General features: G+C 33.8%; 4 protein-coding genes across 4 annotated transcripts; all 4 read left to right on the forward strand.

Annotated features, from left to right (window-relative positions):
• The first annotated feature begins 4,167 nt into the window (after positions 1 to 4,167).
• LOC133202116 (neuropeptide FF receptor 2-like) lies at positions 4,168 to 5,527 on the forward strand. Its single transcript, XM_061337895.1, has one exon. It carries the CDS (start codon positions 4,169 to 4,171, stop codon positions 5,246 to 5,248), a length of 1,080 nt encoding a protein of 359 aa, XP_061193879.1. The 5' UTR covers position 4,168; the 3' UTR covers positions 5,249 to 5,527.
• A 14,496-nt stretch (positions 5,528 to 20,023) lies between these two features.
• LOC133202079 (interferon alpha-inducible protein 27-like protein 2B) lies at positions 20,024 to 25,269 on the forward strand. Its single transcript, XM_061337859.1, has 4 exons — positions 20,024 to 20,106; positions 21,357 to 21,509; positions 21,703 to 21,842; positions 24,791 to 25,269. The coding sequence occupies exons 1-4, from the start codon at positions 20,025 to 20,027 to the stop codon at positions 24,935 to 24,937; spliced, it is 522 nt and encodes a 173-aa protein (XP_061193843.1). The 5' UTR covers position 20,024; the 3' UTR covers positions 24,938 to 25,269.
• Positions 25,270 to 27,243: 1,974 nt separating this feature from the next.
• On the forward strand, positions 27,244 to 44,742 carry LOC133201910 (interferon alpha-inducible protein 27-like protein 2B). Its single transcript, XM_061337702.1, has 4 exons — positions 27,244 to 27,339; positions 40,375 to 40,521; positions 40,649 to 40,788; positions 44,540 to 44,742. Exons 1-4 carry the CDS (start codon positions 27,309 to 27,311, stop codon positions 44,690 to 44,692), a joined length of 471 nt encoding a protein of 156 aa, XP_061193686.1. The 5' UTR covers positions 27,244 to 27,308; the 3' UTR covers positions 44,693 to 44,742.
• A 4,852-nt stretch (positions 44,743 to 49,594) lies between these two features.
• Positions 49,595 to 57,488, forward strand: LOC133202008 (interferon alpha-inducible protein 27-like protein 2B). The gene is made up of 4 exons (XM_061337789.1): positions 49,595 to 49,673; positions 51,977 to 52,123; positions 52,297 to 52,433; positions 56,695 to 57,488. Exons 1-4 carry the CDS (start codon positions 49,595 to 49,597, stop codon positions 56,845 to 56,847), a joined length of 516 nt encoding a protein of 171 aa, XP_061193773.1. The 3' UTR covers positions 56,848 to 57,488.
• Positions 57,489 to 72,089: the final 14,601 nt, after the last annotated feature.

The raw sequence follows: 72,089 nt of genomic DNA on the forward strand, positions 1-72,089 counted from the left end.
TGTGACACGGGACCCCGACTTTACGGTCTCATCCGAAGTACCGGTCTCTACGTGCAGCAGTAGGATTCGTACCCGCAATGTAAGGATTAACGTCTTACTCAACTACTCTAGAACCAACGCTTTAACTACTGCGCCACGTGGGCGACTGATCTGTAAGTAATCAACCAAACACTTAATTAAAAGTGAAGGGTTCTAATGAGTTTAAGAAACTTCTGGCTGTTCGGATTATTACACCAGTCTATTTTGGAATCAGTTCAAACACACTTGTTTCAAAATTTGGACGTAAATTTGGTAATTCTATACTATCATTTTTAGGTCACACAATAGAAGTAAGTGTAAATTGAACAGACTCAGATGAAACATGTTGACTGCAAATCAGAGAAAAAATGCAGAGTCATAAGCAGATGATACCATTCTTACAATATCGAAGAAGGACATTTTTTTCTTACAGTAACTTGTACCATTACAAATCTATTGATCGTTATTTTAATTGTCTGATGACACGACTGATAAATTGTTTATTTTATCTTATTTTTTAACATTGTCTTGGAACATTGACTATTTAATGAATTTTCTCTGTGGGACATGACTACTTTGTAGACTTTGTCTTCGTTTATCAGAGTAAGTGCCTTAAAACTCTTTATTAAAGCCTAAAATGAAAAAGGTGGGGATAACGAAAATAATCGATATCCCAATAATCAGACTACCGAGTGCATTCTGTTTTATGTTCGACTTGGAGAATTTTTTTTAGATTGTCTTAAAGCAAGATTCTGTTAAAGCACAGATAAAATAAACGAAGAAAAATGATGCTGGGATTGGTGTATCTTTTTAGACCTATTTTATAAATAGTTAATTGTCAGATATAAAATTTAATTGATTTTTTATTTATTTTGAAGAGGAAGCTATCTATCTTTTTGCCGTCACCCGTATACATACATCTTTTCATCACTTTGTAAGGCATTATTGTATAACCTTGAGTAACAAATTAATGTGGCTAAATTTATTCATTTAATTTATATAAACATGTTTTAGGAGGGTTGTCCAAAAAGTTCTTGGACAATGACGTTTTTGTCAAAATAAATGATTCTTTATATATTTATTATAAATCAAAATATTTCTTATGAAAAACCAAATCAGAATAGTTTAATTTTTATTGATTGAACTTAAATATTTTTGTAAAAATCGGGGTCTTTAAAGGTCGCAGTTAGTGCTCACGGACCAAGGTTAAAATGTCATAAATTTTGAAATAAAGTGTTCGGATTAAAATAACTAGTTTCTATATAAAACAAGCCAAAGCTTAATAAAAATTATACGTATCACAAATAAAGAGACTATAATCATTTTCTGATATCGTAAGTATCGCTTACTTTATAGACAGTGAAAATATTAAGCAAAAACTCAAAAAAATATGTGTCCAAAATTGGCAGAAAAAGCGACGTCGGTCATCCGAACGGAATAGCGTCCAGCCTTAAAATTATGTTTTAAGGAGGTTGGATCCTGCTATCAAAGTATTGAGAATTTTTTATCAAGTATATTTTTGAAATCTAGACAAATAGCTTAATTAAAAATCAAAACCAAAAATGGGGGGGGGGGGGTCAATGCACTTCTTTCGGCGCTACGGAGCATTTAATATGACCTTTTTGCACTGTAATTACGTCTAACACATTAATCAATTTTTCAAAGTTTTTCCTCTAAAATTTTTTATCCAAATAAATTATGGGAACAAATACAGTCTTTTTTCGTCTTTAATAGTCTCTTTAAAATTTGTGATAACAAAAAGTGTTTCAAATTACTTTGCATAGTCAATTATTTGACCTTTTTGTACTCAAAAAATGTCATTTTTCTGGCATTAAAAATTTAACAAGCAATAAAATCATTTGAAAGTAATGACATTTTTCTGAGTTTAAGCAGAATGGTTAAAATTATCTTGTTTATTCAGAAAATAAACTTAAAAGTGGGAGTCTGTGATGATAATTTTAGATATAACTAAAATAGTGCTTATTTTTAGACTAAAATGGGCTATTTTTTCCCCAGGACTTTCACAATATATTTGTTATATTTGTCCAATATGATGACAGAATTCAAGATGGTTAATTTAATATATTATTTAGGACCAGCATAAAACATTTCACTGCTCAAAATAACTTTGTGTGCAGGCTGTATGTAAAAATAGGAATCCCAACTTAACAATACTATAAATATTTCGAATGAGGTCTACACAAAAATCTGCTCAAAAGCTCAGGAACGAACCTCGTTAATATGGTTGAAACGACGTCAGAGACAAAATATTTGTTCAAACAACTCAAAATTGTTGGAATATATTTAGTTTGTTGATTTGAGATTGGTATATACGATTTTTCAACGTGTGTACAATTCAAGACACTACAAGAAGTGGAAAAAACATTTAATTTGATGAAAATTGATATTTCTATACATGACGTTGTTATAAATCTAGCATAACGTAGGACTGACCTGTGCTGCCTGTGTATACGAACTGCTTATATTGATAACCCTCGTAAATTATTGTGTATTGTTTTGGATTTTTAAAAATTAAATCAATTATTATCTATACATAAATATTATTGCTAGCAGTTGGCAGTGTGACATAGTAAAGAAAATGTAGCGTGAGTCCATGAACATGCGTTAAAAATTCAAAATCAAAATGTTTGACGTTATAATGAAATTAGCTTTACGTCAGACTGGGCCGCGCGCTTTGCATATACAAAATATTTACACCAGTCCTATAACACCCGTTAAATAGGGTGTATTGTTTTAATTTTTATATATTAACTACATGTATATCATGGTCTATATTAGTAAATTACCGTACACGTTTGCCAATGCGGACTTTATTAAGAAATTTATAGCATTTGTCCACGAACTTTATGGACAACCCCTATTATTTTTTATGATTTTTGAAAAAAAAGGTTTGTATCAGTTTTATCTGAGTGTCCTACTACTGTATGAATTATGTTTTTTAATTAGAGGAACTTATAACTCAACTGTATGATTTAGTGTTTTTCTTAAGCCCGGCTATAAGTATTTTCAGTAGTGTGAATTTAAAAAGAATCTTGAAATCACTTGTAAACCAGGGTGGTTTTAGAGAGGGCCTGTTAAAAGTAATTTATATGTCTTCAATTTGTCGAATCACTTTTTGCAGTCATTTTATCTATCCTGTAAAAATGATTAAAAAAAAAATAATACATAAACAGTTGCTCAATTTATCTTTCAGCTTATTTTGAAGGATATTACATGCTTTTTTGAAAGTCTTGCTTCTATTATCTTTAATCTATGAAATATGCCTCTAAAGGCCAAATGAATTAATAGATATTTTTATAGTTTAGCAAAATCAAGGAATTATATCTTGGTTAAAGGAAGAGAAGGTGAAGAATCTACTGAGGGTTTCATAAACTGGCATTGTGGTAAGAGGAATGAAAACTCTTTACACCAGATATAGAATTAATGGTCATACTATTGACGCTCATTTAAACGCTGTTATGTGACGTCACGCATTTTGTTTTCAATATTTAGGCGGAACCGGAAGTTGATTTTGTCATAAAATCATTAATTTGTCGACGATTAATTCGATATCCACTTTATTAATATTCGTGAATTTTCAGGATATACTTTTGCTGATTGTATTTATAAGCTCTTTTGTATAAATGACTCCCCAGAACTCAAAATTTATTTTGTTTTATAACATTTTTGTTAGCTTACACATGGGATGGGGGGGGGTTATAAAATTCAATATATCCCCAGTCACACAATCACGTTTTCCATTCAGCTTTTATTGGCCCAAAATAGCTATATTTATAATGGTCCTCACAAGTGCGACACCTAAGTAAAACTGTTTCAATGTACATATTGAATCATAAATCACATCAAAAGATTTTATAGGAGATTCTATAAGAACTAGAATATTTTTTTTCTGTTCCAATAGATAGCATCAGAAAACAATAAAACCAAAACCAAGTAAAACAGTGTTTGAGGAAATGTGAAATTAATTTTGATCTGGATTGAGTCAACAGTAAGTAGAAAAACAATTTAGCAGGGTTTTCCGCCACTTATTTCTCTTCCATCCTGGTCATATGAAGGATTTTCACAGAATTGAAAGGAGAAAAATACAACAGTTGAAAGCGAGTGTATTATTTTAACCCAACAGAAGGGAATGGAGATTTCGGTGGATATATCAAACGAGGATTTCATTTATCATTTACCAAATGCCATTATTCTTGTGTGTTACATCGTTCTAGGAAGTCTGGGGAATGTTTCCGTACTTATAGTGTACATGAAAGACATGAAAAATGTCTTTAGTTCTGGACGCCTTTTTATTCCGTTCCTGGCTTTTGTTGACCTTATTACACTTAACTACAATGGTTGGGTAGAATTTGCATCAGAAGTTCAGCAATTCCATGAGTCCAAGGACAAAGAATTGGCATGTAAGATCAATAAATTCATTGGTCTTATTCTGGTTATAACTTCCGGTTGTATTTACTTCGCCATCGCAGTCCACAGGTATATCTTAATTTGCAGACCCCATAGTAAAGAATTTACACTGAAAGTTAAAATCGCTGTCATGGTCACAACAGTACTTTTTATCGTGGGAGTGTCTGTTCCAAATTATATTTTCTCTGGATTCACTTCAATTTCGATAAAGTCGAAAAGATTTAGAAATGAAACAGAGACCGTCTTTATATGCGGCACGGACGAACACTTTGAAAATGCTACCAGCTCAAATGCATATCACTACATTTTGACGGTAAATTCTCTCATCTGGAGTTCCTTAATGGCCATAATTTATATATTAGTGGGCAGAAGAATACGCCAAAGAATAAAAGAAACATGCCCAAAACCTCACACAAAGGACGATGACACAATTTCTAGTGCCACAGATTCGGCAAATCATGGCCGTATCCCCGATCATTCACAAAGGCAGAAACCCAGACTTGTGAAACAAATAACAGCCAAGTCTATCACAACATTCATCACCAACAATCGTCTATCCTGGATGTTTATTCTGATGACTGTACTCAATGTTGTATGTTATGTACCGAAGCTGATACTGGATATTCATTTCAATAGAGACCGGTACTTCTTCATTGGAAAACCTATGTCACTCTGTTTACTGCTAGTGTTTTTTGATAACTTCTATCTTTTTAACAACGTAGTTAACCCGTTCATTTATGGGTTCTTTGACAAAGAGTTTAGAAATAGATTTAAGAAGAGATTTTGTACATACTGTAAGTGACAATTATAAGACATATTATGGTATACAGGGATAGAATTGCCACAACTTATTTTGAAAGTCTGTAATCTATGAATTTTTGGGCAATTCGAAATACAGCACAATAACTGTTATAAATGGACTTACAATATTGACTACTAATTTATTAGAACGATCAACTTTCAAAATATTTTTATTCTATAGTCCAAGTATTTATTTCACTGTAGCACAGTGAATATTTTCAATAGTTTGTCCTGTACATCAATAGAGAAGAGCACCAATATTTGACAGAAAAAAAAGTTATCGTAGACATATTTTTTACTGATGTGATTGAAATGTTCTTTATAAATATATAAAAGGAATTACTTTTTACTAAATTATTTGCAGTAAATTGTGCAAGAAATCCCTCCAGTAAAATTTTTGTAGCTAACAAGTATGACGATTTTTTTTTGCGTTGACAAGGATGCTGGGGTTTTTGGCGCTGTCAAGGATTCTGGGGTTTTGGCGTTGACAAGGATGCTGGGGTTTTTGGCGCTGACAAGGATTTTGTTGTTGTTGTTGTTTGCTCTGAGAAAGATTTTGGGTTTTTTTTTCTTTTGACGCAGACAAGTATGATGGCACTAACAAGGATTTAGGTTTTTTGGCGCTGACAAGGAATTTTGGGTTTTCCAGTCTTACTATATTCATCTAAGCTGACATATAAATACACGTATTTCCCTACATGATATTTAGCAAGAATAGTAACATTCACAGAATTTTAGAAAATAATGAAATAAAATACAACAATTAGGATATTCATCCAATTGATGTAAAAAAAAAAAGAGAGATATAAGACTGGCCTTTGTAAGGTTTATTAAATCAGTAGGTATAAATAGGAGATTATTATCGTGGATTTATCATCCGTATATGATAAAACACTTCACAGGCTTCAATGAAGTGCTCTGTGCCACTTTTTAACATCATTTTTGAATGGTGGTACTAGAGTATATGTCTGTACTGAACTGGATAACATTCAGCCACAGATGATTATTAAAGGTTCTTAATAAAATGTGGAAAATGTATCAAAACTGAAATATCAATCACTTCTCATTAATTATTTCAATCTTGAAATAACTGTTTTAATATTTTTCATATTATGATGAAACATACATTGCACAATATTGTGTCCAAATTTCTTAACCACGTAGTATAAGTGTTAACATTAATCATGGTACTAAATCTTCTTATCAAGGAAATTAATAAATAGGATGAAATCAGAAATTTGACTACTCTAGTACTGACACATTTTCGAGTTGTAATTTTATGGTGGCATATTTCCGTCCCCAACACGTGAGATAAATTTTCGTCAAAATACGAGGAAAGAATGTCGACTTCTACATACACGCTAATTTTACGTTACTAAGCGGGATACCAATCTTTTTGGAGAATTTGATTTTTAAAATGGATAAATTCTCTTGGAAACACCAGCCTAGACTGAGTAAAAGCGTAGCTGTTATTATTTCACATTTAAGCGTTACGGATAAAGTCAAAGTTACTAACAGTGTTTTACAGTTAATAATCATAGACTAATGTAACAGTGTATGGAATGACACAACACTCCTGTCAGGGTTCAACATTTATGGCATACACTGGAGTGAGTTATATGAATGGAGAAATGGAACATATGAAATATATATATGGAGATAACGAACAGTATTCAAGGTCAAAAGTCCATCAAACAATACAAAATAGGAGCAGAGCAAACACGGACCTCCAAACATCAGAGGTGGGATCAGGTGCCATCGATGAGTGAGCATCCCCTGCCGACCGGTCACACCCGCCGTGTGCTCCTTGTCATGATCGGGAAATAACGGAATCATTAAAATAATTTGAATCATTATAATAGCCCTGTAAATATCACAAGACAGTAAATGTAATGCAATAATTTTACATATTTTGTTCATAATTTTACATAAAGATAAAGATCATCAGAGGGAGATAACTCTCGATTACATAAATCTTTACATATTTCTTTTATATTGCTTGTTTGTTTTCTGTTGTTTAACGTCCTCTCGAGAATTTTTCACTCATATGGAGACGCCACCACTTGCCGGTGGAGGGCTAAAAATTTTGACCTATGCTCGGTACTAAGGGCCATTGAGCAGTGAGGGATCTTTTTCGTGCCAACACCTACTGCGACACGGGACCTCGGTTTATACAGTCTTATCCGAAGGACCGGTATCTGCGCCCAGTAGTGGGTTTCCAACCCGCGATGTAAGGATCAACTCCTTACTCCGCGACTCTAGAGCAGACGCTTTAACCACTGCGCCACGTGGGCGACTATTTCTTTTATAATATAGTCATAAAAATTATCAATTTTAAAAACATATTAATCTCACTACTCTGTGTTAATAAAAGTGTCTATGAATGGTGATGATAGACTCTGTAATTTAATATAATGATATTTAAAAATAAAATAATGTCTTTTTAAAAATATATCAATTGCTCGCTTTGAACAATGTCGTCAGAAAAGAAAAAACAAAACAAAAAACCCCCGCATATCTGATTTACATCAAATTGCTTCCATCAAATACTTCGTATTGATCTTATAGTCAATAAATAAATATGTATCATTAAAAAATTACTTTCTCTAATATTCATTTATTAGTCCCCTACCGGTGAAACCGGAGGGGACTATAGGTTTCCTCTGAGTCTGTCCGTCCGTCTGTCCGTCCGTCTGTCTGTCTGTCTGTCTGTCTGTCCCTCTGTCTGTCTGTCAGTCTGTCCCACTTGGTTTTCCGCACTTTTTTCCTAAACGCTTGCAGATATTGAGCTGATTTTTGGTATGTGAGTGTATCTTGATGAGTTACAGATCAAGTTTGCATTTCGTTCCGCTTCATTGATTTTTGACGGAATTACAGCCTTTTCAATTTTTAAGGGTTTTCCGCAATTTTCTTCTAAACGCTTGTAGATATTGAGGTGATTTTTGGTATGTAGCTTTACTTTGGTTAGTTATAGATCAAGTTTGCATTTCGTCCCGCTTTATTAATTTTTGACGGAATTATGGCATTTTCAATTCTTAACGGGAACCAGATTACACTTGCCGGTAGGGGACTAGTATTGCTAATGCAATACTCTCAGAATGCTTGTTCAATTTAGTGAGTGCAAATGGAAATAACTTTTGCATACTATGGGATTAACATTTTAAATATAAAAGAAACTTACCAGAAAAGGAAATCTTCAGTCAAAAGTCAACAAGGTCTTTGTGTAAATATATGTATTGCATGATCAACCATAGAACAAAGAATGGTTAGAATAAGCAGGAAAAACTCAAACTAATATAGAAAACCGATCGAATATGTCCACTTCAAAAGACCTGACAATACCATTAGGTAGATTTATATATAAGTATGCACAGATATGGGTAAAACTATGGGGTGGATCTAGGTTTTGAATAACAAATTTAAATAACTGGTAAGAGTTAAAATATATATTCTGGTAAGTTCTTTAATTTTATTTTGTACAAATCCAACACTATTAAAATAAGTAGAAGCACAGCTGTTATTGTTTTCCATGTAGCGTTCCGGATAAAGTAAAATTTTAACAGTGTTTTACACTCAATCGTCATGGATTAATTCAAGTATAGCTGTAATTGATTTACAGTCAGACCAAAGTATGACAAAATAATACCGTTAAGTAAATGTACGCTATGAGACGACGGGTCAAACACTAATTAAAATAAACAATAAGCTATGAGATGATGGTTCAGAGATTGGGTAAACTGTATGCTATGAGATGACGGGTCGGAGACTTAGTAAACTGTATGCTATGAGATGATGGGTCAGAGCCTAAGTAAACTGTATGCTTTGAAATGATGGGTCGGAGGGTGAGTAAACTGTATGCTATGAGATGATGGGTCAGAGACTAAGTAAACTGTATGCTATGAGATGATGGTTCAGAGACTAAGTAAACTGTATGCTATGAGATGATGGTTCGGAGACTAAGTAAACTGTATGCTTTGAGATGATGGTTCAGAGACTAAGTAAACTGTAAGCTATGAGATGATGCTTCAGAGACTAAGTAAACTGTATGCTATGAGATGATGGTTCGGAGACTAAGTAAACTGTATGCTATGAGATGATGGGTCGGAGACTAAGTAAACTGTATGCTTTGAGATGAAGGTTCAGAGACTAAGTAAACTGTATGCTATGAGATGATGGTTCAGAGACTAAGTAAACTGTAAGCTATGAGATGATGGGTCGGGAACCAAGTAAACTGTATGCTATGAGATGATTGGTCGGCGACTGAGTAAACTGTATGCTTTGAGATGATGGGTCGGAGACTAAGCTTCTTAAGGAATGAATGTAATAGCTACCAATTTGAAAGTTATAGTCTGGTACCCTTCCCACAATTCCGTTCGCGCACTCTCTCAATCTAGAGAGTGCGCGAGCGGAAATGTGGGATGGGTACCAGACTACCAAAGTTATAGTATATAATCTGGGTTAGGATAGTTTGCATAATATAAACCGTAAAGCTGTTTATAAAAAAGCATAAACTATTTCATCCCAAGTTACGAAGCATGACTAAGAACCCTTTATACACTGCACACGAAAGAGTTCAAAGCTTTTGGTATTTTTGTGCAATTAGAGAGACCTGTCCTCAGATCAAAAATGAAATCAACTCACCGTATATGAAAATATTATTTGTTTAGTTTTGGTTTAAAGTCATTTAGACTGTTTTAGTGTTATTCATATAGTGCATATAGCTTTATACACTAATATGTACCAAAAATAGTTACCGTGACAAAATATCCATTTCTTACAAATTTAATTAGCTCATATATACTTTTAGATAGAATATTCTATTAAAATGATAATGTCCTACGGACTCAGTTAAACTATAGAATGCGTATTGGCAAAACAAACATGGGCGATAACTCTCACTCAGTGCATATACAATGAACAATCCGGAGAGTTCCGTATGTCAACATGGCGTGTAAATTTGAAGCGAGTAAAAACGTTGAGAAAAAGTATTGAATTATACCATAATATGGATTTTTTTTTGGGGGGGGGGGGGTGTATCCACAAAAGGTTTGTTGTGACTGATTTGACGATTTAATTGCGTCCAAATTCGATCGGTTCAATTCGGAGTGATTCTGCAATTTTCTGCTATATATATGGGAGATAATCTAACTGTGGCGAGGGCCTGTCCCAAAACACAGTTTGATTATTCTAACTAATGTATATTGTCCTTACTATATACGTATACACCTGATCAAATCCATAGATTTTAAATCTGACTGAAATTAAAATTAAACAGATAGACACTCAGTTTTAATCAATATGTATTTAAGTTTAACAACGAAGAAATGAGGAACTGAAAAAAGGAAGAATGTTCATGTGTAACCCCCTCCCCTCCCCCGTAGAAGGTTTTTTAAATAAAATTTAATACAGAAAGGAGAGTAAAAGCACATATATCGGCGAGGAACATTACACAACACAGTAGTTGTAAAATAAGTAATATAACCTTGAACCTACCTGGTCTGTAAGAAAATATAATCAATATCGAATACTACTACTGTATGTAGTTTTGTAGTTTTATCTCGGAAAAATACATTGAAAATGTAAATATAGGGGCGGATCCAGGACTTTTTTCAATTGGGAAGGGGGTGTTCCCCACATCAACTCTAACGAATGTCAGACTCGGGATTTTTTTTTAGAAACAAGAAAGAAAAAATAAAGAAGCAAAAAACTGCCCCAAAACATGAAAATCCTATTTCTTGGGAAAGGGGGTGTGTTTAGGAGACGACACTTTCCAAAGTCAGTTTTCTTCTGATAGATGACACTCCTTACCGTTTTAAGGGGGTCATGTTCCCTGGGAGAGGGGGTCCAAGATCATTTTTCCTCTACTCAATAACTCTGAAAATTCCAGGGGTTGGGTGTTGGACCCTTCCAACCCCCGCCCCCTAGATCCGCCCATGAAATATTAAACTTACACTGCCCACAATATGAAGTTCAGTAGCAGCCCCCTGTGCAAAAGTATTTTACTTAAAATTTAGTACAGAAGACCACTCACAGCTGACTTCTGATTGATTAACAGCCAACTTATCAGATATTTATTACAAATACATACTGTGTATAAAAATACCTAACATATTTATAATGTAACTGGGAAAATTATGACTGATATGATCTGGAATTCAATGATTGAATTGTTGAATAAATGATTTCTAAGGGGTATGATTATTGTAGTAGGGAGAATATATTTTGGGCATTATTTTGCTATATTTATATTTTCAAATGTCTTCGTCCTAGATAACAATACAAATAAGGATATAGCTTTACAAATATCTTAATTAAGCCATTTGCTCGTCACGTGACGGAACTTCTCGCCGTGTGTGGCTCAAGTAAACTGGAAGGAAATTTCTCACTTAGATTTAGAAATATTAATTATATAAAAGTAAATATCTCATGTTTTATTGATTAAAGGATCAAGAAAAATGCATAAATATTGTACAAATCTTCTTATGAGTTAATTAATTATGTGATTTATTTATTCATTTATTTATTACATGTATTTATACGTTTTAGACTAACTAGATGAAATCCCGTGCAAGCACGGGAATTGAATTTTTACCACTGCTGACAAAACAATTCAACTTCTATTGACAGGTAAGTAGTAGTTACCGTATAAGTTTTTATTGGTTTTCTCTAGATACCCTATAGAGAGGTTAAAAGGTCACGAGAAGGCGCAGCCTTCGAGTGACCTTTTAACCTCTCTATAGCTATAGGGTATCTAGAGAAAACCAATAAAAAACTTATACGGTAAGTCACATGTACCATAGCACTCTCAGATTTCCTAATATGGCAGAGAGATGATGTATAAGTGGCAAATAAATTTCCTAATATGGTTTGTCACCTGACATAATTATAATTTCACGCGCTATACACTGTGCATATATATTAAATTTTATTGCACATTTTGTGCGCTTGCAATCAAAAAGCGAAAACGGACAAACACAGCGCAATGAGCATGGGTCTGGATTTTCTTGAACTTCCGCAAAATTTTGAATGGGACAATTCTATCGATGATCAAGCTCTCTCACAAATAGGCCAGTTGATAGAGGACGAAGTAAACGTATTTGATGGTATTGGGGATTTATCTCTTACTCAAACGGATTTTAATTTGACCCAGGAGCCGTTTACACCTGAAAATGTTATACAGCAGTTGGACCATTCTGACGATCGATTTGGAAAGATTAACGATGACGACGATATGGAAAAACCTTCTAATGTCTACCGAGAATAAATTAAAGATTTTGAATAAAATTTAATTGATTTTGTATGCAATTTAAGACATGCACCGCCTATAGGTTATGAAGGCTCCGCCCATGGGTTATGGTGTAGATAACCCATAGTTAAAACAATAGAAAACATGGCGGCCTATGGTACATTGACAGTTCTATCGCAAGAAGAAATACATGTGCTTTGTTAAAAATCCCGCGGTTAGTTCAGAAGCAGAAGTAGATATATACGCCCCCTTTTTGTAATAACTTGAAAAATACTTATTTTATCAATTGACGTTTTCTCTTTACATGTTAGCAATTTTGTTTTTGTACCTGTTATATAAACATACTGTACTTCGGGTGCTCTGTTTTCACTTCCATCAAGGATAAAAAAAGCGAATCGAATATGCAATTTTAAATTAGTGATAATTAAATTGATCAGCACATTTTTTTTGTTGTAAAAATTAGCTTTTCACACTTTATGCACATGTATAAGCCTAGCATTTAATAATACAAAATGCTGTATTCAGGAGAGAAAAAAATGATTTTTCAAGAGCTGTCACAGTGATAACTTAGATCCGCCAACAGTTACCACCACCATACCGCCAACCGGAAGTCCGTAACCACCGCCATGTACTCTCTTTTTTTTACTATCTCACGACTGTTTATCGAAAACAAAAGTGCACTTAGTGCACTTATAATTGAATTTACTATAATTAGCTCTACTATGCGAGTGAATCTAGATATATTTACGTACATCATCTCGTGTTTAGTGTAATACCAGTGAGAGGAGGAAGTATGAACTCTGGTGCGGGCGTGTCGGGGTTTACGTGTGTTTGCAAGTTTTATTAATTTATAAGTACATGTATTTATTTACATAATTATTTATTTATTGTTGCATTCTTTTTGTTTTTATGATGATGATCAAACAATCTGCTCATGAGACAATTTTATGCATGCATAAACGTCCAAGGTGTTTATGTAAATTATCACGTACATGTATTTGAGCAAACTGTTTGATATCTGCATAAAACCAATAAAAAAATTAGACATGGCATTTATTCTTTAACTAACTGCAAATTGGTTTCAAAAAAGAGTTAATTCCAACCTAAGTTTTACAGGTACATCTGCACCTCGCGAATAATACTAAAAAGCATTCACTGCTTCAAGGTTCCTGAATTGATATGTATGATATAAATCTCAATTTTTTTTAAATAAATTTCAAAAATAAACATTTCATTTTTTTTAATCATAAATTTCATGATTCAGTTTCCTGAGTTAAGTGAATACTCTTACCAAAATTATGGTTCATTTGAAAAAGAGCTGTCGGAAACAGAAAAATGTGTATGACATATTCTAAACAGAGATGCGGCTGTCTTAAAAGCCCTACAAAGTATATAATTTTAAAATACATGGATTTAATTTTCAGAAAAAGTAACAATAATGTAATCTAATGGATTTGATTATATACTTCATGTATAATTTATTAGTTTGTTATTGACTGTCTACAGAAATATATCGGGTTTAATCAATCATAGACGGCCAAGCGGAGCCGAGCCGGCTATTTGATTGTTGATGATACTTGTACATGTACACATGATATATTTCTGAAGACAGAGCGCAGCAAACCTAATACTAAGTAAGTGATTTATTTTCTCGAGGATGATAGAGTGAGAGACAAACACATGACAGGTCCATAGCAACGACTATCAAAAAAGAGGGAAGGGGGGCAAAAAAAAAAAAAAAAAATAACTGTTAAAACTTGGAAGGGGTTTGAATCTTCCTCTAAATTGTTCGAAATTTTTAATGCACCTAGCATGCCAATCTCCTATGCAGAGTTGTCGTTCGTTTCTCTCTCAGACACCTCTGCGATCGGCTCACGTCAAGATTTTTGACATAACGTAAAAAACATGACATTCCAAGGATAAAACTAATAGTTCTAGATATACTTAGTAAATATCTACATTAAAAGAGAAACATTATAGTGCAGACATTTAATTATAATGAATTTACACAAATGCACTATTTCTCGTGCTTATCACTGTGATATACGCGAGCCAACGACAGAGGTGAATGTATGAGCCGATGGTAGAGAGTGCTAGCATTCCATCACTTTCCACAAAGGGAGGGAGGGGGTTGAACGACTTGGTTGATAAATCTCAAAGTAATCTACTTACATGTATACACACAGCTCTCTCTGTAATCTTTAACCTCTTCTAACTTTTTTTTTCTCTCTCTCTATTTCTCTCTCTCTCTCTCTCTCTCTCACCAAAATCAAAAGAGGGTTGCAACACCGTAACCCCCTGCACCTCTAGATCACCCACTTTCGTACTTTATGATGAACATTAAAGTAAAACAATGAGGTTACATACAACAAACGCATTGGGTACTATTATGTATACAATATTTTCATGTTTCTTGGTAATGCCTTAATTGAAGATAAATTCTATTTTATGTCCGTTTCGCTAAACTGCATTCATGCATATGCGGTACACATGTATTAATTTTCTTCCTCTGAATTTTTTTTCCACAATTTTTTTCAGTTTTCATTTCTCCTTAACAGTATTGTCACATTTTGTACCTATGATCCATGTTGCCTTCATTAATATTGATTTTGGAGACTTCATATGATAATTTGTGTTTCTTATTCATTCATTTTTGTTGCAATTATAAATGAATAAATAAAATTCTCCAAACTTTCCTTACAGAATTTCTCCTACTCTTTCCAAGGGTGAAAGAGGGGGAAAAAAAAGGCATATGCGATTGTTTTGAAACTCACATACAATCCATTGTTGATTTAAATATACATGCGGATGAAAAAAAATCTTTATCGTTCAATCCTGTTTGAATTCATCCACCCGTTTGTATTTTCTATGATTGCATATTTCTGTCAGGTCTTTATGTAGACTTGTCACATGTTTATGTCGACTTATCACATGTTAAGGTTGACTTGTCAGATAATTATGTCAACTTGTCACACGTGTATGTCGAATTGTCAGATAATTATGTGAATTTGTTAAAAGTTTATGTCGACTTGTCATATGTTTTTGTCGATTTTTCAGATAATTACGTCAATTTGTCTGAAGTTTATGTCGACTCGATCGTCAGAAGTTTATGTCGATTTGTCACATTTATTTCGAGTTGTCAAATCTTTATGTCAACTTTTTAGATACTTACGTCAACTCGTCAAATGTATAAGTCGACTTGTCAGATAATTATGTCAACTTGTCAGATGTTTATATCGGCTTGTCAGATAATTACGTGAGCTTGTCACATGCTTATGTCGACTTGTCAGATAAGTACGTCAACTTGTCACATGGTTATGTCGATTTGTCAGATAACTACGTCAACTTGTCAGGTCTTTATGTCAACTTGTCAGATAATAACCATTATCACTAGGAACTCAGTTTCTTGTTATTAAAGTGCCTTTATGTCACTAACTGACAATTACTTGTCATCATGATATCTGACATTTTAACATTATTTTCTGACAAATCAGCTTTACTATTTGAAAAATCGACATAATTTTCTAACAAGTCAAAATAATTATCTGACATCTTGGCAAACTGAGCATGGACACGTTTTCATGTTAAATTTGTATACACGTGAATTAATGACAAGTCGACATAGAGATCTGACAAGTCGACATTACTATTTATTAGGTTTGTTACTGACTGTCTACAGAAATATATCAGGTTGATCGATCTCATAAATGGCAAGGCGGAGCAGAGCCATCTATGAGATTGATCAACCCGATATATTTCAGTAGACAGTCAGTAACAAACCTAGGTAATAAATGTTTTATTTTCTCGAGGATCATTGTGTGAGAGACATAAACACTAGACAGGTCCGTAGCAACGTTTAACAACAGATGGGGGAGGGGGTGAGGGTGGCAACCAACCAAAAAATTACAAAAAAGAAGAAAAAAAACATTGACTGCTAAAACTCGGGAGTAGTTAGAATCTTCCTCTAAATTGTCGGGAAATTTTCTAATGCAATAATATCATATGGCACACTTTCGATCCGGCTGCAACAAAAAGGTGTGTGTTAAGGGGTGGGGAGAGGGGGGGAGAAGCAAAAAGCTTTTGTGAAAATAATGGGACCCACCCCCTCCCGACCACCGTAGTACAACAAGCTTGCAAGAAGTGATAATCAAAATAACTCTGCATATTTTAATTTAAAATTCATCAAAATTCATAAAGGTCCCAACATCTCGACTATCATCAGCATCGTCCAATTTCACACTGTCAAAGTCTTCATAATTATCAATCTAGCTTCTATCAATTTAACCTTTTACGGTCAAGTAATCTTAATCGTTTCAGACCCGTAGGAAGCAATTTCACTTTGAGGGGCACAACCATACAATTTTAGTTGAGGGGGCACTATAAAAAACGTTATTATTGAGGAGGCACAAGCATATAGCAGCTATATTTTCTATAGTATTTTATATATCGGCAAAATTATTGAGCAATGATACAGTGACGTCATTTCTTAAAAGGGCCAGTGCGAAAACATTATGGAAAGTGGTTTTGTAATAAATTATTTCTAATATCGAAATAAAACGCAACATTTATTACCAGATATTTATTCTCACCAGCCGGACTTAGAAATATAGCCGGCAGTCACGTGTCGCGTTAAGCCAATGAATGTGTGACGTTTCAACCCTATGGAGGGTAATCGTGTTCAAAAATCCAGACTTGTAAGTTTGTACATCCAAACTTGTAAGTTTGTAAATCCAAACTTGTAATCGTATCAGTTTCATAGTCTACATATGTAAGTAGGTAATTCCGACATCCTAGCATGTAGTTCCGAACATACAACTTTGTTGACTTTGAGTTTATACTATGAATGTGTGTATTTTTGATGTTGTAAGCTTTGTTTTCCGGAATTTATATTTCCACGCTCTGAATAAAACACAAAGACCTTTGACAAGTCTACAAATGTAAAGTCTACATGATTGTCGAATTTTGATAATGAGAACCTATGGAGGGTCATCAGTGCCACAATTATTTTTAATGATCTTATTTTCTTTTTCTTTTTTTTTCCCAAATTAAATTCTTCATTTTATTTCTTATTTTAATTCTTACTTCTTGAAGGCACGGATCTAGAAGGGGGCCCGGACCCCCCCCCCCCCCGAAATTTGCAGACTTATTAAATGTTTATACTAAACGAACTAAAAGTGACATTGGACCCCTTTTGAAAACGCTGATCTGTGTTAAGTTGACGACTCCCCCCCCCCCTTCCCCCCAACACACACACACGAGCGTGGGCGAAATAGGTTTTTCATGGTTGGGAAAGGAGTTTACTTTTTTTTTTGCTTGTCAAGAAATTTCTGGGTTGGATTGTTTTGGACTGGTATGGACCCCCTGGATCCTTGTCTGTTCTTGTTTATATTTTCCAGTTTTATTATATTTTATTCATTTTATTATGGCAATTTTGATTCCTTTCGTATTTTGATTCTATCTCAAAATTTCAATTATGTTTCACTTCACCTAACTAAATGCATAATTTTTTTTTTTGGTAACAACTATAAGCAAAATCGAAAGTTTGTTTAAGAAAGTAGAACTTACAGAGTTAAACTAAGAAATCCGAATAAAATTTAAACGAAAAGGGGCGCTACGGCCTTTTATGTACAGGTACACAGAGATCTTGGCGAACAGTACGAAACGTACGAAACGTAGAAACATTTCCATGGAACATATTTTTTTTCATTTTAAAAACCATATGATATCATTCTTGCGTGTTTTCTCTCGTTTTCAGGCCCGTAGGAAGCATTTTCATTGGGTGGGGGTGGAGGTGGAACAGTGGGCACAAAACAAAAATTTCTTGATAAGCCCCCCCCCCCCCCCAAAAAAAAATGAAACATTCCTGTTGAGGGTGCACAACGATGAATTAGCCTTATTTCTTTTCTTGTATATTTATTACCGACAAAATTATTGAGGGATCACAATCAGAAATTGCTTTTTTATTGGTATAGTATATATTGGCACCCTCACACACTTGCTACCAACGGACCTGGTTCGGGGCCATAAAACTTAGATGAGCTCACTTTTGATCCCAGTCTCTCTTTTCTACATACTATTAATTCCTTTGGTAAATGTGAGACTGTGATAAAAAATGAGCCCGTCTAAGTTTTATGGCCCTGGTGCAAGATGTTTCAAATATGATAAATATGACAGCCATTTTGATTGCCCGCTTATGGTACACAAATATTAGGTATCTTTAAATTGATATTGTCATCACATTATTTTTTTAAAGTAGGACAGAGAAAAAAATTTTCACTAACAAATCTCAGGTCCGAAGTAGGAGGGATCAAAAGGTTGGGCTCCCAACTTTTTTGTGTGGAGAATAATCTTTTGCAGCTGTTTTAATATGAAAATTCATTTATAGGCTGTATGCCCACCCCCCATCCCCCTTATTTTGCAGTACCATTAAACTCTGGCAAATTCTTGCGTTGAAAAAAAAGTTACTGAAAAGTTAAAGATATCCTAAACATCGCCTCCCACGAAGGAGGAGTTTGGGCAGTTTATTTATTTTTTTTTCATCGTCAATTTTTTTGGAATCCCCCCCCCCCCACTTCGATAAACATTGATACGGATCTTCATCTACTGAGTGGTTTATTTTTTTTAGTATAATATCATTGCAGTTACATTGGTTCTTAATAAACTGGGGCACTGATCACAGCAACCTAGTGGTTGGGCGCTAGCTTCGTAGGCCATTGGAGGGTAAGAGTTCGCTTGTCCTAAGTTCCTAGTGCCGGCCGGCAAAATGTAAGACGTTTAACATACGTGTTGTAATGACTATTCCTTCAGCATAGAAAGTCAAATTGAATAACCTTAAAAATCGAAGCCTCTCTAGATCCGCACAAGCCGTGAATAAGCGGGTAATGATTCATGTCACATCGTCAAATAAAATAAAATTAAGAAGATAACATAAAATTGGAACATATAAACAAAAAGTTAGAATTGAAATTGAATAACAAATTCAAATGAAAATATTAATATAAAATTGGAAGTTAGAATAAAAAAAGGAATAAAATTTAAATAATTTATTTCAGTTGGAAAAAAAAGTTAGAATAAAAAGAAGGGAAAAAATATGGCACTGATTCCCCTCCATAATTTCACATAATCAAAATTCGACAATCATACATGTAGACTTTACATTTGTAGACTTATTCAGAGCGCGGAAATATAAATTCCGGAAAACAAAGCTTACAACATCAAAAATACACACATTCATAGTATAAACTCAAAGTCAACACAGTTGTATGTTCGGAACTACATGCTAGGATGTCGGAATTACCTACTTACATATATACTATGAAACTGATACGATTACAAGTTTGGATTTACAAACTTACAAGTTTGGATTTACAAACTTACAAGTCTGGATTTTTGAACACGATTACCCTCCATACAACCCTAGGGAAAATAAAAATATCTGAAAAGTATACATAAACATCTGACATCTAATAAGTGATGGCAGGAATATTCCACCATAATTTTCAGTTCAACCGCTTGCTTTGTTGATGCAAAAATGGCGGAAGGTTTGTTTAAACTTTTGTCATGGGTCCTGTGTTTAGGACTAATCGCAGGGATACATTGTTTTCAATGTCCCAGTAAGTGTTTGGTATGTTTAAAATCAATATTGCATCCTTTGAAGGATACATAACATTGAAATTACCCCCAAAAGAAAACCATTAACTGGCAATATTGATCAGACGTTAAGTAATTTTGAGACATTATACTATCGAATTTTCTTTTTCGCTGAAAAAATAGAAAATTGACTGAATTCAATGTGCAGTGTTATGTTTTAAAATAATTTACTACGTAACCGACAGATTTAATGGAATTTTTTTTTTTACTTTCGTTTTTTTCTTTCCATGAAAAGAAAGTCGAAAAGTTACTAGAAAGGAACATGGATGAATATTGAACCAGAATTTTCGATACAAATCTAAAATTATCCTGGAAATACATTTAAAAAGGATATAAATTAATCCATTTTGATCTCCTAGTCATGCCTAGTAAAAATATATTAAAAATCGATGTTGGATTCCTTGGCCGTTGTCCGTAGAAAATACCCTCCCCCCCCCCCCCCCCCATAGTTTATCCGATTTATAGTACACGATAGAAAACATTGCTTCTTTATGCTTGTGCCACCTCAATAAAAAAAAAGTCCGATGAACTTTCCTTCCTTTTTTTGTCTCGGATTTTTGCTTCGTATCCCCCCTCCCCCAACAACAAGAACAACATCCTACGGACCCGTATTTAGGAAGAAACTGTCGACACTTGTTAAAGGTGCATTTGGAGTTTCAGCCACCTGAAAACAAAGCAAGACATTTAGTGTCATAACTGAACAAAGTCTCTACAAAAACTTTTAGTTAGATCAGAATGTCTAGGAAAAAATCTTGTTTTACTTAATTTTACACGCACATAATATAGCTCAAACGTTAATAATTATTCCTTTTGAACTTCATTTAAGTTGTGAAAAAAGGAAAATTTAAATTTGGTAGCAAGCCATATCAGCAATTAAAATCAAAAGAGTCTTAAGATATTTTATATATCTGCTTGGCCTTGTATTTAAAGTAGAAGTAGATCCGAAAATATAATACCTCTTAAAACTTATGCTTTATCGCGAGATATTGAATATTTTTCTATGGCACTTAATATTTCACATGATTTTTTTTAAATTTTCAATCCATTTTTTTATTGGCCAAAATAAGATAAGTGTTTAAAGGACTGCGTAGTATTCTCAGCGACTCGTACGAATGAATCAATTATTAAAATCCCTCAACGTGTACGACCTTCTAAAAACACAATGACTGTATTTAATTGAATAATAATATATTCATTGTATTTATATCCATAGATAATCCTGAGAATGGCTATTGGGATAAGGATTCGTATAGAGAGCGGTGTATTTTGAGATGTTTCGATGGTTTTGAACCGTCAGACTGCCATGTTCTCCGACCTGTACGTGGTGGACGAGAATGGAACCGTGGAATTCCGGATTGCCAGGAAGGTACCGTAGAAAAATATACGTCTGGAAGAAAATAATTTATTATTTTATATACTAGCCACTTTAAAGAACCGTGCAGAGAAAAGATAAGTATGAACGCTTTCGTGCACCGGAGATGAAAATGAGTGATCATCATCAGTTTGTTTTGTCAGAAATTATAGGTCATTTATTTTTCATTTTTTTTTTTCATTTTTAGCGAGCACGGTATCCGGAAAAACCATCCTTGCTGTGGGGGTCGGGACAGCAGCGGCTGTGGTGGGCGTTCCAGCGGTTTTGGCTGGGGCAGGTTTTACGGCGGCCGGGGTAGCGGCTGGAAGCTTGGCCGCCTGGCTCCAGGTAAAAGAACGTTTTGGATTAGCTGCATAGTTGCATAGCTGCCTGTACGCAAATACCAAGTGCTACAAATCATTTTTAAAAAAAAACAAAACAAAACAAGATAAAAAAAAGAACAACAAAAAAAAATTAAACAAACAAACAATCAAACAAAAAGAAAATTTATTCGGAGAAAAAAATCTCAGTACCATCCAGCAAATATTTATGCATTAAATTATTTTGTGTCGATTCAAATTTTATAATATATCATGCCTATATAATAAATTTTGAAATCCTTTATCAAATCATTGCCAACTCAAAGCATTCATTAATTTTTAATTGTCTTATAACACATTGATATTTAAAAAAGATCTTTGAGATATTAAATTTCAATTCTATGACCCATTTGTATATGATTCGGGGTTGTCCCTAAGAATTGAAATAGAAGGGGACATTTACATGTAAAAAGTATAAGGAGATCTGGGTTTCCTCCCCTAATGGGGAATTTAGGAGGCATACCAAAATAACCGGGGGATCACATCATTATAGACGGGGAAATTCCCCGACCCCCGGGTCTTAGGGACAACCCTGATGATTTGAAATAAAATATTATTTTTGTTGGTAACATTTATTATACTTGTTGCTGAACATTAAAAATGAATAGACGATACCAATACAGGTGTATATCTGTGAAATACTATACACGCACAGTAAGTTTCAATAGAAGTCAAAACTTTTCGTTAAAAATAATATTTCCAAGTTTTTCATTTTCTAAAGAAAAGCGAAATGGCATGAATTCTTTCGCAAGAAAATAAATTTAATATTTGGTAAAACCCAGGAGCTTCCGGGGGCTTCGCCCCTTGGGCCTCCACCAGGCTTGCCTGGACCTACTGACGGCCTCACGGCGGCCTCAAGACCCCCTGCCGAACACTTCACTTCCATTCTGGCTACGCGCTTGATTTGGAAACATAATCGTGTTACATAGAATTGAATACATGTACATTTATAAAAAGATGAAACACGTATAATTTCCCGCGATGGCAAAAAAAAAAAAAAAAAAAAAAAAAAAAAAAAAAAAGGGCAGGGGTGGATTCGGCGTCCTACTTTAATCATGTTAATGTCACAAGCAATTAATTAAGCAATTAAGTAAATGAAATTCAATGCATGTTATATGTTAAGATAGAGTAAATTGAAAAAAAACATATAACTTTTTAATCCCTCAGATAATAAATATACTACATCGAAGTGAAGTCTTCCGTCTACAAATAAAAAAAATAATAAACAGGCACGTATAGAACATGTAAGGTTGGGGAGGGGGGGGGGTTCTGTTAAGAAAATATCTGTTGCTGTTAATAAATTGTTAAATAATTGTTAATGAAATTTTCACTGAATGACCGGTTGTATGTGCCCCCCCCCCCCCCAAACAGCATCCAGCATGCACACATTTTTTTTTTCAGTATTGTGTTCAAATCCTCCAAAAAGAAAGACTGTTGTACTGGTATTAAATTCCAGTTTTCATTTGAAGTTGTTTTGTGTTTACATGCAATATTACGTATTTAATCAAATTATTTTTTTAAACTTACCAAAAATGTCATGAAAGGATGACTGCACTGTCAGGGGTGTGCAATTAGCATCGCCCGACGCCCGGGGCTATCATTTTTTGGGGTCGGGCTAGTGGTTTTCTGCATGCAGGTAGCCCCTTGGGCTAGTAAAAAATGAAAAATACCGATGTATAATATAAAAAAATCACTACCGATATTTTCACTCATTTTTTGCTATTAAATTCCCAACCAATGAAAAGTTTCCAGGCAGCATGCTCCAATTGTTCGTAAATCTCCATAATATTATCCACTTTGCAGCACTACCTGAATTATTACTTCCAAAAACGATCGTTTTTTTTCTAATCCGAATTTCCTCCATTCATGTGTTAATGGTAAATAAAGGCAGATATCTCATTAAATTATTTACGATCACTCAATCATCTGAAAGATAAGTGTTATGTGATTTACGTAAAATATATTTCAAGTGTTTTTAATAATTTAAGATGAAAAAAAATGATTTCACTTCGTTTTAGTTGTTTGCACTAGCTTACTAGCTCTGAGCTAGTAAGCTAGTGCAATGCACAGAAAAAGGAAAAATAATTCAATATTTTAATTCATTTTTATTTTTCTATCATAATAATTAATTTATACATGATTCAATTTTATTATTGAAAATTAAACTTTAATTTGAAAAAAAAAATGACTTTAAAACCCTGAATATATTTTTTTTTAATATTAGTTGTTACTCCCCCCCCCCCCCCCACCACCACCACCACCTCATCTGGGCTAGTAACTTTTTACTTGGGGCTAGTAACTTTATTGCTGCCACTAGCCCGTGGGCTAGTACTTGATTTTTTTAATTGCACACCCCTGACTGCACTTAATGATGGGTTTGAGTCTTTCTCGGTCGCTTCTGTTAATTTAATGTCTAAGCGTATAACTTCTGACACTTCCATTCATTTTTACACGTAACACAAAGAAATAATTCAATGTTTTTTTTTCTTACTGCTTTCCAAGTATTGACCTGATTGAACATTGTTTGTTTGTTTGTTTAACTTCCCTTTGAGAACTTTTCACTCATATTGAGAGGCCAGCTCTTGTCAGTAGAGGACTGCAAATTTGGACCTGTACTCAACACTTAATGCCTTTGAGCAGTGAGGGTTTTTTTGTGCCAGCACCTACTGCGACACGAGACCTCGTTTTATACCGTCGCGGTCTCAACGGAAAGACCGGTCTTCACGTCCCACAGTGGGATTTGAACTCGCGACCTAAGAATCAACTTACTCCGCGACTCTAGAGTAAACGCTCTAACCACTGCGCCACGTGTGCAACGAATGCATATTTTAAGTATGGGTCTAAAATTGGTCTAGCATTATAAAGATATAACATTTATAAGGGTAATATATGAATTTCAATCTTTATCATTTTCAGACTCCATTCACAGCCGCCGGTGGTTGGTTCGCTGCCTCACAGAGTGCGGGTGTACTGGGAGCTGCCGCCTCCACTAAGGCGGGTGTGGGGACCTTTACAGGATTGGTTACACATTACTTCTCCTCTGGAAATTGTGAAAAGGAATAGTTCCGATAATTGTTGTAAAACGCTCAACATTTTATGTCTCGTAAAAAAAAAAAATGTACGTTTAATTTCTTTTCTTTTCTTTTTTTCTAAAATTGATAGTGAAGTTTCATAATATATCTAAATGTAAGACTAAATAAATTCCTTGTTTAATAAAGTTATATTATATAAGGTATGATATGGAAGACTCGGAAAAATGTTGACATGCTATAATATATGTGACTGATAGTCACACATGAAGATTTATTTATCTTTAATATGAGGTGTCCAAAGGAAAAAAATACTGATATTCTGGTAAATCATGGTTATTAAATAAAACAATTTTTTGGTTGTTAGTATGGGAATTAATGTTGCAGTGTAAGCGCGTTGTGGAAATTTTTTCTGCAATACTGTAGAATATATGCCCCCCCCCCCCCCCCCCGATGCTACATGTGTACGTGCCTGCCACTGGCTGATTACTTGAACTTATCATAATATTTTTCAAATTAAGATGACAACGTCCGAGACACGTGTAATCGAGATGTTTACAATTAAGATATATTTTTAACGAGGCCGAGTCTAATAACTTCTACCCTAGATATTTTGATTAATTTTAATGAATAAATTTTTACTATTATATTAATTATTTAAAGAGTTTACCATTCCGATTTCTTAGAGGGCAATTCTCAAAAGTTGTCAAATTTTACTAATGGACCCTTTTGGAATTTGTTGGAAAAGTGTCAAATTATCACACTTTCCCAATATTTTCTGCCCTAGCGATTTCTTTTTCGTTAAATACATGAAAGTTTTTGTAAAAATTTACCAAACTGTGAAATTTTCACTGGGTTGTTCTAGGAATATCACAAAGTTTTTTTTTCAGTGCCTAATACCTCTAAATTTGCCATATTGCGGTATACTTATCGGCGCAGATGAATTATTTTGGTAAAAAAAAACCCCAAAAAAAACCAATGTTTAGATTGCTGGTATGCTTCTGTTGATGTTCTGTCAACAGTTTTTAGTAAAATGTCCATGGAAGTCTTTAAAACACAAGCAAGTCCTGCGTCATTCTTCAGCGTAATGCATTGCTTACAAAACCGGAAAACAGAGCCATTTCAGCGTTTTTTTCCTAATTGATATCTTAAAAGCAATTTTTAGACTCTAGACTTTACAGATAATGTTAATTTTGTATTGGTATCACAATACTTAGGAAAGATGTAATGGCGCACTTGCGACTGGATGAAATTAAAAAAAGCTGCGGAAAGTCATGCGCATGCACCCGAATTAGACTCGTAAAGATCTGGGTATCCTTTAATATGCCGTTCAAATGATCTTTACCGAGCTGTATGTCCTCTGTTGACTTCTAAAAATTTTGTCCTTTTGATCAAAGCCTTCTTCTTTTATTGAAATTAAAAAAATTAAAATATCTTGAAATTGATCTGAATCTTATTTTCTCACCACTTGATATTTACACTTTTAAAGTGGCAAATATGATTACGATGAACAATAATCTCTCCACATAAAGTTAAAAAAAAGGGGGGGGGGGTCCTATGTTCGGGCCCAGGGGAACAACGGTTACGTGGCAATATAAAATTGTTTTAAAACTTTTTTGTTTAAGCTTTTTTTTTTCTCCTGGACATTTAAGAAATAAATGATTATCTTGATTATGCTAAAATTCAAAATTAGTGAAATTGATCTCCTCTAAGTTTTGAGTTGATCTAAATTGAAAAATGTAATAAATCTAAGAAAGAAAGTATTCTTTGTAGCTAAGTACTTTTGGATACTGTGCTATAAAATTAATTTCGAATTCAAAAATCGGAAAATCGAAGTAGGTGGGGGATCAAAACCTCCCAAAGCCCTTCAACTTTTTTTTTGATATACTGTAAATTTTAACAATAGATACGCCGGTTTAATCCAATCTGTCTAGGACAAAGCTTTGTAATAAGACTATCTTTCCTTTTTATTATTTTTATGCTGGGGTTTTTCAAAAACCTGATATTGAGCTTTATTTAGTTTGCAATTCATAAATACATTCTACATACTTGTTATACTGTAATTAAAACAACACTGTCGACCGCATATTTTGTCTCCAGGATCGAAATAATGTGTAAATAAATATCAAGGACAAATGTACGAGTTTCCTGTCATCAAAACACCCCCCCCCCAAAAAAAAAAAAAATTACTTTTTTCCCATTTTAATAGATATATTTTGGAGGCTTCATATCAAGAACCTTACACTTGTAAAATTATATTTACACTGGCGAGCAACCGGACCGATAATAGATATATGTGAAGAACGACAACTCTCATTCTTATACGGGTATTTCCTAAAATGGTTAAGTTATCAGTTAGACGTTGTTGTGGATTTTGCTGTCTAGTTTTAGTGTTTTGTTGTTTAATGGTCTTGACCCTACCTGGTTTTTGTCCAGGTAAGAAATGTGTTTCACCAATATTAAATACTAGATAAAAAGATTTAATTTCATGTAAATAATGAGTGGATCCTCCTACTGATTTTACTTTCGTTACTGTTAGTGAGAACAGTTTCACAGCAGTCCCGTACTATACGCCCACTTATTTTTGTTGAGTATGGTCCGTAGCTATTAGTTTAGTGGGGGAAATTAACATTCAAAGCTTTGATCCCCATATTTTTGTTGTAACTACCCTTTCTGAGACTAGGCAGCCTAGATCTTCCCACCCCAACTCCACGGATGTTTTCTTCTTCCAGTTTTGCCTCCTAAAAAGTCTCTCCTCCCTTAAAAGGTTTTTCAAGTTTTGGTTTCCTTTTTTGTTTGTTTTGTTTTTGTTTTTTATTTTTTATTTTTTTGCATTCTCCGTTATTCTGGGGGCGTGTGTGTTTTAATTACCCCTCCCCCCCCCCCCCCCCTCCACATACAATCACACTGGAAACTGAATTTTGATTTTTATTTTAATTTGGTTTTTGTTTTGATTTTCAACCTTCACCCTTTTCCGCAAAGAGCAAAAAAGTTGATTTTAGTTTTGGTATGTTTTATCTGCTAGTCATTTTTTCCTCAATGACAGCTCTCACCTGTAGGCAATAATTATACAGTTTACAGCTCTTTTACAGACACTTTCCCCAAACACATCAGTGTTATGCGTGTGCAGACACTACCCCACATACCAGTGTTATATGTGTGTAGACACTTCCCCCACACATCAGTGTTATATATGTGTCAGTGTGTAGACACTTCCCCCACACATCAGTGTTGTGTGTGTGTGTAGACATTTCCTTCACACATCAGTGTTATAATTATGTGTGTAGACACTACCCCAAACATCAGTGTTATAATTATGTGTGTAGACACTACCCCAAACATCAGTGTTATATATGTGTAGACACATCCCTCATACATCAGTGTTATATGTGTGTAGACATTTCCCCCACACATCAGTGTTATAAATAATGTGTAGACACTACCCCCACACACCAGTGTTATAATTATATATGTGGACACTACCCCCACCAACCAGTGTTATAATTATGTGTGTAGACACTACCCCAAACATCAGTGTTATAATTATGTGTGTAGATATTTCCCCCACACACCAGTGTTATAAATAATGTGTAGACACTACCCCACACATCAGTGTTATAATTATTGTGTGTAGACATTACCCCAAACATCAGTGTTATAATTATGTGTGTAGACACTACCCCAAACATCAGTGTTATAAATAATGTGTAGACACTACCCCACACATCAGTGTTATAATTATTGTGTGTAGACATTTCCCCCAAGCATCAGTGTTATAATTATGGGTGTAGACATTCCCCCCCAAACAACAATGTTATGATTATGTGTATAGACGTTTCCCCCAAACATCAGTGTTATAATTATGTTTATAGACGTTTCCCCCACACATCAGTTATATAATTATGTCTCTAGACATCCCCCCCACATCAGTGTTATAATTATGTGTGTAGACGTTTCCCCCACAAATCAGTGTTATAATTATATATGTGGACACTACCCCCACACATCAGTGTTATATATGTGGACACTACCCCTACGCATCAGTGTTATAATTATGTGTGTGGACACTACCCCCACACATCAGTGTTATAATTATATATGTGGACATTACCCCCACACATCAGAGTTATAATTATATATGTGAACACTACCCCCACACATCAGTGTTATAATTATGTGTGTAGACACCGGTAATGTGTAATGGTAGTGCATTGTAATCATTACATTTTTCAATGTAATGGGATGTAATGTGTAATGGATCCATCTTTCAGTTACAAGTAATTGTAATATAAATTAAGGGGATGAAGGACACATGGTCACATGACTCTGTTTAACTACGTCATAGTCTCCGTTTATATAAGTGCAAAACGTGTAAAGCATCAGTTCTTGTATAATCTTTTGACAATTTTTTAATTTTAATTACCATCTTATATAAAAAAAAAATAAAAAAGTTTTAACATTCTTGTAAACATTAACAAATTATGAAAAAGATTGATCCACTCCTCAGTTTCCCTAAACTGCGCGTCCAACAAGTCGGTGACGTCATACACGATCTGTTATACAGCAAGATCATACTCGGTGAACACAGGGGCGGTATTATTATGTAAAAACAGGTCATAATCAGTATTTGATGAAATATTTTGAGAAACGGGGAACACAAAAATTATTTTTGCATGGCTGATGACGGAAATCTTGTATAGGTATATCTTATTTCGCTTATTTGCCTTACGTGTGACGTCATAGTTGGTTTTTCCCGTACTCGAGAAATGTAACATGGCACGTTTTTGTCATGCTTATGTCCTCTTTAACGATGTCCTGTGAAATAATGAGGTCAGCTTCATCATTCGAAATTTTTACAGTTAATCAATAATTTGAAGGATTTGCATTTCAACGCAAATTAAAAAATATTGAATGATAGGATTTTTTGTAAATTACGTTTTTTACTGTTTAAGTTGTCTTAAAAAGTGCGTAATTTTCCCTATCCTGATGCAGTGTGATTGACAAAACTTGCTTTTTCGAATTTTAAATCCTAGTTATACTCTGAAATATTTTAAAACATACATGTCCACTTTGATATTTTTTATATATGCTTAAAAAATCCCATTATGGACAGATTTATGAACCCGGAAACATGGAGAACTAAAACTCCACTTAGATACTGTAGGGCATAGTATTGGTCAATGAATATCTCCAAAATAAGGCAAGAAACCTAATGATATAACTGCTTTAAAATATGTGGGACATGCTTAATTAGAAATATACAAAATATGAAAAAAATTGAATGACAAGTATTTTTTCAGCTCAAGGTCCTTCTCCTCCTTAATGCATTACTTTTAAAAAAATTCAGTAATGACAATAATTTTTCAATTACAGTTTGTATTTTAATCTCTTTTAATTATTGAATCTGAAATAAATTAAGGACAGATGATACAAACAAAAAATGGATGCCTGGATTGGTATATATTTTTGGGCCTATTTTTGTTGTTCATGATGCAAATAATATATTTCTAAATTATTAAGAAATTGTAAATTTTTTTTGATGTTGAAAATTCTACCTATCTGCAACCATCCTTATTACTCTATACAAATTTTGTCACTTTAAATCCCATTATTGTGAAACTTTGATTGAAAAATTCAAAACAATGCGGTTAAATTTGTTCATTTTACTTATGTAAACATGACTCAAGTTGTTATTTTCAAATATTTTGATAAAAGTTTGTTTGTATCATCTGTCCTTAAGGTCACTGAGAGGTTATTTTTTATTTCTAATGTTACAGTCTTAAAATTAAAATCTTATATCTTACCATTTTTTTCCAAAAGTATTTTAGGAATGACTCTAATTCTTGGCCAAATTATTCGAGTATAACCTGGTTTGGGTCAGTTTACGCTTTATAATCCGCGAAGCGGATTATAAAACAGCGTAAACTGACCCAAACCAGGTTATACTCGAATAATTTGGCCAAGAATTAGAGTCATTCCTTATAATTTAATTCTAAAATCATTAAACAACTGTGGGTGTAAAATTTCGTTGCTTTTTATTAGTTCAAATTTGCCGCTCAATAATACAACCCTAGTAACGGAAGTGATGGGAAGCAAGGGGAGGTAAAAACTGATACATAGTCCTAGCAGCCATGTTTTTTGTTTACATGTGGTAAGATCCGAGTTACTGTTTGAAGCTAAAGGTACATTTATTAAATCTGGAATTTTCCATGAATCCCGAGGACTGGAAATGAGAGGATTGCATGGATACAGACGATTCAGCTGGTTGTCAGGGGGGTGTGTCCCCATACCAAACCAGGTTATACAGAAATAATTTGTGTTCCTTTTTGGATATTAACCAATCAGAGGCTAGAATACAAACAAAATTAAATTATTTCGTTTTATTCAATGGTGATTGATACACATATTAAATAATTGTTTTAATACATGTAGAAAACTTCTTGACAAGACAATTGTAAAATCGATCATTTGAAGAGAGCCAGAAAAATATTAAAAGAAATCATTAGGTTTCAAAGATAGCCACAAAACAAGTGACATTATTTATATACTGTAACTACCAATTAAAATATAAACTATATTTGTCAATTTGATTTTTTTTTCTTTTCACAAAGTTTATTCTGGTGAAATGGACTTGGTAAGCAAGATACAAGATCAGTATGATCTACTTGAAGACACAAAGGGAAACTAGGGCGAAATGTAAATATTGATATTGTCCATCATTCATTTTTGGTACCTTGACAGTCACCTCTGACTTCAAACCCTATATCTAGATACCGGTAATTATCACCTTTGATTGTGTTAAATTTATATCATTGATTATGCCTGCCCTGCTAATTGCCAGTGCTTATTCATTAAATTATTAATACACGTTTCACAATAATAATATTGTCAGTTAATTAAATATCATTAAATAAAACATATAGAATGAAATGTTTATCATTTATTAAATAAAAACAGAGGAACTAACATCAGAGACTGAACAAAATTACAACATTGAAAGTGTTCCGATCCACTTTCTTTGTCTAATGTAGATTGGTAAACTACGTAAACATGATAAATGAATCCAAATTATCAAAAACCACTCTGACTTATAGACCTGAGGGAAAGCATATTGACCGAGCACAAAGTGTGAGAAAGTTAATCTTATTATAGATAAATTGTGTTGTCATACATTTTGTGCTTTTCTCATAAAATGTAATGTGTAATGTCATTCTTACTTTAACAAAGTAATTGTAATTTAATAAATTACTTTTCTGAATGAGAGTAATGGTAATGATAAATTCCAAAGTAATTGTAATTTAATGCATTATATTTCAAAATAATTGACCCATGTCTTCTAGACACTTTCCCAAAACATCAGTGTTATAATTATGTTTGTAGACATTTCCCCTAAACAACAGTGTCATAATTATGTGTGTAGAAACTTCCCCCACACATCAGTGTTATGTATGTAGACAATTCTCCCACATATCAGCGTTATATCATTATATGTGTGAAGACAATCCCCTACACATTAGTGTAATATGTGTGTACAGATACTTCCCCCCACACATCAGTGTTATATGTGTGTAGACACTTCCCCCACACATCAGTGTTTTATGTGTGATGACACTTCCCCAAACATCAGTGTTATATTATAGTATATGTGATGACACTTCCCCCACAAATCAGTGTTAAATGTATGTATAGAAACTTCCCCCAGACATCGATGTTATACTAGTATAGATGTGTACAGACAGCTCCACCACACACCAGTGTTATATGTTTATAGAGACTCCTCATACATCAGTGTAATATGCGTGTAGACACTTCCCCATACATCAGTGTTATATGTATGTAGACACTTCGCAAACATCAATGTTTTATGTATACATAAATATAAATTATAGATACTTCCCCCATACATCAGTGTTATATTATTATATGTGTGTAGACACTTCCCCTACACATCAGTGTTATATGTGTAAACAGATACTCCCCCCCCCCCCACACACACACACATCAATTTTGTATGTGTGCAGACAGTTCCCCCAACCATAAGTGTTATAATATGTGTGAAGACACTTCCCCCATACATCAGTGTTATGTTGGTATAGACACTTCTCCCAGACATCGATGTTATACTAGTATGTGTGTATACAGACAGCTCCGCTCCCCCACACACCAGTGTTATATGTGTGTAGACACTTCCATCAGTGTTTTATGCGTGTAGACACTTCCCCATACATCAGTGTTATATGTGTGTAGACACTTCCCCATACATCAATGTTATATGTGTGTAGAAACGTTCCCCACGCATCAGTGTTATATGTGTGTAGACACTTTCCCCACACATCAGTGTTATGAGTGTTATGTGTGTAGATACATTCCCCACACATCAATGATATATGTGTACAGACACTTCTCCCGCACATCAGTGTTATTATTAGTTATGTAGACACTTAGAGGGGTAAAACGGAAATATATGGGGTCCTTGAAAAAATGCATATTGGGCGAGGCGTAAGCTGAGCTTACACATTGTGTATTTCCGTATAACCCCTATAAGTGTCTACATAACGAAGTCGAAGATTTTTTGATAAAGTTCATTTTCTCTGAGTTAAACAAACCCTTCGGTAACATTTGTTTACATTGTGACGTCGTTTAATGCTTATGTGGCAAATGAAAACAACATACTGAATATGATCTGGGCAGTATGGCACGTGGATGGGCGTACTGATTTGATGTCTGGTGGGTAGGTCACGTGGAGGGGGCACATTAACAATATGATGTGGGTAGACAATATAATATGGTTTAATACAGTATTCTTCTCGACCAATGAAATTTCAAAATTTTTATCAGGGGCAGGATAAATTATTATGTGTGTGTGTAGACACTTATCCCACACAACAGTGTTATATTATTATATGTATGTATAGATACTTCCCCCACACATCAGTGTTATATAATTATATGTGTGTAGACACTTCCCCCACACATCGGTTTTTATATGTGTGTAGACACTTCCCCCACACATCGGTTTTATATGTGTGTACAGACACTTATACCACACAACAGTGTTATACTGTGAAATTACTTTTTTTCACGGGGTTTTAATTTTTTTTTTTTTTTTTTTTTTTTGAGGTTTGAAGAGACCCACAAATTCAATTCCACCACAAAATGTAAAATGTCATTTACAATAACTACATGTACTGAACAATTCTTCATCCACGAAATCAAATCCCCACGAACCCATAGTTTTCCCTCAAACAACGAAAATTTGACCCCATGAAAGTATGTGATTTTACAGTATATGTGTACAGACACTTCCCTCACACATAAGTGTTAGATGTGTGCAGTCCCTACCCGAACACAACATCATATTATATGTGTGCACAGTTTATTCACCCACATATCAGTGTTATATGTGTGTAGACACTTCCCCTACACATCAGTGTTTTATGTGTGTAGACACTACGACATACATGTACCTCAGTGTTATATGTGTATAGACACTCCCCAAACACATCAGTGTTATATGTGTGTAGAAACTCCCCCATACATCAGTTTTATATGCGTGTAGACACTCGCCATACATCAGTGTTATAGGCGTGTAGACACTCCCCATACATCAGTGTTATATGCGTGTAGACACTCCCCATACATCAGTGTTATATGTGTGTAGAAACTCCCCCATACATCAGTTTTATATGTGTGTAGACACTCCCCATACATCAGTTTTATATGCGTGTAGACACTCCCCCATACATCAGTTTTATATGTGTGTAGACACTCCCCCATACATCAGTTTTATATGCGTGTAGACACTCCCCCATACATCAGTTTTATATGTGTGTAGACACTCCCCCATACATCAGTTTTATATGTGTGTAGACACTCCCCCATACATCAGTTTTATATGCGTGTAGACACTCCCCCATACATCAGTTTTATATGTGTGTAGACACTCCCCCATACATCAGTTTTATATGTGTGTAGACACTCCCCCATACATCAGTGTTATATGTGTGTCGACACTCCCCCATACATCAGTTTTATATGTGTGTCGACACTCCCACATACATCAGTTTTATATGCGTGTAGACACTCCCCCATACATCAGTTTTATATGTGTGTAGACACTTATCCCCAAACATCTGTGTTTACTGTTATATATGTGCAGAGACTTCCCCACAGAAGACATTTCCTTCACTCATCAGTGTTAAATGTATGTAGCAATGATACTGAATGCTTTCTTCCGAGAGTTTGTGATTTTTTTCAATGTAATTTTAGGCTATCTCTAAAACATTGTTTGTTTGCCCTTTCCCGACCGACTGGCTAAAAATACCCCCCCCCCTCAAATCTTTTTACCTCCAGGAAATTTTTTTTAAAAATTCATTCCGGAATTTTCTCATCCCGTCAACAACTATTTATATTTTATTATTACCTTCAATTTTAACAGAATTTCGAAATTCAGCGTTGATGTTGAAAATTTCTGAGGAAAAAACTTTCTCCGACCTACCTACCGACCCAGTTTTTCTAATCCTAATTCGGGAGGGGCCGAGCAAATATTATTTTAAAGATGGCCTTCCAAACTGTACTTTAGTAGTAACGACTATGATCACAAGCCTAGCTCACTGTATTATGAAATCAGAATAATAAAGGTTTATTAATAATATTGTTTTCCATAAAGTGATATCTTATTCTACACAACTTCAGTCATTTTCGAAGCCGACCGAAAACCCTTGGATCGCGAAGATTAACTCAGTGGGTTTCCGTTTGATCTAAAAGACAAAAATCCTTCCGCCAATCGAGATAACATGTTACTAAAGCACAAGCGATTCGATTTGTCAAGCAGGTTTAACCATTTTACATGAATTACAGAATTAGAAATATTTTGTATTTCATAATAAGGTAAGCTGTGTTTTCTTTAAAAAAGTCTTTTTCTTGTTCCTATTTATCGGCGAAAGTACTATAACGTCAGTTTTCAATAAACACATTTCAACTGCTAAAAATGATTAAGACTCCAAATCTGTGGTCTTTCCTTAAATAAATCAATGAAAAACTCGCTTCAATTTTTCAAATAAAAAAGGCAGTCGCAACTTTCACACTAATATCAACAATCAACAAAAATACGTGCGTTAAAGATCTTAAACTATTTTTTTGACATGTAAACAAGGAAACAACCTTTTTTAAGGAGGTTGGATCCTGTCATCAACAGTAATGAGAATTTTTTTATCAATGAAATATATATAAATAACGAACAGTATTCAGGCTCAACAGTCCATCAAACAATACAAAATAGGAGCAGAGCAAACACGGACCTCCAAACATCAGAGGTGGGGTCAGGTGCCATGGAGGAGTGAGCATCCCCTGCCGACCGGTCACATCCGCCGAGTGCTCCTTGTCATGATCGGGAAATAACGGGAAAATCCGTCTTCAATTCAGTGTGTAAATAATGGCCTAACAATTTGTATGAAAAACGTCAGTCAGCATTTGACTCAATGATAAATTGTATTTGCTGACAAGGTCATTGTATCGACCATAGAACTTACGAAATGATGACTTTAAACGAGACAACTGATATTCTTGTTTCATCAACTTGTTTGTCAAAAATTTACCTCGTTTTAGAAATTGTACATACGTAGAGCATGCTCTTGCGTATCGAATCAACTGAGAGATATATACCCCGTATGCAGGTGATGAGGGTATATTGCTGCGTAAGTAAGGGAAGTTGACGATTGAAAATTTAAAGTCATCACGTTTATCATAAAGCTTGGATGTTAGATTACCATTAACGTCTTTTTCAGGTAAAATATCCAAATATGAAACAAATGTGTCAGACTCTGTGGTATCTTTTATCTCAAGCTCACAAGGATATATCGTATCGACATAAGTGATTTTTAGAATCTACACACATAGCTTAATTAAAAATCGAAACAAAAAATGGGGGTCAATGCACTTCTTTTGGCGCTACAGAGCATTTAGTTTGACCTTTTTGCACTGTAAATACATCTTAAACATAAATCAATTTTTAAAGGTTTTCCTCCAATATTTTTATTCAAATAAATTATGGGAACACAAACACAGTCTTACTTCATCTTGAATAGACGCATTAAAATTTGTGACAACAAAAAATTTTCAAATTACTTCGCATGTTCAATTATTTGACTTTTTTGCACTCAAGACTATCTTTTTTCTGGCATTAAATATTTATCAAGCAATAAAATCTTTTGAAAGTAATGACATTTTACTTAATTTAAGAAGAATGGTTAAAAGTGTCTTATATACTCGGAAAAGAAAATTAAAAGTGGGGGTCTGTGATGTGAATTTTTAGATATTACTAAAATAGTGCTAATTTTAAGCTTAAATTAGGGCTATTTTTTTCTGGATTTTCACAATATATTTGCTATATTTATCAAAAATGGTGATAGAATTCATGATAGTTTATTTATCAAATTATTTAGGACCAGCATAAAATAGTTCACGGCACAGAATAACTCTGTGTGCAGACTGCATGTAAAAATAGGAATCCAAACTTAACATACTTTAATACTTTGAAAGAGAAAAAATGATCATTTTCTTCTTTAAAAAAAAAAACATTCCGCCACAAAATAAAGTTCCCGACTTAATGCTTTTGGTATGGAATTTAATCATGGAGTTTTAACTGAATATAGTTTAATTGGTATTGTAGAATCCAAATTTATTGTAAGAACTAAAACATTATGCAGAATTTTTTAAATATAGGTTAAGACAAAAATCTGCTCAAAAGCTCAGGAGCGAAGCTCGTTAATTACTAATTAAAGGCTGCGTGTAAACAAATTATATAAATTTTTTTTACACAGAATGACTAATGAGAAGCATGAAGACTTGTTTTTCATTGTTGGAATAACAGATATAGAAAAAAAGGCGAGAATAAAGAACAGTGGTCGATCTAAAAAAATATCTACAAACAAAAGAAAACTGTGAACTGGTCACAAAAAAGAACCCCCGGAAATTCCAGAGGTGGGATCGGGTGCCTTGGATGAATAAACATCCCTCGTCGACCGGTCACACCCACCGTTTGCCTTTTGTATTGATGAGCTAGACGGAATATTCGTGGTCAAATTTAGTATAAAAACAAAAGGCCTAACAATTAATATGAAACACGCAGCCGAAATAAGACCCAGTAATAGGTTATATTTAATTGCCAACAAGGCCATTATGACGACCAGAGATTTAAGAAGTGCTGGCTTTAAACGAGATCGTTGAAATCCCTGTAACATCAACTTATCTCTCAGTAGTCTGCCTCGGTTTAAAAAAAATTGATCGTTCTCAGAGCATGCTCTTGAGTATCGGATAAGTTGGGAGACGTAAACACCATATGCAGGTGATAACGGAATATTATTATATAAATAAGGAAACCTCATGCTGGAAAAGCTTAAGACATCTAGTTTGTCAAACAGTTTAGTTGTTTATGTTAGTTGGCCTTTATAGGCCTTAGTCAGTAAAATATCCAAATTATGAAACAGATGTGGCAGACTCTGTGGTGTCTTTTATTTGAAGTTCACTCGGATATATCGAGTCGACATATAAATGAAAGTTACTATTGTTAATTGATAAAAAATCGTCGATATATCTGAATGTGGAGTAGAAGGCCATAGCAAGTGTTTTCTTCTTCTTGTGTAGAAGTTTGTGGATAAATTCCGCTTCATTGGAATATAAAAACAGATCATAAAGGAGCATAATTAGTGCCCATCGAGATTCCAACAGTTTGTTGGAAGACCTTGTCTCCGAAGACTACATAAATGTTGTCAAAGAGGAACTCCAGCAACCTTTTAATACATCAACTTCAGAATTTGTGTAGAATCAGAGTATTTTTAACAAAGTAATTTCGTTGATGACCAGTTACAAGATACGAAAATTTCCGAGTTTCATTTTTATTGCAGAAGCAGTTGTCTATGATGGCAAAAATCCTAGTTTTTTAATTTATCATGAGAAATATGAATGTATTAAGAGTAGAAAAGTCGTACGTATTGATGCTAATGACTTTTGAAAAATTTGGTGATTTTGAATTTTCTAGAACTTCTTTGGAGTTTTTGCGAAGTAATTTTACAAAATATATAAATAGGATTGTATAATGTTTCATAAGAAATTGTTTAAAAGAGTGTAATTGTGGTACTTTTGTTGCTGTTGAAATACTGATGCTACAAACACGCTTTAAAAAGAATCATGAACACAGCAATTAAATCTATGTTTTATAAGTGAAATAGATAAGTTTGCAGCGTAAAACTTCCGTTTTTTTTACTCAAAGTTTCTCAAAAATATCCTGTCCTGTAAAGTGATGAAACAAATTGTATATATTTATAAGGGGAATGGAAAAAAAGGAAGAAATTTTGAACGGCAAACATAAAGAAAGTCTACAATTTCTTATTGTTATACCTTTATAAAACTGTTTCCTATAAAAATCACAAAAAAAAAAAAACAAAAAAAAAAAAAAAAAAAAACAAACAAACAAACAAACAAACAAACAAAACATTTCAATGTTTTACTGAGTGAGATATTGGACCTCTATGGCGTTTTTTTTTACGTCACACTGCAGGCGGGATCAGCTATATCTTATCAATTATCACAAACATGGAAGCCAGATATGTGATATTTAAAAATAAAAGGTATAACAAAATATTTATTGACTGTTACTGTGTTCTTTGGAAAAATGCGTTTTGTCGACCCCTCGAACCAAACTGTTTTCCTTCGACCTAATTAGCGGCTTCAGGCAAACAGTTTGGTTCTAGGGTCCGGACAAAACGTATGTTGCCCTCGAATCCAGTCAATAATGTATAATTTATAGATTTCATATTATGCATTATTTTCAATCGAAATAAGTCCAAAAATATATACCAGTCCATGCAACCATTGTTTTGGTTTAATTTGTAGCATTTGTCCTAAGATTAAGGGGAATTAACACTTGTCTTTTTGTTGCCAGGAATTTAATTCATGAAAATTGCCTTATCATATATATTTCAGTAATAACAATAGTAATTAATGCTTTAAAAACACTTTTTACCCTCAAATCAGGCACATAAATATATATTTTTGTTGTTTAAATAATTGTTGACATTCAAGCCAATAACTGTTCCTTATTTGTTTTTTTTAACACTAAAAGCGGTCATTGTAAAACCGGCAGTGCACATAATACCTTCCATCAGTACCTATTGACATCGGTGAACCAGCGAGAATCTTAAAGAAGCGGGATGGTCAACAAATTACTCAACAGATCCACCTAAAATAGAACTTTTCTACCCATTAACTATTATTTAATATTAGGAAAATAATTTCAGATATGGTATCTAATGCCATTTTCCTATATTTATTTTTTTTTCAAGAAGGATTAAATAGTCTAAAAATGGCCATGACCAACCAACTTTTTTAAGCTGTGAACACAGCTCTCCATTTTAAAAATTGCTTCATATAAAACTACTGCAGTAAATATATCTTTTTTCGTTCTTTTACTAGAAAATCCTAAAAATGGATTCTGGTATGAGGAGAAAGAGAAGGGTAGATGTATTTTGAGATGTGAAAAGGGATACGAACCATCAAACTGTCACGTTCTCCGGTTGGTGAAAGGGAAATGGAACCATGAAATTCCTCACTGTAAAAATGGTAAAAATATTTCAGACTGTTCAAGAGATATTTTTAAAGGGGTGGAGGTGAAGGGGAGTAATACGTTAGGGGGTTGAGGTGTAGAGTTAAAATTGTTTTTCTGATGCAATCTTGATTGTATTTGAAGCTACCTGGATTTCGGCGAAATCAATTCTAACGGCAGAAGTCGGGTCGGCAGCTGCTGTGGTAGGCGTACCTGCAGCGTTGACAGCGGCAGGATTTACCTCCGCGGGAGTCGCAGCCGGATCATTGGCTGCCTGGCTTCAGGTTAGTCCAATGTCCACCGAAATACATCAATATAAAGATAGACCAAATTTTAAAGCACAAGTAGACAGAGTGGTGTCACAATTTTGATCCTAATCGCCCTTGTGCAGTTTTTGTAAACCTTAAATTATTTTCAACTTTTTCTTGAATGGTTGCACAAATTTCAAGCAATGTCGGTTCTGTGACGATAAGGGGAGATTAATTTTATATGGGAAGAAAAAAGTCTCTCACACCCCTCGTAAGAACAGCAATAAACCAATTGGTTAACAAACATTCCCAAGATGTGTACCAATTAGAAGTTTCTAGCTAGGTTTTTTCCCTTCAATTTATGGATCCTGGGGTTGGTGTTTGGCTAAAATAGGTCAAATTTTATATCGAATTAATCATAATTCCAATGGCTAATTTAATTTCTCCCTTTATTAGCCACCCTTTTTTTTGTATTCTTATGAGTCGGAATTCATTCAAAATTTTCCGCATGAAAAGATTAAGATGAAATGTATTGCAGCGGCCTTCAATTTGAAATTTAGATTAGTTGAGACATATTTAACATTTCATCGATTAAAATATTGATTTTAATCCATACTTTGATTCCAAATATTCCACTTAACTCGAAATAAAGGAGGCAAAAATTTGATACATCTGTTTTATGTTTGGCTAGATAGAGGGATATTGATGAGTAAACTAACAATTAACATTTATCATAAATGTGATGACTTCAACTTTTCGATCGTAAAATTTCCTTATTTATATAGATATATATAAACAAAGACCATAATCACCTCTATATTACATCTTATTCATCTAGCTGATTTGATAATTAAGAGTTTGTTCTGTATTTGATCCATTTCTAAATCGCAGTCGGCTACTGGCAAATATGTTGATTTTACGAGGGTATCTCTAATCTTGATTGAAGTCATCATTTCTTTTTTCAAATTCTATGGTCATGTTTGAAAAACAACTTGTCGTTAGGTAGATGCCTTATAATAAATTAATAATATAATCGCTAGACATAAAATCGGTATATTTGAGAAGAGGTTTTTAAAGATTTTTTTCCCTATACATTTTATGTAAATAGTGTGAAATAACTTATTGTTGGGCATAGGGGTAGAAGGGGGGAGGGATTTACGATATTTTCTTGGAATGAATATTAAAATTTCATACCACAGTATCATTTTCAATCTTAACCACGAAAACAGTTTTGAACCAAGGTTTTTTTCATCTAAACGCAAAAATAAAACCAATTGATAATAAGTTATTTGACAATATTTGATCATTGAAGCCCAATCTAAACCCCATGCCTTTCAATTTGGAAAAAAGTCTTCGCTATCTGGGGATGCTTGCGTACATATATGATTAAATTGTGGCCCTTCTGTTCTTGAAAATATTCTTTCTTTAGCTCACCTGAGCTGAAACCTTAAATGAGCTTTTCTGATCATATTTTGTCCGGCGTCCGTCAGTTTGTTTGTCCGTCTGTAAACTTTTAACATCTTCGACTTCTTCTCAGGAATCACAGGACAAATTTCAACCAATCTTGCCATAAAGCAGTTTTGTGTAAAGAGGGATTCATTTTCATTTAACTGAAGGATCCCGTTTTCTTCCAAGGGGAGATAATTAAGAATTAGTGAAATTTAATGGCATTTTTTAAAAAAAAAAAAAAAAAAAAAAAAAACAATCTTCTCAAGGACCACTGGGTCAGAAAAGATGAAACCTAAGTGTAAGCTTTATTACATAGTGTAGATTCAAATTTGTTCAAATTATTACCCCAGGGGGGGTAGGGTGGGGCCACAATAGGTGGTCAAAGTTTTACATATGAATAGGAAAAAACTTTTAAAATCTTCTTCTTAAGAACAGCATAGCCATACGTCATATTTAAATGAAAGCATTCTCAGGTAGTGTAGTTTGAAGGTGGGGCCACAATAGGTGATCAAAGTTTTACAAGGGAATATATTGGAAAAAAAATCTTTAAAAATCTTCCTCTCAAGAGCAGTTAAGAAATGATTAGTCATATTTATTTGGAAGCATCCTCGGGTAGTAAAGATTAAATTTGTTCAATTCATGATCCCCGGGAGGAGGGTGGGGCCACAATAGGCAATCAAAGTGTTACATAGGAATATAAAGGGAAAAAAATCTTTAAAAATACAGCAAAGTTATGATTAGTCATGTTAATATGGAAATATCCCAATGTAGGTAGTGTAGATTCAAATTTGTTCAAATCATGATCCCCAGAGGTAGAATGCGACCACAATTATGGGTGATCAAAAAATTACAGAGGAATATATAGTAAACATTTTTAAAAATCTTCTCAAGAACAGCAAATCCATGAATTGTCATATTAAAATGGAAACATTCTCAGGTAATGCAAATTATGACCCCAGGGAGAATGGTAGGGCCACATTAGGAGAACACATTTTTACGAAGGAATATATAGAAAAAATCTTCTATCGACCAGCAAATCCATGATGAGTCATATATATATAATTGAAGTATCCCAAGGTTATGCAGATTGAAGTTTGTTCTGAATCAAATCTTGGTCCCTGGAGGTAGGCTGGGGCCACAATAGGAGATCATAGTTAACATAGGAGCATATAGAAAAAATCTTTAAAAATCTCCTCTCATAAATAGCAAAACTATTGTTAATCATATTGATAAGCAAGTATCCTCAGGTAGCATTGATTCAAGTTTGTTCAGATCACGGCCTTTGGGTATAGGTTAAGGCTACAACAGGGAATCAAAGTTGAAGAGTAGAAAGGCCAGACTAAATCATATAGATAAGCAGAACAATTCTTAGTTGTGTGGAATCATTTTTTTAAATTAAATTATGAGCCCAGGGGTTTACGGGTAGGGCTAAAAGCAGATTTCAAAAGTTCACATAATGCAGGTGTACAAGGACAAACTCTCCAGAACAGCAGAGCCATGTTGATACTATTGATACTGAAGCATCTGTTTAGATTCAACTTTGATTAAATCAAAGATTTCTTAGAGCTAGATTTTGGTCTAAAACATGCTCACTCCTCCATGGCACCTGATCCCACCTCTGATGTTTTAGAGGTCCGCGTTTGCTCTGCTCCTGATTTGTATTTTTGAATGGACTTATGAGCTTGAATACTGTTCGATATCTCAATATTTCGTGGAGTCAATTTTTTTTTATGAAATTAAAGAGGGGAAATAAAAAAAACAAATCGGCTGATGAAGAACAGGATGGCCAAAATGAGCGTAGTGGCCCATGGGCCTCTTGTTTCCCTATACATGTATATGCAAATCTAATATTCTGTAGTCTGTGTGCCTTCCCACCAAACCCCCACCCTGAACCCCCAATGGGGCAAAGATTTAAAAAAAAAATGAATCTGCAATACTTTACATTTTTATTTGAGAACTATGAAAATAATTTAAGAATTTTTCTTTATCAAAGGCACTGACAATTTTATACATGTATCAAACGCAATGTATCGATAAATTTCATTATTTTCTATTATTGTTCGAATAATTACAGCAAAACAATTTGAAAAAATCTAATGTAATATTGAGCATGAGTTTTTTTTCATCCTTTATTCCGTGATTTTTTAAAATATTAAATACTTATATTTAGGTAAACGTATAAGGTGTGTATTTCATTTACATATTAGAAAATTTTCACTCTTAATTAATAAAGTACAATTCAATTTAATTCAATTAGTTTAATGACCAATTAATAAGGCCCTTCAAGGGGCAAAAAGAAAGAAATTATATATGTTTTTTTCCTCTTCTTTATTTTCAGACTCCATTCACAGCCGCCGGAAGCTGGTTCGCTGCATCACAGAGTGCAGGTGTACTGGGCGCTGCTGCCTCCACTAAGCTAGGAGTGGGGACCTTAACAGGACTGGCTACACGCTTCCTTTCTTCAAAATTCTCAAACTGTGAAAAGGAGTAATATCTGATTAAAACCGCTGTTAACTTGCTAAACATCTGATTTTTTATGGAACACTGTAAAATAATATTGATTGGTAAATATGTTTAATATTGAAGATAAAGCATTTTTTTTTTTATTTTGATCATTTTAAAAATTTAGTGCAGTTAAGACTTATGATATTGTTATCTAAAAGTTAAATAAAATTATGATAATGCCCTGTGTAATAGGAATTTTCGATTTCCTGGATAAGAAAATTATTTTCAAAAATTTCTTATTGACTTTCAAAGGTCTCATATTTTAGGACGAATTTACTGTTCTGATAAGAGCCTTAAATATTACTATCCTTTTACTAAGGAATTTCACATACACTTAAATCTACAGGGTACGATTAATTCTGCAATCTTCCGTAGTACTCCTATCCTTTCTTTGCTTTTTGTTTGTTTATTGTTTACCGTCCCTCTCGAAAATTTTTCACTCATATGGAGATGCCACCAATTACCGGTGGAGAGCTGCAAATTTTGACCTATACTCGGAACTCGGGGCCATTGAGCAGTGAGGGATCTTTTTCGTGCCAGCACCTCGGTTTATATACGGTCTCATCCGAAGGATCAGATCCTTTCTTTGTAATGGTGCTCTGCATTTCTCTTTATTTTTTTCTAAGTCTTTGACGTCACCTCTGAAACAACGGAACCAATTTGCATTGTTGTTTGATGTAACTGAATAAAAGGACCCTGTATATAAGATACATATTTAAACAATAGTAACATATTATCAGTTGAAGGGTCAATAGAATTTTCGCTTTTCAAGTACGCCCGGATTCATGCTGAATTTTGTAAAATGCGCCCTTTTTTTTTTTTTTTTTTTTTTTTTTTTTTTTTTTACAAAAATTCAGAGAAATTCAGAGAAAACAGAATGTTTATACGGCTTCCTGATGATTGACGTACAAGTAATGAGTTACAGCTAGAAATATGTCCATAGAACATGAATGCCCCGCCCAGGGTTCATTAGTAATGCAGTTTGAAAATTTGTATTAGTGTATGAAAATTGATGAAATTATCTTGAATAGATTCTTTAAAACTGAGTTTTATACACAACAATAATAAGTCAAAGGTTACTGGGAATTTTAAGGTAAAAAAAAATGGATACAGTTAATAATTACTCACCAAATAAATAAATACATCAGTGCATAAGCTTACATAAAAAAAAAATTCTAGAATAGTTTCTTTGAAACTGAGCTAAACACAAATTTGAGAACAGCGAGGTCAAGATCAAGGTATAAAAATGTTGATGCAGTTGAATAGGCCTCATCAATATACGTTCCATGAAACTGAAATTATCACTAATTAAAGAAAAGTGAAGTCAATGTCAAAGGAATCAGCATATGAAGTTTGATAAAAATATTGTAAATAGTTTCTTTGAAACTTAGCTAAAGTAAACACAAATTTAAAACAAGTGAAGTCAAGGCCAAAAGAAAGGTCAAGGACAAAAAATGTTGATGGAGTTGAATAGTTCTCAATACATATGTAGTATGCATTAGCATACATTTATAAGCTTTAACAAAAGTATCTTGACTTTTTCTTTGAAACTGAGCTAAACTCTCATTTAAGAAGAGTGAGGTCAAAGGAAAAGTCAAGGTAGAAGAAATGTTGATGCAGTTGACTAGCTCTTATCAATATTTATCAGCATATGAAGTTTGATTAAAATAGCTTCATTAGTTTCTTTGAAACTTAAATAAACTTAAATAAACGCAAAGTGTGAAGGAAGGACGGAAGATGGACATGACAAACACTATATGCCCCGGTCATATTCAAGGCGGAACATAACAAAACCAGAATATTTCCTTTTCAATGATCCAAGGTTCTGGCATTTTTTCCCTTTACTTATGAATGTTAAGCTGACAAACAGCTAGTAGATGGTTATAAAGCACGTGATATAAAATCACTTCCTTTTACTCAGTAGTTAAATGGAATGTGAGTAAAATTTGTGTAAATAAACACTTTAAAGCTGGGCACGATTCGTAAAAGGGATTTGTCCGCCATATTTTTCTGAACTTCTTGTTATAAGTGGAGCCCTATATAAGCCGTTCACTTGGTCACGGTTCAGTGTAATACGCTTTTCAGTCTTCACCTATAAGGAAGGTCCTACATAGCCATTGTAAAATACTCGGTAGCAACAAAAGTACCTGCATGCTTCTTCCACGACAGGAGAAAAAGTTACCTATGAAATATGACATCAGTTGACAGGCCAGTGCAGTAAAAACAGACATAAACACAAGTAAACTGCCATATAATGTAAACAAACGTAATGCAAGATAACTAACTCGAGCATGTGTCGTCCATTCCATGCATGCAGGTATCTATTACAAGAAAGCAATCAGGCGTAACGAAAGCGGAGCGCATACATGTACCACAGTGCTGATATCGGAGTTAGGAAGACTAACATGGCGTATACTTATTGTGAGTCGTGTTCAGCTTTGATCAAGTGAATTTTAAGATTTAAATGCTATAGTCAAAATCCAATAGAAAAAATATTTTCTTTAATTGAATCTGGCTTGGAAAGGTGGGTTTTACTACTGCTCTTGTATTTAAATTTCATTATAGAGTTAAAATATCACTTAATGTCTGAAAGAAAAAGAAATATTATCCTATAAACAACCCAAATCGTGAACAGAACAAACAACACGAACCCTGGAATCACCAGCGATGGGATCAAGTGCTGTAAGGTGTAAAAATCCCCTGTCGATGGCCGCTCTTTGGAGACACATTTGTCCTCTAACACTGGCGGTGTATGTGGAATAATGATCCCTGTAGAAAAATTATCGGGGTCATTTTAAGACCTCGAATACATGTATATACTCCCCAGCCAAAATAAATGTAAACATGTTGTAGAAAAAGACCCACAGGAAACGGTTTTCTACATATGCACCCCGTACGAAATTGACCCCCGTTGAAAAATAACCCCCATCCCGACAGAGTGATACAAAATTTACACAAGAGGTGATTGATGCCAGGGCCTGGGTCTCAATGTTTTTTTTTTTTTTTTTTTTTTTTTTTTTTTTTTTGCCGAGCACTGGACGTCATGCAATCAAAATGTATCATAACAGCATTATATGTTTCTATATATTAAACTGACTTTGTTCTCAGCACACAATAAAATTGCACAATAGATACATCACAATGGCTATTGTTGACAACTATTATCTTAGGCCTTATCGTTTCATATTTCGATATTACGTGTTAGGCGTTTATGGCCAGTTTATTGTTAAACTATACATGGCACCTGGATGATATCTCCTTTTCCATTGCCAACTTCTTATTTATATACACTTTAGTAATATTAACTATAACCTGCATTTGGTGTTTATGTCTACAAATTCCCTTTTAAACAGAGGCAGGATACTGACAAATAAGTTATTTTACAGGGCGTTTCAACAGCCGCGATAAGTTCAGCATTATAAATATTCCTTACTCGTGTTTTAACCCTGTTTGCAAAAACAATTTTTTTTCTATTTTTTAATGTTGTAAGGTTAAACATTTTGTAATTTTAGAATCTTGTTTTTCAAGAAACCTTTGCTGTATGCCCGAAAATTATATGCATTTAAACTATTAAGATCATTGACTAAAAAAAACTCAAACTCAACTTGATTGTAGACAGACATTATAAACATCTCTCTCTCTCTCTCAGACGAATTAACAGACAGCTAGACAGACACACAGATAGACAGACGCCAGGTAAAATGATCTCTAAGTGTCTCTCTGCTCTTCAGGCGACACACAAATAAGGCCATTTAAGATAGTAAAATATTTATATTGGAGATTCTGGAGACTTCATTTAGAACATGTTAATGTTGTCATTTACATGCAATTTAACTGTCTGTTAATTATCAAATAACGTGTAACTTTTGATTCCTTCATAGTAGAGATCTGATATTTTGACAAATGCTTATAAGAAGTCTCTATTCCTCATGTGCAATAAAAGTCATACTTGAAGAGGTCGAAGGTTAGTTATTATGACGTCATCTTCTTCTTCTTCTTTTTTTTTTTCCTTTTTTTGCATTGGAATTTTTTTAAATCTCGAAAATGTTTGAAACCTCTAAATCTCCTCAGTTTGACATATTCTAATCTTTGTTCCATTTCAGTTATTTTGTTGATTGTGTATGTGTGTGTGTGTGGGGGGGGGGGGGGGGGAGGGGGGGAGGGTGCGTGTGTGTGTGTGAATTATATGAATTCAATATCTTTTCTTCAGCGATCTTCAGGTGTAGCACATTTATTGCGAAGTTTCAATTCCAAAGCAATGCATGTTCTATATTTTTGAATCACAGTGTACTCAAATACACTGCTATCAAGATATTTTACTGAATAATAGTAACAAAAGGATTACCCTTAAACAGCATCATACACAATTTTGATAAATCAAATAGTAATTTCTAATCAATGCCAATTCTATAGTTGAATGTCTGATTCTTGCAAGGGTCTGAAAGGCTACATATTACTTTGTGAGCAAAAATTGCGTAGCTGAATTTCTTCAAATTACACATAAATATTGACCTTTTATCTTGGAACAAATTTGAAAGTTTCAAATAAAAAAAATGAATTTGAGGCCTACCTGTTATATAATACCTTGCATTTTTTCCAGCAGTAAATTCAATCTTGAAATCAATTCCAGTTTTCCCAGTATCATGGGAATTCATATAACTCCTGCTCTGCTTAATCCAGACTATATCAGATTTGTTACAGCGAGGAAAACTTTACTTTTTAAATAAAGGGATTGTGATAAAGATTACATTGAGCTGATGTATTACATTCCTACCAATGCTGTTATCTATTTATTCATTTTTTTGAAAAAATTGAACAAAGGGTTCATGCAAAGAGAGTGGCTGTAAGAAGAGCGATAACTCTCATTTACTTACGGGTCTTACAGAAAATGGCAGGAGATGTCTGTAAGCTGACGTTGTGGATTCTTTGTTTAGGGTTTCTTGGAGGAGTTTCCTGTTTTTGTCCAAGTAAGAAATCTGTACTGTTATAAAAACATCCCAAGTAAAGATGACGAGTAATGTAATGTGCAATTGACAGTCCACCCACGTTTTTTTTTTTTTTTACTTTCGCTTTCTAGATCTCAGAGTGCGCAAAGACGTTAGTTATTGTATTGGGAATATTCTAGGACTTACCGCAAACAAGATTCTGCGATGTGACACGTCATTCTTACTCAAAGTCTCGGTGGCCGATAGCAGCTGTTAAACAAAGCCAATATCATTTCTAAAGAAACTTTGCAAATTCTGTCCACCTGTCCACATCTAAAATAAAGGGAAATGGGCAGAATAAGAACAAAATTCTATGGCTCAAATTTTTACTCAAGATACATGGTGTTCAAACGTTAACTTTCACTTGGCTCCAGATTTTAAGATAATTAATGATTGAAATTTGGGTGTTCTTTAAACCCTTGTCATTCCCATAACATCTACCTGCCTGTTTGATGAATTATTCAAAACAATTTTAGAGTTACCGTTCGTTGAATATACCATAATTTTTATGCCCCCGTATCGAAGATTCGGGGGTATATAGTTTTTGCACTGTCCGTCCGTCTGTCTGTCTAGCTGTTTGTCTGTTTATCTGTTTGTCTGTCCGCAAAAACTTTAACATTGCTCATAACTTTTGATTGGTTGGATCAATGGCTTTCATATTTCACATGTGTATTCCTTGTGATAAGACCTTTCTTTGGGTACCATCATATTTGACCTTTGACTTGGAGTTTGACCCAGTTTTGCAAAATTTTACCCAACTTTAACCTTGGCCATAACTTTTGAACAGTTGATGCTAGGGCTTTCATACTTCACATGTGTAATCCTTGTGACAAGACCTTCGTCTGGAGACCAACAATTTTGACCCTTTGACCTTGACTTTGGAGTTTGACCTACTTTTGAAAAACTTTAATCTTTTGCCATAACTTTTGAACGATTGGTGCTAGGGCTTTCATACTTCACATATGTAATCCTTGTGACAAGGTCTTCCTTTGGATACCAACAACTTTGACCTTTGACCTTTACCTTAGATTTTTACCTACTTTTGAAAAACTTTAAGCTTGGCCCTAACTTTTGAACAGTTAGTGCTAAGGCTTTCATTTTTCACATGTGTAATTGTTATGACAAGATCTTTCTTAGATACAACAATTATATGCCATTGACCTTGGAGTTTGAACTACTCTTGGAAAACCTTTACCTTAGCCATTACTTTTGAACAGTTGATTTTAGTGCTTTCTTTCTTCACATGTGTAATCCTTGTGACAAGACCTTCCTTTAGATACCAACAATTATAGCCCATTGACCTTGGAGTTTGGCCTACTTCTGAAAAACTTTAACCTTGGCATATCTTTTGAACGGTTTGTGTTAGGGCTTTCATATTTCACATGTGTATTTCTTGTGAGAGGGTCTTTCCTTGAGCACCATTAATTTTGACCATTTTACCTTGACCTTGATGTTCGACTTACTTTTGAAAAACTTTAACATTTTCCATATCTTTTCAATGGTTGCCGCTAGGGCTTTCATATTTCACAGGTATATTCCTCGGTACAAGCCCTTACTTTGGGTACCAACATACTTGATTTGCATTTGAGAAAGTATAACCTTCGCTATAAGTTGCCATACGTGGGCATCAGTGTTTCACAAACACATCTTGTTTTTTTCAAATTTAAACATTGGTTGGTCACTTGCGTGGGGCAGTGTTTAGCGCGTTTGTTCTATAGTCGCGGAGTAAGGAGTTGATCCAAGAACAGTTTTCTTCGCGGGTTCGAATCCCACTGCGGGACGTGGAGACCAGTCCTTTGTATAAACCTAGGTCCCGTGTCACAGTAGGTTCACCAAAAAAAGATCCTTCAATGCTCAAAGGTTGGTGCCGAGTACAGGTCTAAATTTGCAGCTCTCCACCGTCAAGTGGTAATGTCTCAAGTCTGAACAGTGAAAAATTGTCGAAGGGACGTTAGACAAACAAACAATTAACATTGATTGTTAAATTTTTCCTTACATAGAAAATATTTCCTAATAACCTCATGTTTCTGAAATATTTGACGCTTGTTCGATATATCCGCATCGTAACGGAATGTATAAAATTTTAACTATCTACAAAAATGTTGCCACTCAAAAGGTGATATACATGTGTGCATGTATTAAAAATATTCAGGTGAATTTTGTTGAAATTTAACCCTTGGAGTAAAATTAAAAGAACAATAAGAAAGAATTTATTTAATAAAGCTTTCTCATGTATTATAGTTTTGTAGAACCTGTATTATATATTGTTTTTGTTGTCTAACTAGAAAATCCTAAAAATGGATCCTGGCATGAAGAGAAAGTGGAGGGTCGATGTATTTTGAGATGTGAGAAGGGATTTGAACCATCAAACTGTCACGTTATACGGTTTGTTAAAGGAAAATGGAACTCAGAAATTCCTGAATGTGTAAATGGTAATAGGATATCTGTAAAATGACGTTTTTGAAGGGAGATTTTCTATTTTTTGAAATTCTAATAGATGAGGCAAAGTTGAAATTTTGCAATAGGCATACCTATATGTACCTTAAAAGTAGTTTGTAATGTTTCTAAATCGATTCCAAAGTTACGACCTTGATTGCACTTTCAGCGTCGTGGATTTCTGGTAAAACCCTTGTAGCAGTTGGGACTGGGGTGGCAGCTGTTGTAAGCCTACCTTTAGTGTTGACAGCGGCAGGGTTTACTGCAACGGGAGTCGCTGCCGGTTCATTGGCTGCCGGGATACAAGTGAGTTCACTAGGATTGTTTTCCACAGAACAATATAAAATGTGCCATAGTTTAAACAAACGTGGGCCACATGAATGATTTTTATGTCTTTTTTATTTTTATTTTTTGGTCACATAACTCCATTTGAAAGAAATGTAAATGTATATTTAGATAGTTCTAGTATGAAGTAAAAGATATAATTTACATATATGTACTTATGCTGGAAACAAATAAAATAGAATATTCAATTCATACCTTTTTAAAAAGAGATTTCATGAATATTTAATGCAACAGGATGCATGTACGTGTATAAAAGGCAACATTCTCAATCTGAGGAGACTGGCACTATTTTTAGTACTGTTTTTTTTGTGGACATATTCAACATGAAAACGTTTATAATAATAATTATAATTTTTGTTGGAGTGCAAGTTTGCAACAGTGATGTTTAGGGCCAAAATGCGGGCAATATTTTCTTATGTTCTGTTATTTTATGTATTTTTATCAATCTTATTTTCCACAAAAGATTTTTCCCAATTCTAGGAAAATGTCGCTAATTTTTTCCCCCGTTAAAAAGGAGGGGTGGTAGTTTAAGGGACAACAATCGAAATTAAGGTATGTCACTCATGGTATGAGTTATTATCAAGGATTTTTTAAGAAGTGTATTTTAGATAACAACACTGTACTCATATAGCATGAGTCAAAATCGCAAAGAAAATGGGGAGGGGGGGGGGGGTGTCAGTGTGCATCTTATAATATGAGCAACAGTACAATTAAATTGACCTTCTTGCACTTAAAATTGAAACTTGTAGGTTTTAAATCACTATAACCTTAATCATATTTTACCAAATGTAATCGTGGCAATAAATATAATCTTATTTTATGTAATAGGGCCTATAGGGTTGACAATATAAACTATTTTATTCATAAAGAAATTAATCTATTAGAAATCTAGACAGACAAAATAATTTCTTGTATCAAGATGGGACATGAATAGCTGAAAGTCTATAGAAAATTCTAGTCCAGTTACATAATGCCTGTATATGTTGTTGACACTATTTTCATAATCATAATCTTTAACATGCTAATTTAAAGAACCTGTGTTCCCCACTTAAGGACAATAGAAAAAGGTAGAAGAACTGGGGAAAAAATTACAGATGGAGAGAAAAAAAGGTCAACCTTGACCTTTCAGCTATTGGCCTTAAAGTCAATAGGGGGTCTTTTTAAAGTTTAAGAAATTCATGACCAAACATTTCATTGTAAAAGCTTTCAGAAAAACTAAAATTATTATTTGAAAATAATATATTCAATATATATTTCAGACTTTGACCTTTGGATCTTTTGGTTTTTTAAGGCCATGTGGAGTTCTAATATTGTGATATTAAATTTCTTTGCAAAATCCCAAAGTCTTTATGATATAGTTTGGAAAAAAAAGTTACACAGACAGAATGTATGAATTTATGACCTTGACCTCTGACCTTTACACCTCAAAATTAATAAGGTTCTACTTTAGACCATAGGGAGTTGTGATATTAAATTTTATCGAAGAAAGCTCAAAGAAAAGTAAAGTTAATAAGTTATCATCTGGAAAATGTTATTTGCATTGTATGAATTTAAGACCTTTGACATTTTGACCTGAAAATCAAAGGGGATCCTCTTTAGGCCATAAGGAGTTGTGATATTTCATTTGAAAAGCTCATAGACTTTTAAGATATTGTCTGGAAAGGAAAGTTTTAGACAAAAAATGTATAAATTTATTACCTTTGACCTTTTGATCTCAAAATACATAGGATCTTCTTTACATCATAGGGTGTTGTGATATTAAATCTTGTTGAAGAATGCTCAAAGAAAACTAAAGTTATCATCTTGGAAATGTTATTTGAAATGTATGATTTTTGACCTTGACCTTTTGACCTTATAATTGAAAGGAATCTTTTTTGGCCATAAGGAGTTGTCATATAAAAGAGCTAGTTTCACTTTATACATAAAACGGCCCTGTAGATAAAACAATTTATTGACTACCATTCTATGTCCCATTTCATACATCAAGTAGAGACTTAGTGCTTACATTTTCTATATTGAAAAAAGTTTTCCCTGAAAGTCAAAGTATTGCAAAAATCTTTGTGAAATTTTCTTGATTTTAAAGAAAATAGGTTTATTTGAGTACTTTCAGCGAAGAAACAAGATTTTGTAATCTTGAGAAACAGTTCTATCATTATATAGTTGCACATTTTAGATCAGAGATTGCGCTCTATACGAAATATTGAAAAAATAGCTTAAAAGTTTGGCTGTTTTTATAGAAATATTCAGAATTTGGGGAAAATGACGCAATTTATGAGGGTTCAATTTGTCATTATGATAATATATTGATAATTCGTTGTAATTTTGAAAATCATTTTTACTCAGAGAGAAAACTGGCTTGAAAATTGATTACATGATTAAAATGAGCATTTAGATCTTTGCCAAATTAGAATTGTAAAATTCATTTCTTCCGAGCCAAGGGGTCAAAGTGAGGCTAAGCTCATCTCAATAGAATATACATACACATGTATCTTTATTGTTTGTTGTTTAACGTCCCTATCGAGAATTTTCATTCATATTGGGACGCCGCCACTTGCGTGGTAGGTGCAAATTTTAGTCCTATACTCGGCACTCAGGACCATTGAGCAGTGAGGGATCTTTCTCGTGCCAGGACCTACTGCGAAACAGGGCCTCGGTTTATACAGTCTTATCCGAAGGACCGGTCTCCACGTCCAACAGTGGGTTTCAAACCCGCGACGTAAGGATAAACTCCTTACTTCGCGACACTAGATCAAACGCTTTAACTCCTGCGCCACGCGTGGCGTCACATATATCTTTAAAAAGCTTCTTACCTGCTGAGCAACTTCGAGACAGTTTTTTTCAATGTCTTATGATTAAAGATCAGTGTCTTATAAAAGTCTTAATATGTTAATCAGTTGGAGGTAAATTCCAAATTTACAACATGATAGTTTTATGTAAAATTCATAATTCCATGTCCCGAGGCCAAGTATAAGGTAGGGACAAGTTGATTGTTGAAATCCCCAGTCTAAACACGACCCTCCGTTTGAACATATTTACATTAAGGGTATTTAATGCTGTAAGAATAAATATCACTGCTTGCAAGCCTCAAAGCCAATGTTTTAATCACTTAAATCGAAACATTTTCATATTAAGGATTAACAGGGATGTTTACGTCTCTCATTGCGTCGAGTTCAAGCTTAGCAACCTTTTAAAGAATATGGGATCGTTAAGTTTTTCAATAACGCACCCCAAAGTGTGCACATATCTTATGTAACCTTTTTTTGTACCAGGAAACAGTCTAAAAATGTGAAAGCATAATTTCCAAAGCGGCTATTCAAAAGGATTCTTCACCCCCCCCCCCCCCCTTTGTTTGAAAAAGAGATAATGGGTTGCACTGGTCGATCTGTCGGTCGGTAGACCGAGTGTTTTTGCTCATATCTTGATAACCCTTTGCTAGCTAGACAAGCTTGGATAAACTGGTCCCCTCTCTAATAAGGAGTAATTTACCTTGTTGATATTTATAATTTATTGGATTTTGTAAAAGCATTGGTTTTGGGTCAACAGTTTTAAGCACAAGTGACTCATCAACTCATTTTACCTTGAAGAATACCAAGACCCACTGGCTAACTGTTTCTGTTAATTTTGACATGAAAGTGGCACAGTTATTAATGACTCTAACTTTAGCCAATCCATGTAAAAAGTAATGGATGTAACTTTAGCCAATCAAAGCAAAAAGATATGCATGTAACTTTAGCCAATCAAAGCAAAAAGACATGGATGTAACTTTATAACCAATCAAAACAAAAAGACATGGATGTAACTTTAGCCAATCCATGTTAAGAGACATGCATTTGGTGTAACTTTAGCCAATCCATGTAAAAAGTAATGAATGTAACTTTTAAGCAAACCAAGCAAAAATACATGGATGTAACTTTAGCCAATCCACGTTAAGAGATATAGATGCAACTTTAGCCAATCCACGTAAAAAGACATGGATCCTACTTTAACTAATCGATGTAAAAAGACATGTGTCTTACTTTTGCTAATGCATGTAAAAAGACATGATCCAACCTAAGCCAATATATGTACACTCTTGTAAAAAGACATGGATATTATCTCAGCCATTCCATGTTTACAGACGTTGATAAAACTTTAGCCAATCCATGTTAAAAAAAACTCTGATCAGTAAACATATTTCAATAGTAATCTATTGCTCACTATGTTTTATTTGAATGATGTTTAGACGTCCTCCACGGCGGCAGGCGGCTTGTTTGCGGGCTTACAGAGTGCAGGTGTACTGGGGACAGGCCTGGCCACCAAGATCGGAGTAGGCGGGGTAACAGCGGCCATTACAAATTACGTCTCTTCCGCTTTTTCAGGCTGTGAACAAGAGTAGCCTTTAAATGAGTTAAAGAACAGTTACTGTCTTGCAAATTTGTTGAATTGTTGCTTTATCTATAAACATCATACTGAATGAAATTAAGCAATCTTTTTTCATATCAGATAAGATTTTTCAAGCACTTGTAATATATTTATACATAACCACAAATGCCTTAGGTGTTGTTCAAGTGATAAGAATTCCACATAGATTCCTACGATTTCACGAAACGTTCATGTCAAATCAAATCACGTTTATTTCAGTTAGTGGTTTATTTAGGTAAAATTTACTTATAATAATGCACAATTGTTTGTAGAAATCGGCTTCTAATCAACCCGGTGGTAAGACTTTAAAGCATAGGATGTACAAATTATTTTTATTGAGTCTAAATGATGAAAGCTGATCTGTAGATATTCTAGAAATACGTATTTATTCAATGTACGTAATACTAGCTCAATTAACTTAGTTTTGAAGAGAGTTTTACTGTGCAATTTTTTGTTTTAGCTTTCCAAGTATTACATTATTAAAACAAAACTTGAAAATATGTGAAATATTTGATTTTACATTTATTTAACTGTTTAGTCACCAAGTTTTGCAAGCGTTAGAAATGCATGGATTGAGTCTATTATTGTAACAATAAAGATAAGAAATAAAGCTGCCATCATGTTTTCTGTCAAAATGCATCCATAGATACTAAATCAGCCCTCATGGAGAACATAATCATCCACATAACATAATAATAGTAGAATGACCTACAGATAATACACGTACCCTCTATCATTAAAGATGGACAGAAGCGCCATATATACAATGTACCTCATAGAATCTATACATCAAGATAATGGTAACAAATCTGAACAGGCCAACACAGGAGAGAACCTCGCTTCTCGTCAGCTTCTGTTTCCTCCTATTAGAAATGTTTCTGAATCTGAAACGAATCTGAAAATGAATATGAAACGAATCGATCGACTCGGAGGGATCTCGAACCAAAAAAAGATGGTTATTAATGGTACGACATCAGGCCCGTAAAACTGGGGGAGACATGGAGGTCAGCCTAACTACTATTAAGGACAAGGTATGGTAATGGCCGAATCTGGCCCCTTATTTAATGTAAAAATCAGAACACAGTTAGAATTGTGATAGTTTGTAGTTAGGAACTCAAATTGATGCTTGTTTTAAAACCAGTACTAACTTTGATTCAAAGCTTACATGGAGGCCACAAAAGTGCAGAAGTAGGACATTTTCCCGAATTTCCTCAATTCTGGTGGCATTTCGTCAAATTTGAGATACTTTTCTCTCCAGGAAACATAGAGCACTAACTTGCCTGTCTGAGATTTAAATACATAAGATGATTCTGACACTAATGTATGAAATATATAAATTTGGTAGATAGGCAATCTTGTGCGCTATGTTTTCTGGAACAAAATGTGCTGTAAAATCGATAAAAATCTGTGTAAAAATGAGAAAATTCGGAAATGTAGACTTGTTTTTGGCTCGTTAAGATTTTTTTCTTTTATATCAAAATGCATAATACTTTGAAGATATTCCCTGATCCTTGGGGTCGACGAAGCTATCGGAGTACAAAGTTGCAATGAACAAGGGTATTTGTAAAAGATTTGTGAAATTCTGGACAACTTTGTCAAAGTGTTCTTGCACTGGGCAGGGATTTATGATATTGTAGGGAAAATTGTACACTACCGAAAGAAGTTATTCCAACTTTGCTATTCACCTTTGATAATAAATCACTGTAAACAATGCAATTGATAGGCGAATTGATGAATAGAGTTATACACAAGGATTTTTAATGCATAATTAAAACTAACCTTCATAGTTTTCAATGGTCAGGTAGACTCATAAATAAAAGATAAATAAAAATAGCTTACAAATTAATGTACATCAAAAACCAATGTGCTCAATGCTAAATGTAATGTGCTTTTGCAATATTGTTTTGTTTATTGGGAGTATATTAGCACTGGCAGTTCAGGAAAGTAAATAGATCTACATAATATATGATTTGTTACTGAGTAGTAGACTGAAGAATGAAATATATGGAGATAATGAACAGTATTCAACCTCAGAAGTCCATTAAACATTACAAAATAGGAGCAGAGCAAACACGGACCTCAAAAACGTCAGAGGAGGGATCAGGTACCATGGAGGAGTGAGCATCCCCTGCCGACCGGTCACACCCGCCGTGTGCTCCTTGTCAGGATCGGGTAATAACGAACTATTTTTTCAATCCCTGATCATTGTATTTCTATTGCCTTGTGCAATATATATAAATCTATTTGTTTTCTTTTGTCTATATTTTTATGTATCCTTAACAGTCTTGTATTATACTCAGGTGAGCGTTAAGGCCCTTGGGCCTTGACTTCTTGACCGTGGACCTCATTTTATACACTAGAAGTGCAATAATACATTTGATAAATACTAAAAAACAATTTAAAGATAATGATAAGCTCTATAATATTAATATTGGTAAATAACACAATTATTAAAAAGAAATCGTCGAATTTTAATCTTATGATTAATGCATTTTCAAGATTTAAAGTTTTTAAAAAGTATTTTCCAAAAATAAACTTTAATTTATCACCCTCCATGACGTCAGTCTTTGGTATTTAGCGGGAAAGGTCAACAGAAGTTCATATGAATGTCGACACATATCTTATTTTCTACAATTATTGAAAATAGCTGATAATTCCTCAATAAATATGTAGCCAGATCCCAGCAGTGAGACGAACAAAATAGCTCTGTGGTAAACGAAAGGGGAACAAAATAATGACTAAATGTCAACATTTATGTTTAAGCAAATAAAAGATACCTATATTTTTTTCATTTAACAGCTACACCGAACATATTCAAAAGCATTTATTTTACAATACAAAATACTGATTGTAGGGGCTTAAGTATAGTAACAATTGCTTAAAAAAATCATATTTCTTCTTATTCAGATTCTATATATACATACATACATACATACATACATATATATATATATATATATATATATATATATATATATATATATATATATATATATATATATATATATATATGTATATGTATATATAATTTTAAGGAGTGTGTAATTTATTGACATACATGTCATTAATCGGAAACAGGATGTTTTTAAAATTATTTTTGTTTGTTTGTTTGTTTGTTTTGTTTGTTTTGTTTTGTTTTTGTTTTGTTTGTTTATTTTTGTTTTTCATTTGTATCTTTGTTTTGTTTTTGTTTTTGTTTTTTTTTATTTTTTTTTTTTGTTCTCTTTTTTCCTAATCATACTCAGAACAATATTTTTGTGCTTGGCCACGTTTATTTAGTAGATATTGTAATGGAGCTGTTAGAACTTTTTTCATTGAATTATGTGTGACGCTTAAAGCAATATGAGCTGCAACTTTGATGTCGGAAATTTTTGTGGCAAAATTGTAATTAACTATTTCAATGACTGAAAAAGAACGTTTGTAAATGTCTGTTCATATTTGCGATGGAAGAACTATTTAGAAGCTTTGATTGAAGCAAAATTACATTACTGTCGTCATGTACAATATTGATTTCTTATAAAATACTGTACATTCAATTGTACTGATATCTTTCTTCTGAAACAATTTAATACTTTACTTTAATCTTATTGATCATAAAGGATTAAATTACATAAAGATTTATTATAACATTTTAACAGCAAAATAAAATTCTCAAAAATGCAGCTCATATTGCTTTAAGGTCATTGACTTGGAATCTTATTTTTTAATTCAGTAGCTATAGAAAAAAAAAAATGAAACAAAGAATGAAATGAATGTCAATTGCAAGACAAAAGAAAATATATCAATATACAGATTGATTAATTCATATATATCTCAATTTCTGAAAAATGAAGGATATTAACAGTATTGCATTGTAAAAATAAAACAGGTTTCTACTTAATAGAAGAAGAAAAAAACCCCGTCAAGATATCAGCTGTTAAAGGGTCATCTTCCAGCTAAATATAAATATAGAAATAGGACAAATTTTAAAAAGCACACTCTTTTTAGATGGTATGTGCTAAACACCTAAGAACTGTACATTTTTGATTTGCGGGTAATCCTGATCTCTTTATATGCAATAAATATTACATGTACATGACCTTATTATTATAAGTCAAAGATACCTCCTTAAGATATCCTTGACAAGAGTACCCTGTGATCGTAAAGCTGAACTTTGTATAATTGTAGAGCAACGGGATAAGTAGGCTAATGATATATAAGCTATATAGGATCTGAAGATTGATCTAAATGATGAGTCAATAAGGACTTCACGGCCACTTTTCACGACCACTTTTCGCTTACACGTCTCGCTATGTATTGTTTTATCACTATATTTTAACGGTTCAGAAGTTGAAACAATACAAATTTGGAGCAGAGCAAATACGAATCTCTAAATACATCCGAGGTTGGATCGGGTGCCAAGGAGGAGTACGCATCCCCTGTCGACCGTTTACACCTGGTGTGTGCTCCTTGTCATAGTCGGGCAAACGAAAAAATTCGTAGACATTCATTGAAAACTATGGCCTAACAAATTGTTTGAAAAACATCAGTCAACATTCGACTTAATGATAGATTGTATTTGTTAACATAGTCCATGTAGTCATTGTATCGAACATAGAATTTGCGAAATTTTAACTTTAATTAAACGTTAAACTGCTGATATTCTTCTTTAATCAACTTATTTGTCAAAAGTTTGCCTCATTTTATAAACTGTTTGTACGTAGAGTATGCTCTTGCGTATCAAATCAACTGAGAGACCTAAATATTGTTTTTAACAAAAGTATTTTGCAAATGACCAATGACAAGATAAGTAAATTTACGAATTCCATTTTTATTGAAAAAGCAGCTATCTATGATTTCAAAATGAAATATAACGATAGAAAACAATATTCAAACTCAAAAGTCCAAATATCGAAATATCGCCAAATACCCTAACTCTGTCACTACCTTAACTCCGTCACCTTCGGGAAACTCCATGCTGATTTTAACGGCACTTTTTGCATCTTGAAAATCTACAATCAATTTCCTACAATTTATTACAGTCAAGTTCAAGAAGACATCATAAACAATAACATTATACTTAATCTATTTTATGTGAAATATGGAGATAACAAAGAGTATTCAAGCTCAAAGTCCATTTAGACAATACAAATCAGGAGCAAAGCAAACACCGACCTCCAAAAGCATCAGAGGTGGGATCAGGTGTCATGGAGGAGTGACCTTCCCCTCCCGACTGGTCACACCCGCCGTGTATTCCTTGTCATGTTCAGGTAAAAATATATGTGTCTTATTTTATATCAGTAAGCACCTTTTACGTCATGCGCTTTTCCATCGATATCTCTAATATGTGCGGCAACGTGCTCATTTTTAAATGTCAGCCATTTTTATGAAGTTGTACGTCAAATACCGTGTTGAAGACGGCTGAAAATATTTCATTATTTTTTGTCTACATTTGCCTTAATGCACTACAATTAGGAGAAAAAGTTAGCAGAACATTATTACATATAAAATGCGTTATGGTGACGTCCTTTTTTCTTTTGTTGATAATATTCTTAAAATACAATTAAGTACTTTTTTAAAATCTTGAAAACACTATTTTATGCTTACACATTTAAGAAAAAGGGATAAAAAACTAAACAGGAAAAATGTATTTAATAAATTAGCATATTGTAGAGGGTTCTACACATGTTTTTACAGAGTTCACTGGACACAATACACACGGATTAGATACAAATTCTATTTTATGGTCTAATATAAGCCCAAATAACTGCACATTTTTGTTAAATTACTATTATTTCCTCTACCATTTTCTATTTACCAGTTTCTCTACACATTTTAATAGCTTAATTTTGAAGGTTAAGATCTTAATACTCCAAATGTATTCAGAATTCAGAAATCCTTGTGATTTGTATATTTTTTTTGTATTTCATAGATTCAAAGGTATGGCCAAAATACGAAGTGAAGAAATTTTGTGCCTTTTTAGCTCACCTGAGCCAAAGGCTCAAGTGAGCTTTTCTGATCAAAATTTGTCCGTTGTCTGTCGTCGTTGTTGTCGTTGTCGTTGGCGTTGTCGTTGGCGTTGTTGTTGTTGTTGTTGTTGTAAACTTTTCACATTTTCATCTTCTTCTCAAGAACCACTGGGCCAAATTCAACCAAACTTGCCACAAAGTATCCGTGGGTTAAGGGGATTCAAGTTTGTTCAAATGAAGGGCCACGCCCTCTTTCAAGGGGAGATAATTAGGAATTAGTGAAAAAATAATGACATCATTTAAAAATCTTCTTCTCCAGAACCACTGGGCCAGGAAAGATGAAACTTATGTGGAAACATCCTCAGGTAGTGTAGATTCAAGTTTGTTCAATTCATGACCCCCGGGGGTAGGGTGGGGCCACAATGGGGGATCAAAGTTTTACATAGAAATATATAGGAAAATATCTTTAAAAATCTTCTTCTTAAGAACAGCAAAGCCATGATTGGTCATATTTATATGGAAGCATCCTCAGGTAGTGTAGATTCAAGTTTGTTCAAATCATGACCCCCGGGGGTAGGGTGAGGCCACAATGGGGGATCAAAGTTTTACATAGAAATATATAGGAAAATATCTTTAAAAATCTTCTTCTTAAGAACAGCAAAGCCATGATTGGTCATATTTATATGAAAGCATCCTCAGGTAGTGTAGATTCAAGTTTGTTCAAATCATGACCCCTGGGGGTAGGGTGGGGCCACAATGGTGGGTCAAAGTTTTTCGTAAGAGTATATAGAAAAAAACTTTAAAAATCTTCTTCTCAAGATAAGCAAAGACATGATTGATCATATTTATATGGAAGCATCCTCAGGTAGTGTAGATTCAAGTTTGTTCAAATCATGACCCCTGGAGGTAGGGTGGGGCCACAATTGGTGATCAAAGTTTACAGAGGAATATATAGGAAAAAATCTTTCTCTTAAGAACAGAAAAGCCATGATTAGTCAAATTGATATGGAAGCATCGTTGAAATGATTGTTCAAATGAGCACCCCCGGGGGTAGGGTGGGGCCACAATGGGGGATCAAATTTTTACAAATGAATATATGGGAAAAAATCTTCTGCTCAAGAACAGCAAAGTTATTTGTTATATTGATATGAAAGCATTGGTAGTTTAAAATCCCCCATCCCCCCCCCTCTCTCCCCCGTTAACTTTTCAATACTGAACTGATTTTTGCTTTTTTTCCTCGCCAGTGTGCTCAGGTGAGCGATGTGGCCCATGGGCCTCTTGTTTTCAACATTATATTTGGTCAATGCACACAATTTGTTCTTAAACAGTATTTGTATTCTCTGTTAATTTTCGTTGTTGCCAGAAATCCATTACACTGGCAATTTAAGAAACATAATTCAAAACTTAATATTGCGTGGAATCATCCATATACCCGTTTAAATCGAAACCAGTAAAGCAAGACGTTCTCAAAGCTGTCTTTTTCTTGTGAGACGGAACAAATCTTCAAAATTTAATTAAAACATTTGAATATGTAATAACAAAGTATGAACATATATTAATAACAAAGCTTGAATATGTAATGAAACACATAGGGTTCACGGCGGGTGTGACCAGAGATCCATGTTTTTCGCCCTGGTTACATAAACGTATTGTTTGTAGGGGGTTTTTTGGTTTGAGATCGATCAATGTTTGTTATCTTCACAATTTTTGGGAGTTGATTTTATCAACTCCTCATAGTCAGCGCGCCAGAGGCGCATCAATACATACAAATGACAAACAGCTACCAAGGGGGTGTCCTCGATTAAATGCAGGATGTTGTGAAAATGGGAGAAAGGTTGAAATTAGAGTTTTAAACTACAAATAGAGCAGGGTGTAAGGATTTAAAAATGCAATGTATAATCTCAGTAAACGGCAGGCCTAAATACTTATGACTGTAAGAAAATAGATTTACAGATATTGCGAATAAGAAAATAGTACATATATTCTAATTTTAAGATAGGAAACTCGCTCCTAAAATAGCTTTGATACGTCATTTTCATCAGTTTGTTGGGAAAGGCTGAAGATATCCTTGTGATTATAACAATGCATAAACACCATGCGTCGACAATATGAGTCCCATAATAACGGGATTAATAATCTATGAGGCGCCGTTTTGGTATTTACTGCCAAAAAGTGATATCACCTATTCGAATAGGTGATATCACCTATTCGATTGGTGATATCACCTATTCGAATAAGTGATATCACCTATGCAGCTTCTGAATAGGTGATATCACCTATTCGAATAGGTGATATCACCTATTCGAATAAGTGATATCACCTATTCAATTTGAATGAGTGATATCACCTATTCGAATAGGTGATATCACTTATTCGAATAGGTGATATCACTTTTTGGCAGTAAATACCAAAACGGCGCCTCATAATAATCAGACATAAGTTTAAATGCATGTCAGTATATACAGAGAACGCACAATTAGATTGATACAGACAACTGATGTAAATGTTCATATGCGAGCAAGACTGATTATCACAGCGGGCATTATGTTCCTCCAGTATCTCTAACATGTGTAAAGTTCTAAAGCCACAGACAAGATCTCTAAACTGCAGCAGACGTGACCTACTTGACAAACTTAATTTAGCAGCCTTTTACTTTTGTGCCTGGAATGATAATTATTGATAGTATACACAGGATTAATTTTTATTAGATGTGTAATTGAGATGGCTTGTTTCATATTTTTATTTTTGCAGTAATATTAATGCTGTGCATGTAATCGTCTCAACTGTTACACCGGTGAATTAGTTCACTGTTGATAGAACGGTATTTGGAGTGGATCCAGAATTTTGCTAATTTTGGGCACATTGAGTATTTTGGGAGTGGAGTGGGGTGTTGAAATAGCCAATTTCCTTCTAAAACAAAACCGTGTGATTCGTATACATTTGCAAACAAAGACCAAATATGTTGCTTTGTTGTTTAATATACCTGTAATGAAATATTTCATCTCGCTGCAATCTTAGTTAGATTCCAGCGAAAAGTAAAAATAAAAAATAAAAATGATACTGTAACATTTAAAAATGAATTATGCCACGCAATAAGGTTTAATTTATAAACAAACGAAATTCATTTATATGTAAATACACTGTTATGTCATATAGTGTATCTAAATACAAATATCTAAGTGTATCATTTCTCATGCTCTTATCTTTTGCTCAAAGTATATTAACTTTATCAAAAAAATTAATTAATTAATTAATTTTAAAAAAAAGGAAGAAAAAATTCATAGTTTCAATAAATTTAGACATTAAAACCACTGTTCACTTTTTTGATCATTCAATTCACACTATTTTAATTATTGTATGCATATGAAATTTGGGTTTATTTTAATCCATTTACTAAAAAAAACAAAATAGCATCCTTGGCGGTACAATAAACAGGATGTTATCCAAATCATTTTGTGATAAACTGAAATTTTGCAAATTAATACTTGATGTACATAATTATGCAACTAGTTTTGCTGTACTATCTGAATTTGGTAGATTTCCCCTACACTTCGACGTTGTAAGATCAAAGGTAAGCTATTGGTATAGACTTGAAAATCTGGTAAGTCTTTTCCACCTTTACAAGAGTGAAGATGTATATTGTGAATCCAAGTCACTATGAAAAAGGTGAAGATAACAGACAGTGATTGATCTCTAAAAATCTATAAAACAATACAAATCTGGAAAGAGGGCATAAATTTGAGAAGAATCTCTATTTCTGGTTTACATGTTGCTCCATTAATTTTCTCATCACCAATATAGATGGTGTTTGTCGTGATTTAACTATGGTCAGAGTACATCACATGGTTAAATGTTGTACACCTTATTCATGAATTAATGACAACGTGACCGTTGCCAATGAATATTCGTTATATTTGTGATATTTTTCAAAATAAATAAATAAATAAATAAATAAATTATGAATCTTTTTATAATGAAACATAAGTAATTACATGTATTTGATCGTATCCCTCATCGTATGACAATGATGAAGTTCAATATTTTCTCAGGTAAAAAAAAATAACACAAAAAACCTGCATTTTCCCCACTGGGAGTGTTGTTCAATTTTTCTGAATTCTGTCTAAAACGGGATTTTCAGTTTAAAAGAAAACAACATCTGATTATATGTATCATAGAAACTGAAATTGCAAGTTTTACAACTTCTCGCAAGATGAGGATGAAATCGGAAAATGACAAATATTTCTAAATTTGCTTGATAAAGACCTTGTAAGCTCTTTCATCACATTTTTTCTACATGAATATCGTTGTAATGAAGCTTCGCTTTAGATTTTCAAACTCGAAATAAACTTTCAACTTTTCATCATTTTGTAAACGAAAGATTGCATTCCGATACAGGACACAATAAAAGATAGAATCACATGAGGAAGAAATTATTCCGAATTGATATTTTTTAATCTATACTTTAGTTTTTCTTTTACAATGCAATGAACAAAAATCTGCCAAATTGAAAACAATATGGCGCCTATGCAAATTAGCAAAACGTACACCATTTCTCTATGTGTAAATTCAAACGTACACTTAAAAATCATTTATTCAAAGGTTATATATATATAGGAGCGGAATCAACAACTTGAATCACATTCTGACGAAAAAAAGTCGCTCTGGCACTTTTAAACAAATTTTTGGTAAGGAAAATACCCTAAATTACTGAAAATTTTGAGCAATGAAGAAGTCTTACACGTTTTTGCATATCATTCAAAAGTTATGGTAAAATCAAAACAAGCCTTACTTTTTTGACTCCTTAGAATCGTGACTTTTTTTTTTTTAAAGTCTTTTGATATTCGCATACCAATTTAAGAAGCAATAATGTTGTAAATAATTTGAAAAGCTGTAAACAAGGTCAAAAACATAAAATTTTATTTGAAATAGTCCTTAAAATCAACTCCCATCAGTACCTTCAGTACTTTGATTATTCTTATCTCATCGTGTTTTAGGAGAAGCATGTGTATCATTTCAGATACTTGTGGTTGAACTTTTTTTTTCCGGAAGCTGCATCAAAACTTATAAAAAAAGAAAATGACGTTGATGTTTTCTGCAAAAAAGTTATGAATGTTTGTAATGAGAAAGAAGGGCAACAAAACGTCTTCTCCTAAAATGTATTCTAGAGTACAATGTCCATTTTTATTGATTTTTATGTTACAAATTCAAAGTAGGATGCCCCGGATCATTTATTATTTTTTATTTTGCATAACTTTACAGTTATATGATACATGTCGAAGAAAAAATAATTTCGGTCTATAAAATCTAGAGACAACTACGTGGGATAATTTCTTTCTTCTTTAAAGTACAATGTTTATTTGGGTTAATATCTCGAGCTATATTTTCAGAAAAAAAATAAACCTATCAAAATAATTTTCAACAATAATGTATTTAGCGGGTAATTTACATGAGATCTGGAGCAATTGCTAGGTAAACACTTTTCCCAATATATATATAAAGAATAGAAGATCACCACTTTATAATTCATTTGATATGACCACAACAGCCATGAGGCCGATTCAAGAACCACTTCTCATCTCTAAGTCTTGTTTAGACAGAAGTATATCTGCCATTTCTAGAAGATTGATAAGAAGCTCAAACTCCTGTGGACGATCCATGTTTTTGGGAGTGTTCGATCCGATCAAGGAGAACAAAACGGTTTCACAATCTCGAAACACTGCTGTAAATACAAAACTCGAACTAAAGGACGATATAAATAAGGAAACCTTTTCCGCAGAGGGAGTTCATGACAACTTAAATGGTAATGGAAAACACAGAGGGGTTCATAAGAAAAGCAGTGAAGTGGACAATGGTGAACTAATAGAACTGCTTAAAAAGAATCGACAACACTCTCTTAACTCTTCTAAAAAACTATACCGGCGTACAATGTCGGTGGACGTTGCATGTCTCTCTAGCAGTTCAGGAGCTGGTTTGAAGGCAGAGGGACATTTTCTTGTCGCTTATCAAAAGAACATTGCCCGCTTGTCTGCTGCAAATTAAACCATTCAAGGAGATGGAAGCCTGATTTCTGATTGAAGGCGGTATGGCGTTTTTTGATGCTTAAGAGTTGCTAACTAATGTACATATGAATGGGTTCTGTAGTTAAGGAAATTCTGCAGTTGCCATATACTTTAAGAGAATCTGTGATTTTCTATTTTTTTTTTTTGTATGTCTTGATGTTTTATTTTAATTCAATAAAATGGTTGAATACTGAAGTCTAGATGTTTCATTTCAATAATAATTGATTATGTCAGTTGACTTACTCAGTGTAGGACACATGATAAACCAAAAATGGTTGCATTGTTAACTTATTCGGTTTTCTACTAACTGTCTGCAGAAAAATTTCGCCTCGCCGTCTACGAGATTGAGGAAACCGATATATTTTTGTAGACAGTCAATAAGAAAGCTATAGAAAGTAGTTTATTTTCTCGAGGATAATAGTGTGAGAGACATGCATGCGCAGGTATGTTAAGGCAGCATTTAGATCATTAATCAGCAAATTCACACTATTTTGTAAAAAGGGACATTGATAAATATGAAAAGCCATGGAGGTAACATATACTATCATTATCTATTGCATAGACGTCATCAAGACTTAAGTCAAAGTACAGCACTGCTCTACAACGTCAACTGTAAAGTCTATAAATAGAAAAAATATGCCTTAATGAAAAGTGGAAAGTTCAACACCCCAAGGATAATTCATTTTTGTTGTTAAAAAATAATTATGTAAAAACATATCTGGGCCATGAAAGGTACTCCTAAAATCCTAATCTCCTGTCATAGATATACATTTTCCACACTTCCGCATGAATCCTTTCCAAGCTTTTATATTTTGTACATACGATCGAAGAATTTTCATAAATTCATGTTTACAACACGGTTCTAGCAGCTTTATCCAAGTACTGTAGAGCACAAGCTCTCGATTTAGACAAAATTTTAATTCAACGCATGCGGCGTAATGTTAAACTTTTGCATTTTTGTTGTAATGAACAACAGATAAAAGGCTGATTGGGAATTGAAACACTGCCTGTCTTTATTATATGAAAAAAAAATGATGAAATACCTGGAGCATACCTGATTCGTTAACTTTACTTCCTTATGAATCACACATGATATCACTGTATATGCTTTTAACTCCAATTGCATGTATTTGTTTTCTCGTTTAAAGTCATCATTTCGTAAGTTCTCTGGTCGATACAATGACCTTGTCAGCAAATACAATTCATCATTAAGTCACCTGCTGACTGACGTTTTTCATACTAATTGTTAGGCCATTATTTACACGCTGAAATGTCAACAGATTTTTTCCGGTCACGACAAGGAGCACACGGCGGCTGTGATCGGTCGGCAGGGATGCTCACTCCTCCATGAAACCTGATCCCACCTCTGATGTTTTAGAGGTCCTTGTTTGCTCTGCTCCAAAATTTGTATTGTTTAATGGACTTCTAGGCTTGAATACTGTTCGTTATCTCCTTACATGAAATATATGGAGATAACGAACAGTATTCATGCTCAAAAGTCCATTAAACACTACAAAATAGGAGCAGAGCAAACAAGCTCCTACAAAACATCAGAGGTGGGATCAGATGTCATGGAGGAGTCAGCATCTCCTGCCGATCGGTCACTCCCGCCGTGTGCTCCTTGTCATAATCGGGAAATAACGGAAAAATTCGTTCACAATTCAGTGTGTAAATAATGGCCTAACAATTAGTATGAAAAACGCGTCAGTCAGCATTTGACTCAATGATAAATTGTATTTGCTGACAAGGTCATTGTATCGACCATAGAACTTACGAAATGATGACTTTAAACGAGACTGTTGATATTCTTGTTTCATCAACTTGTTTGTCAATAATTTACCTCGTTTTAGAAATTGTACATACGTAGGACATGCTCTTGCGTATCGAATCAACTGAGAGATATTAACCCTGTATGCAGGTGATGAAGGTATATTTCTGCTTAAGTAATTAAAGTCATCACGTTTATCATAAGGCTTGGTTGTAAGATTACCATTAAAGTCTTTTTCAAGTAAAATATCCAAATATGAAACAGATGTGTCAGACTCTGTGGTATCTTTTATCTCAAGCTCACAAGGATATATCGTATCGACATAAGAATGGAAATAGCCATTGTTAATTGACAATACGTCGTCGATATATCTAAATGTCGAGTTGAAGGCCACAGCAAGTGTTTTCTTTTTTTCACGTACAAGATTTTGGACAAATTCTGCTTCATATGAATACAAAATAAGGTCTGCTAATAACGGGGCACAATTGGTACCCGTGGGAATTCCAATAGATTGTTGGAAGACCTGGTCTCCAAAAACCACATAGATATTGTCAATTAGAAACTCAAGCATCTTTTTGATGTCAACTTCAGAGTACTTGTGTGTACAATCAGAATGTTTTTTAACAAAATAATTTTGCAAATGACCAATGACAAGGTAAGTAGATTTACGAGTTCCATTTTTATTGAAAAAGCATCTGTCAACAACAACATATTCGAAAAGTTTTGTCAATCAGATGTGGATACTTTAAGCTTCAGATTTTTTTTTTTAGAAAATTAGCTTTAATTTTTTTTTTATAGAAAATCAGGAAACATGTTACCTAAATAAATTGCACTAAAATGTACCTCTTTTCAACACCTTACACAACCATTTCCCCGATAAATTAAAGACTAGGCTTTTTGACTTCAAAGACAAATTTCTTCAATAAAAATGAAACACGTTAATTTACAGACCGTGTCAGTAGTTATCTGTAAACTTATTTTGTTTAAACATTCTGATTCTACAAACAAGTGCTCGGAAATTGATAATTATTAAAATAATGCTCGAGTTCCTTATTAACAATACCTATGTAATCTTTGGAGACCGGATGTTTAACAATCCGTTGGAATTCCAATGGTATACTTATTGAGCCGCCGTTATTAACATTCCTGATTTTGTATTTTTATGAAGCAAAGTTTATTCAAAAACTTCTACATTCAAAGAAGAAAAGACGAGGTACGTGTAGCTTAGCCTCAGTTTAACATTTAGATATATTTACGCGTTTTATCTATTGAGAATATTAATTTTCATACGTAGAATCTATATATCCCATCGAACTCAAATAAAAGATCCCACAGAGACGTACGTATCTGCTTACACAATGTTGCCTATTAAGATGTTTACTCGAAAAAGACATATATGGCAATTAACAACTCAATTTCAAAAAGGTGATGAATTCAATTT

The sequence above is a fragment of the Saccostrea echinata genome, unplaced genomic scaffold, assembly GCF_033153115.1.
Source record: "Saccostrea echinata isolate AGI-Se365-2 ecotype Australia unplaced genomic scaffold, CSIRO_AGI_Sech_v1 ptg000046l, whole genome shotgun sequence".
Taxonomy (NCBI): domain Eukaryota; kingdom Metazoa; phylum Mollusca; class Bivalvia; order Ostreida; family Ostreidae; genus Saccostrea; species Saccostrea echinata.

Coding starts and splice junctions, on each gene's coding strand:
- LOC133201910 (XM_061337702.1), top strand. CDS start 27,309: ATGGTCTTGACCCTACCTGGTTTTTGTCCAG. Junction 27,340..40,374: donor CCTACCTGGTTTTTGTCCAG/GTAAGAAATGTG, acceptor TTCTTTTACTAG/AAAATCCTAAAAATGGATTC. Junction 40,522..40,648: donor AATTCCTCACTGTAAAAATG/GTAAAAATATTT, acceptor TTGTATTTGAAG/CTACCTGGATTTCGGCGAAA.
- LOC133202008 (XM_061337789.1), top strand. CDS start 49,595: ATGGCAGGAGATGTCTGTAAGCTGACGTTGTGGATTCTTTGTTTAGGG. Junction 49,674..51,976: donor AGTTTCCTGTTTTTGTCCAA/GTAAGAAATCTG, acceptor TTGTCTAACTAG/AAAATCCTAAAAATGGATCC. Junction 52,434..56,694: donor CATTGGCTGCCGGGATACAA/GTGAGTTCACTA, acceptor AATGATGTTTAG/ACGTCCTCCACGGCGGCAGG.
- LOC133202116 (XM_061337895.1), top strand. CDS start 4,169: ATGGAGATTTCGGTGGATATATCAAACGAGGATTTCATTTATCATTTA.
- LOC133202079 (XM_061337859.1), top strand. CDS start 20,025: ATGGCGGAAGGTTTGTTTAAACTTTTGTCATGGGTCCTGTGTTTAGGA. Junction 21,510..21,702: donor AATTCCGGATTGCCAGGAAG/GTACCGTAGAAA, acceptor TTTCATTTTTAG/CGAGCACGGTATCCGGAAAA. Junction 21,843..24,790: donor GCTTGGCCGCCTGGCTCCAG/GTAAAAGAACGT, acceptor TATCATTTTCAG/ACTCCATTCACAGCCGCCGG.